This window comes from Myripristis murdjan, chromosome 8 (assembly GCF_902150065.1).
Source record: "Myripristis murdjan chromosome 8, fMyrMur1.1, whole genome shotgun sequence".
Taxonomy (NCBI): domain Eukaryota; kingdom Metazoa; phylum Chordata; class Actinopteri; order Holocentriformes; family Holocentridae; genus Myripristis; species Myripristis murdjan.
The window spans coordinates 19039262-19103307 of NC_043987.1; the positions used below are offsets into that span (position 1 = coordinate 19039262).

The following is a 64046-nucleotide window of genomic DNA, read 5'->3' on the forward strand; positions in this document are numbered from 1 at the left end:
GGATACTGTGGTGTGTCATAACACAATACATAAAGTATGAATTTCAAATGTGATATTTTTAGGGTACTGAAGTGATTCTGAATGAATGGAGAGAGGAATAAAAGCCAGAATGTCACTGCTGACTATGGCTCCACAGTGTAGCTGGTGCTGATGGTTGCCTGTTCATTTAATGATGCACAAATATAAAAACATAAAGGGTAAAGTGTTCCAAAGTGAAATATAATTTCAATCTACAGGGTGCATTTTCAGGAATGTTACTTGTTACTCAAAGCTCTAAATTATGGATATTTTAATTTCTTTTTTAAAATGCTTTAAGGGATTTTATTCTCATTTGTAAATAATGAAGATGAAGTTTTAAAAATCAGCCTTATGAATTCATTAAAAAGCATTTTGGCGATGCCAGGTATTATATGAATTTCCAGCCAGGTAAACGTTCTCCGTGCCCAGCAACATATTATATTTAAACCACTTTTGTAATTGCACTACAAGCGTAATGTGCCTTACCGAAAGACCATTTCATTCACTTGAAACTGTGTCTCAATGACTCCACAGGTCCTCACTCTGACTCTCAGAACATCTGTCTCTGTGGGAATGTAGTTGGGAGCGATGATCCGATTCATGTTCTCGAAAAAACTGGAAATGACACAAAAAAGTGAGAAACATCACCAATTCATCACACAATGGAAACCTCAAAAACAAAATAAAAACATGAACACTGCAGTGGACACACCCTGTTTCTGTACGCATACTTCTGTGGGTTATGGGAAATGCTGCCTTATGTTTTTTATTAACTTAAGGCCAAGGCAGCTATGGCTTTGTGATGAGAGCAGCTGTTAAGATGCGACAAGGTATGCTCTGGTACATAATACGGTATGTGTGGTCATTTGTGATGACAGTGACTGGTGATTACTCAACTACATAATACCCTGCATTCATAACTCATCATAGCCATTGTTCAACTAGAAAAGGTTTTCCTGAATACTTGATTAATAAAAATCAGCCTTCCATTTAACAGCACTTACCCAACTCCCCTTTGTCACTGTGGAAGGAAGAAATGACCTGACTCTTACTAAAACTAAACTTTGGTCATTCAAACTCTTTACCAAATCAACCGAGGGCAGCTGGCATGGGATATGAAGCCACAGGCCAATGTGTGCAGATAGCTACATGATGCAGTCAGCACTACCACCTTCGGCCCTCACTCCCTCCACCTCATCCAGCTAGGAGACGGGTGACATTCAAGTCTGGTTCAATCTCATCCCAACACACATCAGGGGTGCATGTTCAATGTCCTAAAGAACCCTACTTTTGAGTCCCTGCTACACATGAGATGCAAAGAGGAAACCTACAGCATGTCAGGGTGTTGGAGGTGCAGTAGTAATTCAGTGCGGCAAAAAGACCAGGAGGAATAGGAGCAGAGACATTGGGCAGCCTCAGCAGCACTGGGGGGGTTGATATGACCTGGCACACTCACAGAGAAGCTACACCCAAAAGGGGAAACACATGCCGTAAAGAGGGCATTATCCTCACACCACCTGCTATTCTCCACCACGCTGCTGTCTTACAGAATAGTCATCCAGAAACACGGTGCTTGGTTTATAAGGAAGATTTCCATGTCTAAAATTCCATTTCTTAGAGAGAAAGAAACTGCTGTTGCTAAAACTAGCTTTGATAGAAGCTAATACCCAAATACAGCATGTTTTCATCAATATTTAATCTTTCATGACTGCAAACATCTCACCGACATTAGTAGTTTAGTTCATGTCAAAGCTGATAACCAAGAAGTCATTTTGCACATGGTAGGGCCTCCTGTCCTTGAAGTCCTGGGGAAGTCAGGAAGTGTGTCACGACACAGTCTAACCCAATATTTCAGGAGAAAGAGATCAATGTGGATCTAGCAGAGTGAGAACACGGAAATGGAGCAAATGTAGTGTCATATCATCCTGCAGCTCCCAACCACAGACACCTTTATTGAGTTCCGATAATGAAGCAGTCATGTCCTCATCTTTCTCAGCTGAAGTACCAGGATTTAACATGGCAGAAATCATCCTGGTGCCTATGAGATAAGAAATACTTTAAATCAGTCCATTTGAAGGTTAACTGTGGTAAAAAATAAATATATCTATACATATAGATATATATAGGTATAGAAAATGCCTTTTTCAGATATTTACTACATTTTTTAGTATGCCTTTTGAAAAACTTCAGAAAGCATTCATTGTGGGTTACATGTATAGATGGGGAGATAAAAAAAAAAAGTAATAAAAAGAAAGTGAAAAGGGGAGTTTTCAGGCTGAGAAAAGTGAGACTTGTGCCTCTTATTCAGACCTATCATGTCTTCCATCTGCATGGCATTATGGTCTATTGAGGCTTCTGTCAGTGGAGATATTAGCATCACTACCTCTTATACAATAGATTTCTCTCTGTATTACTTCATGAATATCCATCCAATATCCACATTTTCTGCTATCAAACTCTATTGTACTTGTGCTGATAATATCCTGGTGTCATGCCACCTATATCAGGCCAGGTATCACCAGAACTAAGAAAAATATAACAATAAAATTGCCCCAGAAATTCAATGTACTTTACCATTGCTGATTTTGAACCGTGCTGCAGTGTTTTAGGGTGGATTTACCCTTTAAAAACATTACAGTCGACAAGTGTCATGCAACTAATGATGCACAACCCAACTAACAATGGCAATGAACTGTATTCCCCACTTCAGTTCATCATCCCCACTTCAGCTGATGATGCAACACACACTCCACAAATGAACTATAGCAAGTACTGCCTCTGGTTTTCATGACACTTTACAGGATGCTTTCTGTAATACCTTATTGAAAGAGCACAACTGTAGCATTTGTGAAGGGCAGCTATTGGGGGAAAAACTGCCCACATAAAGATGAAGTGTCTTCCACGCCAGGCTGTTGGAAAAACACTGTCTCTATTCTAATTTGTTCTATTTCATGATATATGGACATAATTTGCAGGGTAATGGACACCTACTGAGTGTTTGGCTCTTCAGAGGCTTTGCACAGGATAAAATGCAACTAAATTTGTGAGTCTTGACACATGTAGCTGATGCCAGCTCTGTAGCAGAATCACCTCCCCTCACCAAGTCATAGCTTCACACTTGAAGTCTCACTTCTTGCTCACCAAACAAGAAAACAAACACTTTAATCATGACCATTTCATCTGTGCCCACAGTTCCTGTCTTCCTGGATATCTGCAGTGCTGTTTTAATTTGGACCTATTAAGCCTCCAATTTTCCAAATGTCAGGAGAATCATTTCCTGGAGAAGATTTATTCTCGACGCTTGTTTTACTGTTGTAGTGTATTGACATGATGTGATGACATGTTTCTTTCTGCGCAATTTCCCCTGGCAATTTTATGGTCAGTCATAATTGAGGCATTGTACAGATGTAGGTCATTTAACGTCATGCTACTTACTAGAGGGCAGAGTCATTCAGCTCAAACTCGTAACCCCTGGCTGCTGCAGCCCGCACCCCCTGGTCAGCCCAGAGGGCACAGAAAGCATGGGCAACAAAAGGAAGAAGCTCCTGGTCCTCCCCTAAACAGTGGCCACAGGACAGGATGGAGCGTGCGTGTGCCTGAGCAGGATAGGAGAACATACAAAACACCATTAGAAAGGGGGCGCTCTAGTCATTCCAGCCACATTCATACACACAATGTATTAACAGAGTATGCTGAAAAAATGTTCACTCTAACTGATATGAGAAAAACTAATGCTTTTACAGACTTACTACCAGACAATGGAAATGGCACAGACTTGATGGCTCACAGTCATTAGAATAAGATGATCTCATACTTCAATTGAGTAACTCCTATGCAGAGTACCGATGGGTACCTATTTTCCATTTGCGATGCTTATGACATATTTTTCTGTGTAATCTCCTGTGTTTTTTGTTAATTCTGCATTTAATTCTCATGATATTCTCACAGTCAGGTGATTGCCTGCTACTGGCTGTACTTCCAACCATATAGGTGATAGGTGTTTATAAACCCCTGATGAGGACCGTGAGTGGTTGAAACATGTTGGCTTTTTAATGATATAGCAAGTACAATAAAGGCTTTTTAATATTTCCTTCCTCGCTGTCACATTTCCTGATATTTGGAGTGACTGAATCGTCCTCTTACTTATCTTCTGCAAGTGTCTGCTGACCAGTTAGACACAACTCTATGTCAGAACGACTGCTGGACAGTCAGGTACACAAGATAAAGACTGACATCTAGCGTGATAAAGGAGGGATACAGTTATAACTAGATGGAAAAAAAGACAATGGGTAATGAAAAAGTTCCTGCTTAATCTGAAATCCATATTCTCTGTACCTTGTTCTTCTTGTTGGCAAGATTTATCCTCAGCATGCCCATGCCCCGCAGAACAAACTTCATAGAGGTCAGGACGTTGTCAAGTACAGCAGGCTGTGGACGATGACGTGACAGACAACATTTTGTCGATTGACTGATGTGACACTGTTAAAGCTGACAGTTATTTTAGATTCAAATGCAACTGACCAGCTGTAGCTTCCCTTTTTCTTATTTTTTATGGAAAAATATAGAAAAAAGATAAAGCAACTGTGGGAGAAAATGTCAGAATTTGATCCAAGGCCAGGAGCAGCTTACAAGCTTACAATTGGTCTGACAAAAGGATAAACCAATGCAATGAAGGTCTTGGAAACATCCGTGCTCTAAACTTTAAAGGCACTTTGCATTCAAAACTTGCGGCACAATTCTTTACTCATTATCACTCACTATCGCTTATTATCACCTCAAAGACTAAACTCCTCAACTTCACACATTCATCCAGTGATCCTATCAAACCAAGGCTCATTTCACATCTATCAATTCACTCAGCTGTACTCAGTTTTTGCTATACTTTTGAAAATGTGATCCCTGCATTTTTCCAAGAACAATATTTTTGCAAGCTAGTCCACTTGCTAAATAATATATTAACTCCTCACTTTCATTACAGCATGTGGTTTGTCTCAGTTATAAATATATGTTAAGCCCAGTACCTTAAAGCTAATGAGCTCCTGTCTGGAGAATCCATTACTGTGGATTATCTTCATCTGTTTGATCAAGGTGCTCTTTCCACTCTCTGCAGCCCCTGATCCATAAGCCAGATACATCATTTCACTTGGCATGTCAACAACTCGGTGACACGGTTTAAGAAAAGACACAAAACCGTCAGGAACACGTTTGACTTACCAAGCAAGAGGATTTTAACCACATTCATCTCAATCTTGGCATGTTCGCGCAGGTCTTGTTCTATTTTAGAGCTCTGGATTTCGGCCCTTTTATTCTCCTCGGTAATATCCTGGTGCAGGCACATTCCCAGGCAAATCTGCAGCCAAGGGAAAAATACACTGAGGGAGGAAGATTGTTTTTTTCCTCACATTTTTCATGTTCAACCTGTAAGCACTTGGACTTTGGCCTTACAAAATGGCACTCAAAATAAATTTTCACACACACTTCAAATTATGTTTAGAGAGGCATTTCAATATCAAAGCTACAGAAATTAGCTCAAAATATGTACATGCACATGTAGATGGCATTCATTTTGGAAACAGGACCTGCTATGGAAAATTTTCTGCATCAAAAATATATTTTGGCGACACACAACACTTAAAACTAACTTCATCTATGTACAAATACAGTTTGGGGCCTTTCTTTTGTATATATTGCAACATATTCTTAAAATATATATTATGTTACAAGTGAAATGTATATTTTCCACTTTAGTCCGCTATATGGTTAGCCTTGACTGTTAGAAATGACATATTTGCGCATGTACTTTTTTCCTTTTTCCAGAAATTTGACTCGACTGGTAGCTTTGCATATCAGTTAGCAAAAATAATTATTAAATTGCCGCACTCTAAGTCATAGTTAACACACTAAGCTAAAAAAAAAAAAAAAAAACACACACTTGCTAACCATGAGAGACCTCAGGGAGTTGGTAGGAAAACTACAAGCCAGCCACCCAGCGGATTTACTACCTGCAGCGGGACTGGGAGGATATTCAGACAACTAAACATCTCTTTAGCTGCTGGAGGCCGTTTTTCAGACCAAAACGCAAATACAGTGTGGGGACAGGCTCTCTGAGGACAAAACAAAGCGGAGAGAAAAAAAGCAACTCGATTTTCACTTCTTAATCAAGGGCACGTGTGCAGGCAAGTGTACGCCAGGTTGAATCCAAACGACTTCCGGTCAATGTTTGCGTGTGTGTGTGTGTGTGTGTGTGTGTGTGTGTGTGTGTGTGTGTGTGTGTGTGTGTGTGTGTGTGTGTGTGTGTGTGTGTGTGTGTGTTAAAAACATACTTAGTGGGATTATTAAAGCAAACACTGACTGAAACCGAAGCTGTTAAACAGATTAATGTATTTTTATTTATTTATTTTTATTATTATTATTATTTTTAATTAATGGTGTTATGGTGTTCCTGATCAATGACCTGTTGAACGGGTAGATGCAGGCCTGTCGCTGACATGTATGTGATGCCTTCACGCACGCACGCACGCACGCAAGCTCCAATAGCTGGTGACGTAGAATAAATCACCAATTGTCATATTGGCCTATATCTGGGCTACCAAAAATTCAGTGAGACTCAGACACAAAAGTATACCATATATCAGGATGACTGTTGCCCAATAAAAGTTAATTTTGACCCCAAAGCAGAGGTGAAATGTCCTGCATGGTCCGGATGGATCATTGATTCATAGCAGTATTTTTCACCCTGTAGTAAAACTTTGTGCTTCTTGCTTCATGCTGGGATTCATCCTTAAATATTTGAAATTGTTAAGGGAGCACAAATTTGTAAGCATTAATCCCTCAGCAATGCAAAGAAACCGCATCTGGCAAGAGCCTTGTTTTGTTTTTGGCTTGTTTTTGGTGCAGTTATCTTTTGGAAGAAAGATGAACAGAGAAGAGGGAGGGTTGGTAATGACTATAGGCAACAAAGTGCAAGCCATGAGTTTTTTTTTTTTTTTTTTTTTTTTTTAATCTCAGATATACCAGGGGCCTTTGGGTTGCTCCACGTTATCCTTAGTTTCCCCATATGACCTCAGGTGGCTATTACAGATCATAGTTTGCATACTCACCTGCAGTGAAAGTTAGCGCTTCAGGTGGCAAGGCGTTAGAAATTATATCAGTGAGATGCCATCAAGAATCATATAAGTAGGCAGTGTTTTCAAATTTAACATGATCTTATTTGGCTTTATGTTAAAAAAAAAAAAAAAAAAAAAAAAAATAGGACACCAATGCATATTAGCTTTTCCACAAGTCTCTTTGGCGAGCATGCAGGACCTTGTTGGGGACAGATCAGCAGCTAAATATTCCAATCTTAATGGTCTGACATTTACCAACCTCTCAGTGTGAGTGATTCATGTTGCAAAATTAAGATCATCTCCAGTGATCAAAGGTCACTTTTGTGTCCAGCTTCATTACCTTACCCTTTTTTTTTTTTTATGTGGCTTATGTGCAGCCAGCTCACTTACCTCAACTATATGTGAGTAAATAAATCAGGCATGGCAGCTCTCTGACATCAAGGCAGCATTTTCTATTTTTGTTAAAACAAGATGACAAACACAGCTTTCCAGATGAAGTTGTTGTTATTGTCAGCAATATTATTCTGTAGGCTGAATGATTTCTACAGTATTTGTCAATTGGGAGTTGTCAATAACATATAGAGTATAGCCTACACTGAGTACATTCCAACTGGACATACAGACATATTATTTTGCTTTTGAAACAATATGAAACCAACCAGAGTTAATGGAGAGGAGGTCTGTAAGATATACATCTACAAAAAAATATAATATTAGATAGATTTTAACTTATTCAGGGCTCAAAAATGACAGTAAGAGGCCTACGTCATGAGCAAGTCAACAACACTGAACATCTTCCATAGTTCTCTACTCTACAATAAATGTTAAAAACATTCTGATAAACCTCTATAGTGCTCTATGCTAGAATAAGTTTAAGGAGTGCTTGTTTAAAAAATAAAAAAAGAAGAAACAATTGCACTCAAAAGGCCAGGTGTGCAGGTCTTGATCATGTGCATTTTTTTTCTTTTTTCTTTTTTTTTTTTTTGAGTTAAAAAACTGCTCCATCTATAAAACAGAGCAGTTCTGATGAGTCTCAACAGTTTACAGTCAGTGCATTCTGGAGCAAAGTCTGGTATGTACATGAGGTCCCATAAGTTGGCCCATCAAATACTCAACACTTTTTTTCACTTCCAAAGGCTGAAATACTCCAGTTAGAAGCAGAGAATAGCTGCTGGGGCTATATTACAGAAGCTGTGATTAGCTTCTGGTAAAATAAAAAAGATAATAATAACATTTACTGAAGCAGGCCTATCTCACTATATATACCCTCAGCTTCTCCTGAGAACTCAGCCGATGGAAGGCTTTCAGGGAAGTTTTCACCCCCAATTCTCCGGTGGTTTCAACATCTTCCAGAGAGCCTGTTATTAATTTATAATAGATACATACAGTACATATATACATAGATTAATTGGACTGACAGTGTGTTGAGGGGCCAAGCCCATTGCTGAGCAGAAAGCAGCAACAACCCCCAGGAAATGACAAAAAGTTTGCTGTTCAGCCATCATCACATGAGGGCAAATTATCTCTTCATTGGTCACCAACGGTTCCATGTCTTGTCCAACATCTCAGGTTTCCCCCTTTTGCCTCTCATATATCCAATCCCATGATAAAAAAAAAAATAAAATAAAATAAAAATAACCATGACATGAATTGTACAATTTTGAAGGCAAATAAGTAAAAGTACTTGAGGAGTGAACAATGTCTAAAGACACAAAATAAACATGGTTGAAGTTGAAGACATGGAAATATCTTCTACAGTCTGGGCGTATGATTGAGCTTTCCATAACTGCGTGGACAGCTAGATGTCTGTATGGTTGATTTGTTCAATGACACAGATTGGAATGACATGTATTTGCATATATGCAGCATGTTAAAGTCATCCTTGCCCACACATATACCTGATGATCCCACAGCAGAACTAAGCCACCCTCTTACAACAAAAGGGTTGCTTTCAGGACTGCTGACAGTAAGGACAGTGTGTGGAGAGTGCCACAACACTCATGAGGAGGATTTTACTGTGTGGGAGTTTAGATGGATTGGATTCGTCAATGTCTGTTGACACTACACTTATGATATTTATCTGGGGCCTCCCTACAGTACAGCCTGGGCTCTTTCTTTAGTCTTTTCCTCCTCTTGTCGCTTCATGGCCTGGATCACTGCAATCTCTTTGGCCTCTTTCTTCTGGTTCCTTGCTTCAAACAGCAACCTAGGTCATACAAAAGTTAGTAAAAGTTAGAAAAAGTATACAGTAAGCTTTAGTGACTATACAATCGACAGAGCCGCCCATTGGATGCAATGTAAATTTGGCCTTTTACTCAGCCCCTGTCTTTCTGGACTTTGCTTGAGGTGGACAAGAAATTGGGACTTGTTACCTGTTTTTGATTATCCTTTGCACAATGGCATCCGTAGTGAGACTGTTCCCACTGTCAACAGTACGCAGGATACCCTTCCTCCTGGGCTCCTGGATATGAGGAATCAACTCCTCATTATTCTATTCGAAATATTTTTCTCTCAGTAACTGTATGATGTTAAAATGTTTGGGTTCTTACAGCATAGGGGTCAGATCCATCCTTGTCAGGGTATATCTCTGTCTTTCCATGGCATACAAGATCCACCTGTAAAGTCAAAGCTGTGCTTAGATGATTCAGTATTATTTTAATTCTGGATTGTTGAGAACATCGCTTTCCATTGCAGGGAGGTAAGTGTATTGTCTCAGTTTACCTTGAAATGGTCGAGTAAATCTTTTGTGACTGCAAAAGGTGCACCAATCACCACTTCAGACACATACTGTGAAAAAAAGAAACACATGAAAAAAATCAGTTAGATGTTTTGAGTTTTATATTTCTACTTGCCAAAAATACATGTGGTGCACTGTGTTCATGGAGAAAAGAGAGAGAACACACTCGACAAGCCAGGACACTGAGTGTTCTTTCATGGACATTCATGATGGGGTAATTTTTCCCTTTGTAGCGATTCACCTCCTGAAAAACACAAAGTACAAATGCTTGGCAAAATGCTGGCACAGGATTCAGGGAGACAGTAGTTATGTCACTCGGGTGACAGGAGAAAAGACAATTGGAATGGGACTCACCTGGTCAAAGTGCAACCCCACTATAATATATGGCTTTTCTGCGAGCTTATGCACTGCTTCCAGGAAGTCCACATGGCCAATGTCTGAAAGTAGGCTGGTTAAGGGACAAGATACAGTTTATAACAGCTGAATATTTGGTAGAAAATTTTCACGGTGTGCAGTCAGAAATGCTATTGATTGTGTAGTGTGGTTATGAGAGGATACGGAAGAGGTCAAAGGCTCCTGCCACATAGATGATAGTGTCTCCGGGCTGAGGCTCCTGGCCTGAGGCAAACTGGATGATCTTCTGGGATGTCTGCAGGAACTGAGATACCCCTGTCCACGGACTGTGGCCCTTCTGATGACGCAACCCCCCATAATACATAACAGTAAATAAGCACAGAGTGACACAACAAGCAATGATCAAGAGCCACAGCTCTTCGCTGTAGTTGTCATAGCTGCATCATGTTCCCACCACCAAAATGAATACCTCTGCTGCAACAGCACCACCCCATGGTGTGAGGAGTAATGATCCCTATGGTGATCAGAAGATCAATGGCTAACTCAGAGCTGGGCCACATTTCTCCAGGGCATTTATTCAGCACTAGCCAAATTCACAGCATTATTTTTCCAGTCTTAAGACACTGAAATGTGAAAATGGGTCCTCTTTCTTTTTTTTTTTTTTTTTTTAGCACTATTTAAAACCACAGCATGTTGACCCAGAGTTAGTTTCCCCATCTAGGAACAGAGGTGGCATTCACTGTTTACTGGCCAGACCCACAAGTTTGATTATAAAGTGGGCCCACAGTAAAGGCCTTTGTTTGGAGATGGTTGGCATCTGGCCCTAACAGCAACTCTGGCAACTCGAATGACAAAACAGGCGGACAAAGCCAAGGATTTGGTCCCAAATAAACCCCAGTTTGGCAGTAAGCTGCTTCAAGTGGGCACAATTTGAGGGTTTAAAATTGACTTGGTAATGACAGAGAACATTAAAATTAGTGGACATATGTCACCATGGACCTACCTTTCCAAAGTTGTCTGTGTGCTGCTGATAGTCTGAACTGTCCTAAAGAGAAGAGAGGAGAGATGCTAATTAGCCTTGAGGACTTTATCCTCTTGCATGGTGAATTGAGCACGTGGAGGAAGGACAAGGCTGTGCTCACAATGTTGCTGTGGTGCGCTTTGGTCATGAGTAGCATCCTGCCGACCAGGTCTGTGGTAGAAACTCCCTGGGTTCTCTTACATTCCCTGTAATAATATGAAAAACTCAATCCATTGCCACTGAATAGACCATATACATCCAATTATTGCTGCATTGTCTTCAATAGATTTTAAATGTAGATCTCACCTGTATCGTCCTGACTTCTTCACCTCTTCATATGTGTCCTTTCCATCCACTGTTAGCGTTATATCATCTGAAATGACAGCACATACAGTATATTACACTGTATCCAGAGAAAATGTACACTATATCATATCCTGCAATGAATAGTCCAAAATCTCTGATACAGCATTATGCTTAAAGGCCCATAAAACATTTTCTGTGACTTGTCATCCATATGTGCCCACATATAAGGACAAGCTGTTGTTATGGGTACCTCCATGTACACAGAAGTCACAGCTGTACTTGTCTAGAGTCTCCAGGGTGGTGACATACGGTGCTCCCTCCACTATCTCATCCACCCATTTTATGGCACGCACCATCTTGTACCTTTCTTCCTGAGTGAAGACTGGCGGACCCTTGTGCTTTGCTATCTCACCTTGTAAAAAAAAAAAAAAAAAAAAAAAGACAATATTGTTGACATTCACCAAGAACTTTGAAAACGCAAAGCATAATATAGGCAAAGAAACCACCATGAAAATACATTCAAATAAGCTGTTTCATAGTACATGACTGCAGTATCACTACTGTCACTGAGATAGCTCATTATCACTTCAGGGGGAAGGTTGTTGCTATCTGAACTGGCTCTGACTGTGTAGTGTCTAAGCCTGAATAATGCTGTTCTGCATTATCATAAACACTTGCACCACCCCCTGCCACAATATCAAGATGCCCCAGTGTGCCATAGGACAGCGAGGGAGTGTGGTGTGCACGGTCAACTGGGTTCCTGCACTACTGTTACAACAACCCCTCTAAACTTACAGCACACAGCTGGTGCCTGGCTGTTGATCATGGGACTGAGGAGAATAAACAGAGGCTGGCAGCCTGGCATCTCCCCAGAGCCAGGAGCCTCGGGCTGGAAACATGGATGGTTTAGGAAAAAGGGAATATCAGGAGGAAATGGAGGCAAAGGCTTGGGGATGAAAGCAGTGAAGTAGATAATCAAAGGTCTTTAGAGGTGAAGGAAGAGAGATGGAGTTCGATTTTAGATAGGGTGCTTAAGGGCTGAGGAACTAAGGGAAAGAAAGAGAGAAAGAGAGTGTGATAGTGGCAGAGGATCCTGAGAGCATTAGACAGGGTTCAGAATCTGTGATAGGGGTCTGAATTTTAGGTTGAGTCTGTTACACATTTAGTTTTGGGTGTCATGTGAAGGTGCAACAATATTTATGTGAAAGCAACCAGCTGTGGACTCTTCTAATTCAGGGACTCTTACTGGCCCTTACTGTCTGTGTGTACTCCAACGATGAGGTAATCTCCCATGGCCTTGGCCTGTCGCAGCTGGTTGGAGTGACCATAATGGACCATGTCATAGCTGGGACAGAAAAAAAGAAGAGAAGAAGAAACATCCAGTCAACCAAAGGGGCAGGAGAAACAATGCAACTTAATTCAGGCCCGTTCACATAAACCACCCTCTAGAAAAACACAAAAACATTCAAATAAAGCATTGCAATCAATGCTATGAGCCAAACACGTCATGTAATAAGATAGATATTCATACACTGTTACATCTGATGGAAATTTCAACACAAGAAAGTCAATGTGTTCCCTCTGCCACACAGGCTAGCGCACCATCTGCAGATAATTAGATTAGCACAGATTGGAACTGAGATAGTAACATGTAATCTAGCATAGTGATAGAGAACAGATGGACATTAGCCTTCCATCACTGTTACTGCTGAAAGTCGGATAATTTTTCTTTCTGTTCCATTTTAAGCATGGTAATGATATCTCATGTGCATGCAAAATAGCAGAATAGGCTCACGTGGCTCAAAGTGAATGCAGTAATATTAAAAATGCAGACTTTATTAGGGTTTGATTATAGACGCACTGCACGAATCCATCCACTAACATAAGTAAACAGAAAATTTTGAGGATTTTTTTTATTTGTTCATAGCTTACTTATTAAATAACAGGAGAGAGAAGATACAAAGCTACCATGAAAATTGACAAGAGTCCAATTTAGCATACTACACTGCACATCAGCATTCGCAGGAGTATGGTGTGGAATAACTCTATGAACAGCACCCTCAAAAATCAATAAGAAAACAGATGGGCACTGCCAGAGCTACGTACATGGCCAAAACAGTAACAGAATCCCACGTTTGCTGTTGGCCCCAGGGTATGCTAATGAAAGACAGCATCTGTGCCTTGCCGCGGTGTCACTATACACAGGCTGCATGCAGACTGGATTGCCCTTGAGTGAACTGAAATTCCCTCCAGCACTGTAGGTCTTAAATAAACAAGATTATCTACTATCACTCTGTAGGAATCTGCCTATGTGATTCCAGTTCATCCTTCCCCACCACTTTACACAAACATACTAGCGTGAACCTCAGAGGACGGTTTCATTTAGAGGCAACTCACGAGAGAGCGAGATTTTTGTGCATGTCTTGTGCTGTTAATTGGAGTTGAAATGGAATCCACGTGTGCAGCCGCTCTAGAGATGGTACAGGGCCAGAGGCATGCAAGGGGGCCATTTGGAGGTGACTCAAGAGGAAGGGAAAACTCTGAGACTCCCAGAGGGTTACATAAGACCCGGAGGCAGCCTTTGGGTGTTTGTCTCTTTCTGCTCTTGGATAGATTTGTAACCCAGGAGCACGAGCTTGGTGCCCAATGGGTGACTGTATTCCTGTTGTATTTTTTAGCAGGATGGATCATGAGAGGATCACAGTCAGGTGATGAAATATTAACTAGTGTGGCCTGTTAACAGACACCCAAACAGCACCTGAGCTTCTCAAGGATAGCACCAAAGAGGGAACAGGGCATTGAGAGAGTACAATGGAAGAACCAGTTAAGATATTATTCTTGCTGCTCTGTTAATGATTTATTGTTCATTAACTATTTTATGATCAATTATGATCTAGAATGAGTCAATAAAATCATTACCTCAGGCTTAAATTTGTATGTGTACAGGCTTATCTGTGCACCCCGCCTCAGCTGATAGATAGTGGAGGTGGACTTTACACACCTCCTTGATGATGCTTGTCACTAAACTGATCCTTAACCCCTGTAAGCTCATGTCCGGGTAACCAATAACAACTGAATGTCTCTTTGTGCAAGGAGTCTAAGATGTCCCAACAGACAAAGTCACTGGACACTGTGCTCTTTTCTTGGAATTTCCCCCGTTTGCCCTCCATCATGCTGCTGACAGTGCTAGATGCCAATAAGAATATGGCAATGTCCAGTAGGGCTGCAGGAGACAATGTGCTCAGTGACAAGCATGGTTGCACAAGCCGCAGTGGCCGTGGCAGGTGTGGGCCAGAGGGGTTAGAGAGGTTAATGACATGAGCTCTGCTGACATTGGCTCTCTTTGCGAGCTCACCCCACCGGTTAATATTCTGGCATCCCAAATATTCTGCAACATTCCATCAAACCACGAGTGGGCGGCCACACCTAAATGGCCGGAATTCTACAAGAGAAAGCCACTATAATCCTGGTCTTCATACACAGAAATTCAAAGCATTTTTTTTGCCCTCATGAAGCTCGACTTGGCCCAGGAGGGCTCGGTGCTTCTCATGACAGAGGCATCTGCGGCATCAAGTGCAATTAGCAGGTTCAATTTCAGCCTTTCTAATGGCCAAAAGTTGGTTTGTCCATGCCAAGTAAAATTTAGACAAAATGGAAGGTTATTTTCTTATTGTGTTATGTTGAGCAAGCTACAGCATACATTCTGTGTCTCACCGTAGTATGGAGTCTGTGAATGCCAAGATTGTTGAATGGACTGTGGTATTACAGCATGGAGCATCACATGTCTGTGTATGTGGCCTCAAATTAATCTCACATCTGTAACTCCACCCAGACTAGTCAGTGAAACCTGTTCAGCATTAACTGCATTTAGACAAACGTCAGGACACTTGCCCATCATAAGACATATGGCCTACAATTAAGTGTTGGCCCACGTGGCTCAAAACATGAACAATAGACAAATCGCAGCTGTCAGGTGAAAACTGGGCATCTGCAAAACGTTAATGTGTCAGGAGCCAAGTAAACAAAACTTGCTTTTAGCTCGATGACAGTGCATTTTGACATTATCCAATGGGTCTCTGAAAAATGTCATAAGTCTTAGAGGTTAGAGAAATTTCTCAAGCCACTGAGCTGCACGTCAGTTCAAATGCCATCTTCAAGTGAGACAAAAACTGGAGTTTCCTGTTTTATTACAAATCAACAATGTGTAGTCTTTAGCATACTCTCCAAAGTTGTTTGTTTTTGTTGTTGTTGTTGGTTTATTTCTTTTTTTTCTGATTTTGCAGAAACATCCTGGCTGCAGCAAACCATATTTTCTGGAATAGAAGTAAGCACTCTGAAGACATAAAGCTGCAGAAGAAGAACCAAAAAGCTAAAAAGTCTTTTTAATTGTTCAGCCTCGCTTTTCTGTTTGTTCTTGTGCTGATTGACATGAGCACAGGTGTTTTCCATCGCTGGGCTTGCCCTTCCCAGTCCTGTTTTGGTGATCTGACAATCCATCAGCTGTTTTGGATTGGACATCATCCAACACTACGTTTATGCATAAATGAAATATGTTTGTGTCAGTCAGACACATCTCTAGTAGCTTATTCCATTACATCACCGTTAAAGAAGAGATAACGTTTGAAGAGGTGCCACTATCGCTTCCTAACAGTACTCACAAGGTCACATGTTGAATAAATTTGAGTCTAGTGCATAGTATTGCTCTGCCATATAGATAATAGTACACATTTTGCATGCATACATCTTAGTGGTAGCCAGATTACTGGACTATATTTATTCCTGAATGTGACACCTAAAACCTGACTATGCAAGTATGAGTATCAGATTTTTTGCATCCATACAAATTGGCAGGTCAGTTTGTGATTTAGCGCCCCATGAGCTAGGGCTGAACAATATGGTAAAAACTAAAATAAAATAAAAAATACAACATATTACAATTACTTTCACAGATATGAAGATTGCAATATGATTCACAGTTTTAGTAGGAATGATCATTTTTGCATCATATTTTTAATTTTCACTGAAAATGTTGTCAAAATGATGATGGTGTGATTTTTGCTGGGGTCTGTGCCAAACAAACATGCTTTCTTACATTTGAAGAGTATGATTTGTAGATCAGGGCATATCTGTAGCACCACACTGTTTCATTTATAATGGAGATCTGGTGACTTGAATATTACACTTGACCATATTGCAGTTTAGATAATATTTTGATTAATTGTTCAGCCCTAACCTGAACCTTGTATATCTAAAACATCCTCTTCAGTGTGATGGTTGTTCACACCAGAACAAACTGCATCATATTTTTAATTTTCACTGAAAACGTTGTCAAAATGATGATGGTGTGATTTTTGCTGGGGTCTGTGCCAAACAAACATGCTTTCTTACATTTGAAGAGTATGATTTGTAGGTCAGGGCATATCTGTAGCACCACACTGTTTCATTTATAATAGAGATCTGGTGACTTGAATATTACACTTGACCATATTGCAGTTTAGATAATATTTTGATTAATTGTTCAGCCCTAACCTGAACCTTGTATATCTAAAACATCCTCTTCAGCGTGATGGTTGTTCACACCAGAACAAACTGCAGTAAAAGTATTCTGTTATTCCTCAGATGACCTTAAATAAACTGAGAGAGCATCCATCCTCAGAGTAGTTATGTGTGTCTGGGCATGTCACAGTGAAATAATATTGAAAGAGGCTCCTTGTCTTTAGAGAGGCTGGAGTCATAATCAATGCTGCCACAGGAAAGGCCTAGTAATGTGTGATAATTACGGTCTTGTTGCATACTAGATAAACTCAGGATAAAACAAGATTAAGACTCATTTTTTATCTGCGTCACGGAGGTCAGTGCTATACTTTAAGCAAGTCATGCCTGTATAACCTGTACTTGTTGCCCATTTACCTTTACCTCTTTACATCTTAGTGGGTTTATTACTTCCGTCTTTAACTCTCAAGGTGTAGGTTTGAATACCTGGACGCCTTTCGGAAACCGGAATTATCCAAAAGGTATCCATTTCATATTTGCTTGTGATCTGTTGATTTGTTTCCCTTGACAGGACTATTGCCCATTCATGTTATTGTAAGTATTTATTATAAGTACTCAGCATTCATGTGTTTATGAGGAATGCTTTTTTTTTTTTTTCACTTTTTTCAATTAACAAAAATGACAAAAGAGATCATAAAAGGCGTTGACAGCTTATCAGCTATAATGGTTTAAGTTAATTGCGATTGCCATCTCTCTAGGGTAAGATTAACTTACACTTACATTTAGATTTTTTTTTTCTTTAAATCTATGGCATGAGGTGGCTGACTTTAGCTAAGCCTGAAATGCACAAAGAAGTTTGTGTGAGTGGAAGTAAATCATATTAGAGTATCTTTAGGGCTGGTCATGTTAAGGCATCACCTTGTACATAAAGGGATCAGTCATTGTGTATTTAGCAACAGGAAAGATCAAGTTAAATCTTCCATTATCACATTATGTCAAGGCACGCCTCGAGTGAAAAGGAATAAATGCCTTGGTGGAGGTTGGTATGCTTACACTAATACTCTGTCACTTAATATCTCAGAAGTAGCTTGCAGCTCTGGCCTGGACCTGTCCTGAGGTGCAGTGGTCATGTCAGGCCACTGACAGCCTCAGTGGTCAGGACAGGTGTGTGTATGCCACGTGAGAAGATCTAATATAAACAGTCAAACCTGACATTTCTACTGGGAAATTCTTTGTACTGGTCTGTGTTGGGTTATTACATGATGTGGCAGACGCTTGCTCTAGCCTAAGTCATTATTATGAGAGCTCTCCCTCTCTCTCTCAGAGCCTATAAGCTGGAGTAGAGGCCTGTGCCGAGGCTAGGTGACAGCTTGACATATTTATTCATTCACATTACGGACAATGTTGCAGCATCTTCGTGACATACTCGACCATTCATCACGATTCCCGTTAAGGCAACTCACCATCCATCACACCACACCCGGATGCTTCGCCTCCTCTTCTCCGGGCTGCACGCTGCAGTGCCGGGGATCGTCCCTGCGTCTTTCCCGGCTGCTGTGTTCATCTGGTGGTGGTGGTGCCCGTTCTTGATCATTTTTGTGCACGACGAGACGACAGTTGGCGATTATTCTACACGGGAACAACTTCACTAAACACAAGACACCCGAATCCCTCGACACTGGATACTGAAGCGGGCTGTGTCAGTTGCGTGTGCCCCTTTGCGTGCAGGACAGCCGGTGCGTGTGGAGTGACGCTTCTCAGCAGCAGCAGCAGCGGCAGTGGGGTGCGCCAACGCCTCCTCTACCGGCGACGGAGCGCGTCACGGCGGTGAGTCGTGCTGCGTCAAGCCGCCTAAAGACAGACGGCACGAGACCGGAAATAGAGGGTCTTTAATCGTAAGACACGGTGCAACACATTTTTGTTGCTGGGACTTTTATTTTGAAAGTTCCTAGCCGGCATTCAGCGGTTGTTCTGGCTGGTTTGACATTGAACACATCGTACGATGAGTGCCGGTGCTAGGCCGACATGTTGTTACATAACAACGGCGTTTTTTTCCACTGTCATGTGATAATTTGTGATATGTGGATTCACGTAGAAATACCAGGCTATTCGCCATGGCTGCCTTTGATTGCGAGCCAGTCGGTGATCATCCAAGGACAGTCTTTAACTCTGACCTCTATTTACTGCAATCTTATTTGTCCCCATTCGGCAAAATAGCGTTTCGCATATGTTGCAGAATATTCATTGTTTGAAATATGCAAAGAATGCACAAACTATATTTGTACAGACATATTGAGCATTCAAAACAGCCTTTATCTATATTTTTCTCTTGCGCATCCTATAATAATAAAAATAGCAGTTATTATTATTATTATTATTATTATTATTATTATATTGTTATTGTTGTTGTTATTATTATTATTATTATTATTATTATTATTATTATCATCATCATCATCATCATCATCATCATCATCATCATCAGTAGTAGTAGTAGTAGTAGTGGTGGTGGTAGTATTTGAGTTGTCCCCTCAAATAAGAAGCCCCTATATAACATGTAGGGCTGCAGATTTTGTCAATTTTTTTGTATATTTTGAAATATAAATAACCATATTGTTTTTTCTCAGTCCCGTGGCAGTAAATTACAAAATGCTAACAAGAATTGAGGTAGAACTAGGATATGCCTTCATTATCATTGTGACATTAAATGTAATTACCTATATGTAAATTTAAAAAGACACACGACAATCCTATTGTAAATTTTGCAGGGATAGATAGGCCCACTCCACGGTATAAAGATCCTAGCAAAATTGTAAATTATTTTAAGAATATTACTGGACTTGGTGGAAATACTGTTATGTATATTATGGTCCTTAACTCACTTTTGAGTACCACAGAGAACAATTAAATGGTGGCTATAATAATAGAAATGTTACAGAGGTGACAGTTTTTTTGTTTTGTTTTGTTTTGTTTTTTTGTTTGTTTGTTTGTTTGTTTGTTTTTTGTTTGCTTTGTTTGTTTGTTTTTTGTTTGTTTGTTTGTTTGTTTTTTTAAGAATGGCATGGGTTTGAATAAAACATGAAATGTGTGATTTCTGTCCTAAAAACAAGCTACCAGTTTATACAAAACTACATAGCCTAGTGATTTTAATAATATAATTTTGTATCCATTATAATCATCATAATAGTCCATGGTGCCAGTAGGGCTACCACTCAAGGTGGCAAATATTATTTTGGAAAAGTATAGATGATGCTGTAGTATGATAAGCATTCCTACGTGCCAGATTTGTCACAGTAACCAGCGCATGAAGTTATCCACCTATAAATCACATTTTAGACGCTATAGTGCATATTGTGGTTTAGGCTCATGGTCAGGACATTTATCAGTGTTTTATGATATTGTGCTGGGTATCATTTTAGAGGGGACCTTCTTAGCGTTCACGTAAGCTAGGTGTCACTTAAACTTTTAAACCGTCAGTGACACACATTTCCCCTATAATTTTCGCCTAAACTATATATATATATATATATATATATATATATATATATATATATATATATATATATATATATTTAACCCTGTGGCAAAGAACATCAAAAACACAAAACTCAACCACTGGAATACTTACAGTAATCAAAGGATTCAGGGACTGTGCAATATACCCATACTATTTTATTGTGAAAGGTGATTGTGGGCCTTAAATTAGAAGAATGACTTTGGCAGAAATCTCTCCCATGTCTTTAGTCCATTTTAATAGCTCAAAAAAGGGCCAAATTTGTCCACTTTGTGATAGAAGTGTAAATACTGGCATATTTTTACAATTTCTTACAATTATGCAAAGGTCCACAATTTGTAGCTTAAACTGTTCTTCTTGAATTGGCCAATCATTTTCTAAAATGATTGGAACACACTTAGGATAAGATTTTAAGATGATTTAACTATCTTACGAATGAATAATATTAACTATTGATATTAACTTAAGTATTGGTGCAGCAAGTAGGTGCAACTGTGAGTGGCGGAAGCAAGGAGTTGTGGGCCAGGTTCAAGGGGCAGAGCTGAGGAGACTAAAGCAGGGCTGGTGTGCTGGGGGATGGAACAAGCTGGAATGAACTACAGGAACACAGACTGTGGGCTACACAGAGTAAACAAACACAAAGAAAAACAGAGAAAAACCAAAGCAACCACAGAAATGACAGGACTGTGGCAGAAATGCATGTTAAACCAAATCTTTTTGGAGTATGTCATTGGATTACACCTACTTTTTTTTTTTTTTTTTTATCATTATTATTTCCAAATGTGAAGAAGCATAAAGAAAATCTGATTTCCTATGCTTGTTGGTTGGTTGGTTTGTTTGTATTGGAAATTAAACAAATTTACCAGCCACACAGGGACATGATTTGGGTATAAATTGATTGGCTAGATCAAGATTAACAGTTTAAGCTCCAATTTTTGAGGCTGCAGTGCCCCCTGTGCCTTTGCTTAATTGCAAAATAATCATAAAAGTATGCAGTGTTTACACTTCTATCACAAAGTGGACAAATTTGACTCTTTTGAGCTATTCCTCTGGACTCTACAAAGACCATATGAGAGAGATTTCTTCATAAGTCATTCTTCTAATTTAAGGCCCAGTCATCTCTCACAATGAAACAGTATGGGTATTTCACGAATCTTTGGAGTCCTGTGAGTATTGCAGTTTTTCAGTTTGGTGTCTCTGATATTCATATAGATGCCACAGGGCTAAAAGAAAGTATAGTTTAGACAAAAATTAGCTTGAATGAGAGCAAAGAAGGCACCCTCTAACACGATACCAAACACAATATTATAAAACACTAATAAATGTTTCAACCATGAGCCTAAACCAGGATATGCACCAGCGTCTGAAATATGATGTGGTTTACTTCATGGGCTGACTGTGACAAATCTGCCACATAGGAATGTTTATCATACCACAATATCATCTACACACATGGATCTTTAAAAAAAAAAAAAAAAAAAAAAAAAAGTAGTATTTGCCACCTTGAGTGGTACCACCATGTGAAATTTTGGGCTGCATGAGGACTCCTTAACCTGAAGGTCAGTATGGCGTCATCTTGTGGAAAACCCTTGGTAAATCACATCATACCTATACAATAAAAGACAGTTTGAGTCTTTACACTAAACCGCCAGCAGAGGGAGCCCCACCTCTACATATTGCAACGCGGGCATTGTAAGATGAACTCCTCACAGACAATAATATTGCATAGGTATCTCTATAACGCTGTCTTTATTGTCCCACATCTGGAGACCTACTCACTATCAGGCTCTCTATTATTGCTGAGCTGCCACAGGCTCTGCAATGAAATCATCATGTCTGACATGTTTAAAATAGCCTCAGCGTTTGTGTTGCTGCCTGATGTGCCAGCTGCTTCATACGCACCACTGCAGCCTTTAAATAATAGCAATGACAGAGATTATTACACCTCTTGATCAATGTAATATCCTCACGCAAGTCGCATAAATAGACACGTCCTCTGCCACGGTGACATTTGCAGGGTGAAGCAGGCCCGTGCCAAGCTTTGGCAGAGGCAGGCATGGCAAATGAACGGCTGGCCTCACTGATGGGGATGGTAACATTAATTGTACAGTGGGGCTGTGGTCGGAGAAGTGGGGCAGGCACCTGCTGCAGAAGTGGGTGAAGATGAAGAATGCTGTCCTAGATTGCCCACCAGCTCACCTTAACCCATCCCGCCGAATTAATCAACTCTTCAGAGGCCATCCAGTTGTCTGGGGCAGGCATCCGAGGAGGGAGAGGAACATCTTTTAAGTCACAGGTCACAGAGCCCTGCAGGAGCCCCCTCCGTGCACAAGAGAAAGCCAGAACAGTATGAGGCTGGAGACTTAAATGGTACACAGGCACTGGGGGTTTTGGCCTGCATCAGAGCGGTGAGATGCGGTTTGTCTTGAGCCATCTGTCTCTTTGTCTCCCAGTGTGTTCTCATGAGATGTTTTGAACGTGTGCTGGGGTTGAAACGCTGCTGCATGAGGAGGGTGATGTTTGATGAGGTGCGCTGAGACAAGAGGGGGCTCAGGAGCCCCAGAGGGAGCAGAGATGACTAACTCACTACTCCTCCTAATCTAGGACAGGCACACCTAGACATCCTTCATGACTCTAATGTTTTACTCGTGTCGGGCCAAAAATATGTCCGCTGAGGTTAGCCAAAGTGGGTCGCCCGACGGCTTTTTTTGGATCACAGAAAAAGAAATCGTGCCATCTAAATGATCGCCGTCTTCTAAAACCCACCCTGGACGGCAAAAAAGCCTTCCCCGCCAGTTTATTTTTACAAGTATCAAACTGGGTCAATGACGCCACAGAATATGACAAAACCCAATTTCAACCGTGTTGAAAGCCTCCAAAGACAGAGTAGTGCTTATAAGCCTTTTTCAAAATTTTATTGGTCTTATAGAAAATAAAGTAAGCTGTATCAACAAACATACAATATATACATCAATAACTTAGACACCTCAGAGAATCACGTTTAAATCCACAGTTGTTACTGTATAGGAATACATAGTACTTATCTACAGATTGCAAAAAGTACAATAATTTAATTTATAAATAGTTACAATTAACTATTGTCTGTTTTCATACAAAGTACTGCAATATTTTATTACAACCCATACGGAAAAATAACAAAACTGATTATTAACTTTGTATTACTCGCTTTAGTCAGATTTGATACCTTTGAAACACAGACCCACTCCATGGAGTAAGAGGAAAAACCTGCACAGTCAACTGTTTACAAAGCATAATTTCATGAAAAAAGCCGATGTCTTGAGAGCTAGTAAATTCAACTGCCACACAAGTGCTGTTAAGTTATTTATCCTCTCTAACACATTGCTTGTAAACGAAACAAAAACAAACAAACAAAAGCCATAACCAAGTAAAAAAAAAAAAAAAAAAAGAAAAGTAAATCTGCAGAACAAATTACAGTGTTGATAAGATCAATTTCAAATACACACTCAACACACAATAAAACAGAAATGCTGTGGAGGATGTTTCAGAAACAAAACAAAACAAAACAAAAAAAAAAGAGCACTAATGACTGGTGTAGCAGCAGATGAACTTCAATCTTCCAAACACACACAAAAAAGATATTGCAAGTGGCCCTTGTGATAGAATATATTGTAGCATCCCTGTCACTAGATGCACAAAACCAAACCTCAGCTTTATGAGCTCACATTAATGTAGTAAAAATATCTTTCAATGGGATCTCAAAGTCCAATTTATAGGTCAGGTAATACAGCTTATTAAGGACCAGACACTATTTAGTGTGTAAGGCTCAAATGAGGCCTTGGGCAACTGTCCCTTCTATCCTTTCAGAGAGTACCATGTGTTAACGTTACACAATTACACCTAAAACCTATTAGCCACCATAAACAAGGGCCAATTGCTCTTTCATTTGGGGGTCTAAAATCTGAGGGCAAAAAAAACACATTTTACAAGAAAATTACAAAACACTGGAGCAAGAATTATTAAATAACAGACCATAGCCACTTTGACAATATAGATTACTCTTACATCTACTCTTTCACACCTTTCCACTGAGTTGCATATTAAGGGTCACTTTTTCACAATGTTCATTAATACCTACTGTAGCTACATACTATACACCTGTGTGTTTGTGTGTGAGAGAATAATCTCTAGTGGAGATTGAGAGATTGGTCGACGGTGCCACTCGAACACCTTAAAGACACTTCACACAGAAAGATTCACTCCACAAGACTGCCACAGCAATAAGGACGCCAACATCAATACTGGGCTATGTCAAGAATCAGATAAATATTTTTCCCACAGTTAACCAGTCCATGTAAATAGCTAAGCATGTTGACAAAGTGAGGATACTCGCACACATATAGTATAACCAGCACCCTGTTCCAGCATGGAGTTTTGCCAAGGTGTAGTTTCGAGAGTGACAGTACACAAAATGCTTTTTATCTCAGATGAAATACCTCACTGTCTTAGACAGCCCAATATGGTCTGACCAGCAGGAGAATAAGATTTGGATGAAGTGTACTGTGTTAATGTCATTACATAACTACCTTCACCTTGAAGTGTAAAACTGCTTCACTGTTAAATTCCTTTTAGAGGATCAGAAGAGTGATGCGACACTTGGCACAGAGGAAGTGCTGCTGGCAGCCGTTGTTGATTGTAATTCTACGTGGTCTTGCTGTGTCTCTTTCTGAGTGTGGATTGAAGCCCTTTCTGGCATGTTTATTATAAAAAAAAAAGAGAAGAAAAAATGAAAAAATGAACAGAGCTGCCATCCCTACCTCCCTGCTTCTCTTCTAGAAAGACTTGTTCATTTTTAGAGTGACCTGTTTTGTCCTGAGCAAAACAAGCAGGAGCTTAGTGCATACGTACCCTCAGCCAAACCCTACCGCATTAAACCTGACAATCTGAAGACAAGTGGTAAATTTACACAAGTAATGCTGCACCCTTCAGCTGTTATCTTTTGTCAACCCACCCGAAGTTAACTGGTGTGACCCATTTAATTAGAGTCACAACCTTGAGAAATTGCAACATTTCTAAACAAGGTTTGGAAAAAAAATGGCAGAAGTTTAAAGGACCACTTTGCTGATTTTCAACAATATCTGTATCCATTACCTGCCTGAATAGACCGCCATGCTTGTCAGTGTTAGTAGTATCTTACAGGAGGGCTCTATTCATTGCCCCGTACCCTGCACCTGATGATGTAGTCACAGACTGAGTCACAAGAAAGATTAATTTCAATACCAAGACTTTTTTCATTTTCTTTAAAAGAAAAAAAAAATCAAACCGAGACTTTGAGATCAGGAAAAATAAAGCTGTAGTCTTTCTTACTGGTGCTGGACATGTGACTGTATCATCATGTTTAGGATTTGGGCTGGTGAATAGTGCCAGGCTCCAAGATAAAGAGAGTGCTGACAAGAGTAATGGTTTATGTAAGCATGTGATACTATCAGAAAGACATAGTGATAAGGTTGGAAATAGGTGAAATGGTCCTTTAAATGTTTAAAACCTCTTGTTTTCATAATCTATAACTGTGTAAAAAAACGGGGGCTTTGTGGGGTTTTTTTTATTACTGTCTGAGTAAAGATTTATAATCAGCAGACCAGTTAAGTGGCCTTAACAAATACTATAATAAAACTTTCATCAGATTGTTAAATCATCTTCCGATGGATTACACTGAACAAAGTGATCCACTTTTAGGTCAAGTCAAAACTGCCATCCAAAATGTAAATGGTAAATGGACTGCATTTCTATAGCGCTTTTCTAGTCTACTGACCACTCAAAGCGATTTACAAAGTCTGCCTCACATTCACTCATTCACACTCACACACACTCACACAGTGATGGCAGAGGCTACCATGCCAAGTGCCGAGCTGCCCATCAGGAGCGGTTAGGGGTTCAGTGTCTTGCTCAAGGACACTTCAACACGCTCTCTGTAGGAGTCAGGGATTGAACCAGGAACCCTCTGATTACCTAACGAACCACTCTACCTCCTGAGCCACGCTGCCCCATAAAATGTGGTTGAGAGAAAGTATTTAGAGGGGATCCAGCACCCAGGGTGGCCACTAGTCACATTCTCCATGGAGAATATGGCTTTAGGCTACAGACAATCACAGATCCTTTCATTTAATGTTCAACTATGTAAGATATCCAAACGTCATTTCACCCAATTCTGTCTTGCATGGCTCAATATGGTAAACTCTTGATGACAAAATGATCTGTAACTAACACCAAGGAAGCGGAGGATATCACAGATGCCAATACGAACAAAGACAATTGACCTTGTTTACACCACCTAGATTAGCTCTACAGATTTGTTTTAAATAGCACAGCATTGACATCTATACAGTGAACAACACTGCCAACTTGTCACTTACACATCACATCACGCGCTACCCCACAGTACGCGCCTAGTCACTAGAAAAAGCTATCAGACTTCAATAGTAAGCCACTTTCGGTACAATTGCAAAAAAGATATCACAGGTTTTTTTTTTTATGTTTTCTTTTTCTGTATTTCTATAAACAATGGAAGGTAATCTACGCAGTAATAAAAACCAAGAACTCAACGTTAGACAAAGATTTCTACACCTTAACGATTCAAACAGTAAAGCTTGTGTAAAGATTTTCTTTTGGAAATATCTGGCTGCCCTGTCAACAAGTAATTACAAAAAATGCAATATATATATATATATATATATATATATATATATATATATATATATATATATATATATATATATATATATATATATATTAAACAAAACAATTGGAACATATTTTCTCTATGAGCAAAAATTATGTTTCAAAATGTTTGCGGATTACACTGTCCCCACATAAAATGAGGATATTACTGTAATAACATTCAGATTTTGGAGAAGAATCTTGTCATATTGGAATGGCACTCAGCTCTGGAACAATACCATTTAAAACTGCTGATCATTTTAAACATTTCCACTTACCATAAATATGCAAGACCTCTTTGTATTTTCAGTGCATATGTATATTATTGCATCTACTAGTCATATCGATAATGACAAGTTAATTAAAGCCTGTCAGATGCATAAACAGAGATGAATGCTGGATTTGGGAGCATTATTTCATGTTTATATTCTTGACAGACAACCAACAAAATCACAAATTGGACTAATTTACTAGTTTTGGGTTAGTCAGGCTGTTTTCAGGACATCCGTAGCATTCATACCTAGGGAGAGAGACCATTTGTTACTCGTCCTAATTGAAGTCAGTGCATAATAACAAGCAAAGGGTTTCACAGCGGGATAAGTGCTGGTTCTCTTGTTAATCAATGTAGTGGAATGGGCAAGTTGTAATACCTTCTGCTTGTGATTTGATTGGTTGCGATCAGCTGTGAGACAGTGCACACAAATTGATTCTTAGGACGGAAGAGACGTGAGAGGCCAATATCTGACAAACAACAAACACACCATATACCACATCCAAAAACAAGAACCTATCAATCAACACTTTGACTTTGATGCCACAAACACAAAAACTACCGATTGGGCATCAACAATTCCTCTAGGTTCACGTGAAATCTCATGAAAACTGGTGTGAAAGATAAAGCTCATGTACATTCTGTGTGTAAGCTAGGGCTGCACAGTTATGCCAAAAATGATCAATCATTTTGCAAGATCTTGCAGTTACAATTATTCTCATCTTAATCAATATTCTCAAAACCATGAGGAACAATTATGGAAACCTAAATCATGTGACACAGTTCTACACAATTAATCGTGCAGCCCTAGCTCACAACACTTTTGTTCTATAGGTGCAGACTGCTGAGTTAGAGTGAAAGAGCGAATTGGCCAAGCAAACTGTTAGTGTTGGTGCCAAGACGTCAAGAGATAAAACTGAGAATTGAGACAGGTAGTTAATCCTGTGCCCCGTTACGATGCACTGACGATATTTTAGTCTGATAATTTGCTGTGCCATACTTTCTGCTACTATGACCTGGCCTCCGTTTTGGATTTGACGATGGTGATGACACTGGTGGCAGCCACTTTGCCAGGGATGAGGGGCCCTATGACCGAGGCCATGGGCCCCCTGGCTGAGGTGACGGGGCTGCGGGCCACAGTCCTGGCAAAGCTCTGGAGGGCCTCGTACTTAGAACGCAGAGCATCCAGCTCCACCTTCATGCTGGCATTCTCTGTGGCCAGCTTGTCCACCTCCTGTTGCAGCTGAGCCTTCTGCTTCTCCAGCTCCTCTTTCTGGGTGACTCGCTTCACCCTACAGCTGGCGGCGTAGCCCCGGTTCTTCAGGGTGCGCCGCCGCTGCTTTAGCTGCAGTATTTCCTCCTTTGTCAGGCCTCGTAGGTGCTGGTTCAGCTCCCGCACTGACATGGTCACCAGCTCATCATCTGTCAGGCTGGTGCCATTCTCCCCTGGCTCCCGCTTCACCTGGGAATACACAAACTGGCATTAGTGTATGTGCTTACATAAACAATCAACATTAACAATCAACAGCTAGATATGAAATTCTCCCAAGTAAGTGCAGAAGCAAACTTGGTTCTGTGTCATGCAAGCAATGTACCTTCAAGGCCTTGTTTCCCTTGTTTGTGGTAGTCATGCCACGAGAGCCGTGTCCACCTGCGCCGCTGGCTGGTCTGGGGGTAAGAAAATTCCCCATCAGAATAGAAACACAAATACTAGGAGGCTAAGAAGAGATTTCACACTGAGAATAAAAAACACAGCAATGAAATGCTTCTGACAAGGAAGCTATAACATGACAAAGCCCTTAATGTACAAAAGGCACAAAGTGGGTCAAGGACTTTAGATGTAGAAGAGACACCAAGTCTCATTAGCAAAGCAGTACCTAGACTATTAGCTAACCTGTCATATTAGTGAATACCTCAATGCCCCCCCCAAAACACACAGTTCTTCTCACCTCGTTCCAGCTCAAATCAAATAAATGAATTCACAGAGGTATGCAGGGTGCACAGTAACAGGCTTTTATGTACAATACTTTATAAGCAATGAAGTCGAGACAGTCACACCTGTTTATATTTGGCCTGTTTGTATAAACCCATAAATCAATGAAAAGGGATAGGCTATAATTACTGCAGAGTCCGGGCTAACCCAACATCCAGAATAACAGCCCAACAGTGCAGTTTATTCTGTCATGTCAGTGCTGAGGGAACACCGAGAGCAACTGTACAGGCAAGAAAGCAAGCCTGCCAGTGTTAACACGGAAAGGGGAAGCTGGGAATCTTCCACAGTGTGAGCCCTGTCAAAAAAAAAAAAAAAAAAAAAAAAACGAATGAAAAACATACATGTGGGTGCACACACACACACACACATACCTACATACATACATACAGTCACACACACACACTCACACACACACACACACACACACAAACACAAACAGTTCAGTTGTGGCCCTGGGTGCTTTACACTACACTCAACAAATGCTGCGTCAGCGACACAGGCACCCACCACAGCCAGCCCAGCCAACACATTGCCTCGGTAAGCTGATTTACACAGACCAGCAGTGTGTGTATATGTGTGTGTGTGCATGCTGAGTACATAAACAAATGCATGTGGGCTTTTACAACTTTTTAGAATCAAAACAGGAGAAGGGGGGAAAAAATCCTAAAAAGATCTACTGTCATTGTCAGTCTACAGCCTTCGAGTCCACTAAGCTAGTCATCGAGTGTATACGAAGTGTGCAGAGAAGCTCAGTGAGGGGAAAAAAAAAAAAAAAAAAAAAAAAAAAAGAGTAGTAGCTCTGAAGTGCACCAAGATGGCCAGGACATTACCATGGCAACAAAAGGGTGCTACAGGTGGACCGGTCACCTGAGCCAAACAGGGAGAGACAGACGCTTGTTAAAAATGACCTGAATACGACATTATCACACAGGCTGGGGACATAACATGAGGTCAGATTGTGACTTGCATTCTTGATGCTTTCCTTTTGAAAAAGTCCTCTGGCTCCTCCGAAAACTGCCATGTTTCTCTGTGCTGCAGATGCCCATCTAAAAAGCCTTTCACATTCTGTAGAGGATTTTTTAAATGTGATATTTTCATCCCAGTTGGGTTGGCTATGAATAGCTGACTGATAGTAACACCTACCTTTCACCAGCCTTTGTGGTGACTCATTTCCAGTAAGCATTTGGACTACAGATGCAAAACATAATGGGATAATGGTCCGCCTGATGATGCACAGATAATGGACAAATAGACAGGAAAGTACTCCACTAATAGCTACTGGGATGAGAGTAGAAAGGCTGCTGCTTCCAAATTTCATATAAGCCTATCATTTCCCCTAAGTAGCCTAGACCCAACATTGTTCAAAAACCAATTGGAATCTTGGAAATGCAGAGAGATGGCAAATTGTCCAGGTTGAGGAGGCGTATTATGCCACACAGCTGTACAGGACAATATAGTAAGAATGGCTTGGCAAGCCAACAACTCACCATATGACACTGCAGGAGGATGCACCCAGTCTGCACCCCTCCAGCACAGGCCGCTGCCAACAGACGGCTACCAATGACAGGGCATGGCAGCACAACACAGACAAGGTCCAATGCACAGCTGCTCCCTTCCACTACCAGGCATATCATACCTCGCACAGACAAAGACGACACACACACATGCACACATCCACTGACACACGCGTAAAGGAAAAACACACCTACAATTTAACCATATATTTTTATCTTTCACGCTGAGGGGAAAAAGCAAGTGATTGGGAGATTCCAGGCTCTTGGCTCTGTTGTGACTGTGACAGCTAGCAAAGAGTGCCCTTGGATTTGACAAGTTCACCCTTTTAACAGTTGCAACGGAGGACAGTGGTCACAAGCATATCCCTTGCACAGGCAGTGGACACATGTATTAACAATTTCAGGTCTTTTGTCTGTGCCAAGTGAAGGGAGAGAGAGGGGAAAAATGCAGCTTGGAGCACAGGGGCAGTGGAGGTGGGGAGCGTGGGGACACAGGCGTCTTTTGTAGGCGCTTGCTGAATTTTTATGAATCGCCTGGAAGAACGCTGACAAATCAGAGCTGATTGCTTGTGGAGGAGACATCACACCCACAGGAAATAGAAAACGCTGAGTGTGGTCACCCAGAGAAAGGGAGGGAGGGGAGAGTGAGAGAGAGGCAGAAAGAGAGAGAGAGGGAGACAGAGAGAGAACAGCCTTGTGAAAAATGCACGCTCGACACATTTAGAGGAGCTTGAGAAGAACAGGTTGAGGGAAAAAAAATACTGATCTCAGCAAGGACCATGACCAAGGTGCCAATTAGGAAGTTGTGAAGTTGAACTAACACGACGAGAATTATCCAGCCAACCTTCAAACGCTGTCTGTGTTCATCTCAATCTATAGAGGGCACCTGGTGAAGGTGGGGTTGGCCTAGGTGAGACTTGAGGGGGGAAAAAAATCCATCTGCTGGGATAAACACTGATGTGACATGATGGGTGCGGCCTTGAGTCCATGTCATGCTTTAATGATCTCATCCCCTTCACAGGATCTCTCTACGGGGGCTGCCAAGGATGGACACCATTAGCTAAGGGACCCTTTGTTGAGGGGGAACCAAGGCTCCCCTGTAGCATCCATGCACTGTGTCCCCTGATGAATATTTATCACTGTCATTCACCGCCCAAGGTGGGGGTGGGAGGCTGAATAAAGATGCTCAGGAGGTGATTCTTCAAGGATACATCCAAGGCTTCTCCATCAGCCGCTGTCTCAAAATGGTGGTAGACTGCGGGAGCGATGGGGGTGGGGGGTTGCTACTGCTGGAGGTGGCATACAAGGGGGCTGAGGGCTGGTGGGAGAGCCAGCTCCACTTGACAGCAGTGTAACAAGATTATCAGGGCCATAAGAGCAAACAAAAACCCCAGCAACCCGCCTTAGAATCCAGATTACAGCAGTGCCTGCTCTCTGAATACTAAACATGGCTGGGGAGGACTAACAGGGGCACAGGCTTAACTGAGATATGAAAGGATCACATATAGTATATCACATAACTATCGCATGTATCCACAACCACACAAACACACACACATGCGTACACACGTTACCGCAACCACACAAGCACAAATTTAACTTGTCATTACCAATTCCTGAAAAGAAGCAGCCAAGCTCTTGGCATCGGCAGGTTCCTAATGAAGTGAATAAACTAGACAGTGGAGGTGCATGCTGATGAAAGACTGTTTTGAGGAGGCACAGACAGCATCCAACAATGGCAGTTCAAGTCTGTGAAACAAACAGCTGAATGTCATCTCTCCTCTAACACCGTATTCATCTCCAGACAGAGAACATACACAGTGTGGTTTGTTTCACTCGCTGGTTTTATCTGCTTTTTTTTCTGCTGCAACCAGGCCGACGGAGAAGCTTCACGAGACACAAGAGACAAAGAGGCTACGGCCCAAGCGTAAATTAGACTTAACATCTTAAAGGACCACATCAGTGTTTTTGAATGTTTGGCCCATTCATTACAATTTACCCATATTTTACACTACAACAAACTATTCAGTAAATCATGTGGTGGTACCTAAGATTTCACAACATATCATCAAAATCCCTTGATTTTCAAATTAGAATATTTGGCTGAAACACCCACCTTACAATGCTCTGCTTCTGCAGCTAACGAAGTTCATAAACGACAGAACTGATCATTTGCTATATAAAGCAAACGTTTCCCTGAGTACTATTTTTCTGGAGGAGAGACCGTATCACTCTTTATTATGGTGATGGAATAATGGAGTGAAGAAAGTTTGAAGTCTAGGGAAGTTAATATTCATATCAAAGTGAAGTGAATGAAATACGGCGGCTGGATTAAAAAGGTAGGAATAATGATATCAGAGTTCTAAAATACGATTGGTTTGGGAATAGATTAGCAGAAACGTTAAGTTTATAATTTTGTACACAATATGCTAAACATGCAGAATGACTGCTATGGCCCTTTTCTGTATGATCATCTATTCAATTTGTCTGATCAGTAGCGCATGGGCCTCCCTCTCCATTACCATGGAGTTTACACAGAAAATAAAATGAAAACAAAATGATATCCACAAAGATACTGAAAGGAGGATAAGTATGTGAAAAATAAACATATCAGCACTCTAATAAACCTTTTGCTTATTAATTTCAATGTAATGCTTGCCTTATTTGTTAACTTACCCACTTGCTCCTCCCATGGTTGAAATGCTGCATTCAGCTAACAGTTTCACCCTGTACGCCATAAATAGCCATTCTCAACATTTCATGCCTGATCAGAGACACTAGTTTGACTCCCTCCCTCCTCATCCTGAGTTGAAAAGATCGCCTAGATATTCAGATCTAATCATCCCTCCCTTCAGCTGAGTGAAGTCAATTATCAAGCAAGCTGCATGTGTCGGGCGCCATTTAACTGCAAATTAAAAATCAGACTCCTCTGATAGCTCGGGAAGAGTTACTGGAAGGCTGATGTAAACTTATGTATGGAGAAGACAGTGTGAGAGTTTGTGTGAGAGCGAGAAAGACAGTGGGGCGAGGGGAGGGAAGCTATTAACTACTAAGTATTCAGAGCGTGAAATAAGAGTGACAAAAAGAGGGAGAGTGGAAATCATTCAGCAGCTTTCAAAGGGAAATGTGATGCACTGGTAGTAGAGGGGAAACACTAAGCCAATACCTTTGACCATCAGAGCTTTGAGGCAATGATGAAATAACGCCTAAACATAAGCAGAAATCATATCCCTGCTTTACACAAGGTCTAGCCCTTAGAATAAAGACACTGTGATGATGAACTCAGGTTATCAAAACCCAGGAGAGGGTTAAATGGTTTTTAGCAGCAGACAGGACAATGCCCTCACACTGTCCGGGTCTACAGATGTAGTCTTATGAAGCTGCATGAGTTGACTAGATGCCAAACAGAAACACCGTAGCCTATGATGAACAATAATGGATACACAGATAAGGGAAAAAAAACAAGCACAGAAATAGAACTAAGGATCAATATCTCAGGATATCGGTGACTCTTCTCATGCCACTCCGAAAAAAGGGCCTTTTTCCCCATAAATGAGGCTTTGACAAAGAAATATGAAATGAATATTAGCCTACCACTTGCTGTATAAAAATAAAGGAAAAAGTGTTTAGGGCTCGGATGATAAGAGTTTTGTTTAGGTTACAGAAATGTTTTGGTTCTCTACCCCTCTCCAACATTTGAGGCATTACATTTCAAGATCAGGATGAATACTTTTAATAATACTCTGTCTTAGGAAAGTTAAGTGATGTTAAAAACAACCTTCACCCTTGACGTTTTTTTTTTTTTTTTTTTTTTTACATATTGTACTGCAGAATAGAATTATTTTTAGCATTTTCATTTGGGGAATGTATTGTAAGAGCACTATAATATCAGAGCAAAGAGATAATAGAAGAAACTGATTTGGTGATATTTGAATTATTAAGCCACACAATGCTCATTATGTTAAGTGCACCCACTCCTACACTCAGTTCCTTTTCATGATTGAAGTTAGTAGTTTAAACAATGTTTTAGTCATTGTTGTTGGCCAAGAAAAATGTTAGGTCCACTGAATGTAAATTTCAAAGCATTTCTGGCTATAAAGTTGAATTGTGCATCAGAGACTGTAGAATGTGTGACAAACCTTAATGCTTGCTGCATATTCCAGATATAGTAAGAGGCGCTACTCTTGTCGATCTCACAGTAAAGTAACAAATTGACTTGATTCACCAAGATTGAAAACATGATATTTAGGTCTTCTCCTTAAAAGGCATTAATCAGAATAGTTTTTTACTATTTATGAGGACCTATTCATAAAAAAAGCAGAGAACATGGAATATCTATAGATATTCTGCACTTGTAGTTTTCGGGAGCACTTTTCCGCCAGTGTGATTGTTATGAAATTGAGTTGCAGAGGTTGGCTGAGTGTGACCCTGGCTGTTCACCGCAAGCTGAAATTAGAAAATATGATGTGATGTATTGTGATGGACACTGGTTGTGAATATCAAGTATAGAGCCTGGTATAGGGTTCATTTATGACTACAATTTGCATCCAGTTCCTGTGATTTCAGATTAAAAAAAAAAAAAAAAAAAAATCTTAACCCTCAGGGGGCTGAATACTTTTTGAAACCACTGATAATGTGAGGCTAATTTGAGGGACTTGGGTTTCACTGGTCTGGATTTACCAGCGTTTCAATATATAGGAACCATTTCCAAGCTCGGTAACTGTTGTTTACTCTCTGAGCTGCTGTGTTCATAGAAGTGCAGGGATAGGAGAGGAGACTTCATTGGCCTTCCACAGTATCTGCCTGGAGGACTTGATTAAAAAGGGAAGAGAAAAGCTCTTCAGCCTTGCACTGGCAGAGGAAGTAAGGGTTGCAGGCAACCCACACACTGGCAAAATATCCATGAGCTTTACTACACTAGGTGCATGCATAAATACATATTGCATTGACCTAAGAGCTACAACTCAGCCTTTTCAACACACAGATTACACTAGAGCAGTTCCACATATTTAAATGCAATTTAAACTGAAATAATAGTGTTCTTCACTTCTTGGATAATTTCTGACACTGCACCTCTATTTTGCATTATCCAAACGCAATTTGCTTCTGCATGGTGTTGCTCGTATGGGCAGGTTCACTTGAAGTGAAATATCTAATTGATAGCAAAACAATAATATCAGTTGACAATTATATCCTTCCTATGAAGCACCATGACTCAGACACAGCCAGTTACCAAAGTTCTTACCTGAACGTAACAACAATGCCATTTCTATAAATAGCATTGGCTCTGCTCAGTTCAAATTATAGCTAAGAACTGACGATGGCATCTGTCAACAGGATAACTGATGGAGTTAGTTCAATGTGAATATGATTCAACAATAAAATCTGCCATGTAAAAGGGTTAAAACTCATTATATTACAGTATCTCCAGAACACATGCATTCATTCAAGGCAACATAGAAGTCTCCCTTTTAACCTGAGTTTAGTTATACTCGGTTAAAATGAAACTATGAGACGATGGTCGCACTGAAAAACAGAACAGATCACAGTGTTCAACTAAGGATTACTCAATGTGCTGGGACCTCTAAGAATATCACAGCCAAATAAAACCACACATACCCAAATCGAACAAGAGGAAACATGCTGGCCTCGCAGTTAAGGGACCACTTTACAGGAAAGTCACGGGTTTAATCCCCACAGAAGCCAATGTGTCCAACAACAGCCAAGTGCCCTGTTGAAGTGCCCCTGAGCAAGACACTGAACCCCTATCTGTTCACTCAGAGTAAATCACTATGGATAGGAACTTCATCTTAATGGTTAGGCTATAACATTTAAGTGAATGCCAAGTTCAACAGTATTTTAAAGGACCACTAAGGGCACTGAATTGGGACAGCTGATTGGTCAGTCAATCAATTTAAAAGCATTTTTTGTTGGTTATTATTTGCTATTTTGCAGTTGCATAGAAACACTTGAAATGAACATCTAGATTTTACATCAAAAAGAGTGTTTTTTTTTTTCAAGGTAGACTGACAACATCCAGGGCATGAGCTTAACTCTGGCCTACTGGCCCAACTGGGCAAGTAGAAAAAAATTCTTAACAGAAAATCCTGCTGAATGTAAGGCACAATTCAAACAGGTGCAGCAACACTTGGCACTGTACGGGAAACCCACAGTCCTTGTGATATATCTCTACAAATAACCCTTTCCCATTTTTTTTCCAGGCAACAATACCAGGCAGTATTTTGGGCAGGCTGACTACTTATATGTGCTCCATTCCACTGTGGGCTACAGACTGTGTTTATAATAGAAGCAGATCTCAGTCAATTTAAACTCCTTACCAGAGCTATAGTCTATAATGAGCACAGGACATCGAGAAACACAGTCATAATAGTCAAATTATGCTCTCCTAAAACCCTCACAAATGAAAGCTGATTCATTCCCTACCTCATACACTGATTGCATTTGGATTAGCTTGTTACATATATATAACACAAGTGGTGCTAAATCACTTGTTTGTAATGACAGCCTTCTGTTGATGTGTCTCATACATAAACCACCAAGCTTAAGTAGGTTACATGAAAAACCGCAATCAGTGAACAGCTCTACAATGTAGACTCACTGTGTTCTTTCAAATCTTGGCGAATGTAAATTATGAACACACGGAGGGCAGTAATGAACATGCCAAGCCAAACTCAAGATCCAAACAGAAATTCATCAAGCACCCTTGCTGTTCTGTATGGATGAAAGTATTACTTTGAGAAGTGGAGCGGGCATATCGCAATGCCAAGCAATCATAATCCGCACTACACTTGCAAGGGGTTTCATCACCAACATTCCCTCCCCATTGCAAAAAAAAAAAAAACTATATTGATCTTTTTCTCCCTTCCCTGCAGGCTTTCCCATTTCCCAGTGCAGCTTAAGCAGCACTTTTGTGGATAAATCCCCCATTTGTGTTCCTTTCTGGGGGCTATTAATTGTCCTGAATAGGCATAACTACTCCCAAGACAGAGCCGTGTTGGCCATACAGAGGTGTTGGTGGCCATGCTGTACTCTGCTATGCAGTCTTGCCTAGTGTTTCATCAACCTCAGGTATCCTCTTCCACCCTCCACCGCCTGCCCATTCTGAGCACAGCCACTGGGTATGAGTTGTGCACTAGATTCACCTCTACAGTATCCAGCCTTATTTTATCTTGGCTACCTCAATGCAAGAGGTGATAAATCTCAGAGCTGATCTCCACCACTCCCTGCCTCCATCTCCACACCTCTGCAACCCCCCATCGTGCTTTAATACGGGCCCTCATCTGTTCTTGTTACCTGCAGGGAGCGGCAGCGATGGGCATTACCCTTTATTGCAAAGCTGGGCTTCTGATGTGGGGCTGGACTGTCTGCTAAACACACTTCAAGCCCTGCTCGCATGAACAGAGATGATGAAATAAGTTGAATATCTGAGCAAGAATAGGCAACTTCTGTCTGTTTACCCAGTGCCCATATACTCAACAGTTTCCAAGGTGACTTTTCCAATTGCACAGAGATTCTCCATGGATAATTCATTACCTGCCCTCCACAAGCTCGCATTCTAACAGGCAGCAAATTTGAGCATGTCATATAACGTGAAACAAGAGCATCTGCCGGCCCAAAATGAGGAGAGAAACGCTGTGGTACAATGTTTTAAATGATGTCACAAACAAGCTGGTACCTAATAGCATTTAGCCTACTATTCAATATTTAAAAAATACAATTAAAAAAAAAAAAGCTACAAAATTTACAGGACTCAACATGCCCTCGTTAAAAATATTTATTTTTGAAACTGCTATCTTCTTTCAAAATACTGCCAAAGTTATATGGATCTTATGTTTTCAATACAACCCATGATCACACGACCCAATTTAAAAATCCACTAATTATGGGACTCTAACGACATAAGCATAATGTATTGCTTATCATGCATTTTTTAAATGGATTTGACATCGCTGTTGACACCTAAGCACTTAGTCTTAATGTACTCACACCCTATCTGTTAGTTGATGTAAATCATGACAGCGCTGCAATAAAATGCACATTCTCAGCTGAATGTAGATGAGGCTATTGATAAATGCATGATGGTCATCACTTGATGCTCATGGCTTGATGACAGAGTTGGACTATAAATCAGCACCGTTTCGATCTATCTCCTCGATGACGGCAGCTCGGTGATAAACATCGATCCTTATCCACGAAGCAGACCTTTGTCCGGTGGTGCCATGTTTCAGGGTGGATTCTCAAAACGTCTAAATACATCATTGTGATGATTCAGCATGATAAAAATACCGCTGCATGGTTGTTGGCTGGGATAATAAAATACTACTGTGGTAAACTGCCAAGCTGCAATATGATATTAAAGCCAATGACGGAGTGTTTCGTTAAGCATTGCCATTGTTACAATTTAACCAGTGGTTAAATGAATTCTCACTTCAGGTAAACCAATTCACTGCTGCTGTCGAAACGGGGATTCTAAAGCATCTGCACACAAAATAAACCCCTGCATGCGTTTGAAACTAGACCAAAGAAAAACAGACTGCACTGATTAATCAATCACATTTATCCTTGAAACAGATGTCACCAGAAATACTACAACCAACCTGATCTCGTTAAACCGCTGCTTCGGCTCGCTCTTCCTCCTGTTCACGAGGTGATGAAGCAGCAGGTTTGAAAGGCAAGAAGCGCATGAGTTGACAAACCACCGAGAAGCCCAATAATGGACACAAGACGTATTGGAAAACTGTGTACTTATTACAATGGCAACCTAGTTACACAGTTTTGACATTCCCCAGCCCTGTCTCCAACGTTACAACGCTTGCTTGTGAAACTGGCAAACAACTCCCCGCCTACAAAACAAGCAAGCGAGGAAATCCCCGTGTGCAGCCTTCCTGCTATATAACATTACAGCCCTGTGAGCAATTTCTTAGTAGGGGAAACCAGCGCTCTCATGTGAAATGGCTGGCTGTCACGCATTATCAAACCTACAATCGGACACACATATTTTCAGACATATCTCATAGATATATACAAAAGATTAGCTGCCACCTCGGCATGGCAGATGCCCGATCGTTGTTAAAGCTACACGAACAGATGTAATATTATTTCCAGTAATGGCTTTCAAAATAAAGCCCTTGTAGCTGAACATTCTCATTATCTGCTTGGGTGATGAAAACGCTTTTATTTTGAAGACAAAATCATAAAGCTTCCGATATTAATCCGTTTGTGCCAGGTTACCTTTACTCTGCTAGGGAAGGTAAGAAGCTAGCTAACCCTGGAAGCTAGCCTCGGCCAGCCCTTCGCTTGTCAGCGGCGGAGCACAGGCGTGCACAGTCAGCATAACAACACAGGCACCTTTCGGTTTTCAGTAAGGACTCACCTTACTTTGAAAAAAGTTGTCAGACGTTGTAGCTATTTCTCAGTGTCCTCTATTTAAAGTCACAGGAGGAGCCAAGCAATAGCGGCACAGCTGTATTTCGATCGAACTGACAGAAGCATGCGCTTCCAAAAGCCAGCTCGTGCTTTCCTTGTTGATTCCTTTCTGTTGTATCGAAGCCAGACGTCATCGTGTTTGGTCACGTGCCTTCATTCATGAAGGATATTCTTTCTTCGCAAGTAGGCAAAGAAAACATTTTAAAAAGCCATGTAACCAATCATCTACAGCAGCTGCACTGTTTCATCTCACATCCACTTATCAGCAGACAGTAACACACCGCATTAACTGGGGTCTGACGGCGCACTTGCTCTGTCAAGAAAACAAGGCATACATTAACAAAGTCCACATCTTCTTTCCTTAATTTAATACATTTTTGTAACACATTACAGTTTTGTGGCTGTATAAAATAGTTTTGGCTACAGTACTCAAATATTTGAGCAAATGTTAGGGGATTGCATATAAAGTGGCTGTAATGTCAGCCATGAAGTCATGAGGAGCCCTTTGTTTCATTGCAATTGGGCTGGATTGCACAGTGAACATGAGGATGTGTAAGCATGCTTTTTATACAGTTTAAAAAAAAAAAAAAAAAAAAAATCAGAAAAAAGTAACAAAATGAGAAGACACATAAAGTGATGTTGACCTGAGACATACATTAAACCATCATCTAACCTTAAACAAAAAAAATACACTGTTAGAATAAGTGATGAGATGAGCTAGAAATCAAACTGTTGTCAATACATGAATTGGCAAGGCAACCAGTTTAAAGTGTGAGTTATTTAGCTTTAGAAAGGCCAATGCATTTGATGACAGCAGAAAAATACTAATGCATAATCTTTCCCTGATGCGAGGTATCTCTCTGAATTGAGTATAATTCTGTAAGTAAATGTTAACTAACCATTAGGTTAGCAAATTTCAGCAGTGATCTGCTTTTAGTGGTTTATTAATAAAATGCAATGCATCTTCACAAATCACAACATATGTGCGTTTCCTCCACCTGTGAGGAAACAGCAAATGCTCAGTTCTTCTTGGTCCTTGGGCTGTTACTGCTGAAGAGACTGATCCCACCAGATCGGACTCCCACACCTGCTGCAGCCACTCCTGGCTGCTGCAGCACTTTGTCCAGAGTTGTCTTCTTTATGGCAGCTGGAGAAATCTTCTCTTGGTCAGCCAAGAACTGAAGTTCCCTTTTTAAAAAAGTGGACAGACACAGAGACATAGCTTTATAATTGCACAATCAATTTGTCTGTGGGTTTCCAGTGAGCAAAATTCCCCAATGTAAAATTCCTTGCATGTAGCTCCACCTGCTGCCTGAATTGTAGACACTATTACAAAGGTGTTGCACAGTAACTCCCTTTGGACATCTTTGTGTAAAGAATCAACTTTAAAGCTCGTCCAATGTATCATCATGGCAGAAAAAAACAACAAAGCTACGTGATTGTTGAATTTGTTTGTCTCACCATCTGCTTATCAACCTACCTAGTTCTAATGCAGGAGGCCTCTACAGCATTGATCAGGAGGCTGCGGAAGCCACCGCTCTCCATGACATGCAGGGCGTGGATGGTGGCACCCCCAGGTGAGCACACGTTGTCTTTTAGTTGTCCAGGGTGCTGCTCTGAGTCTAGTAGCATTCGAGCTGCTCCCTTAGGAGAAATACGCCATGTTGTGTTCGTCAGTGAATGTCATACAATCAAGCCACATACAGGTTTGCTGTAAACACAATGTTTTTACCATCAAAGCTTGGGCTCCAAGCCGAACAGCCAGTCTCCTGGGCAGGCCCATTTTTACTCCACCATCAGCAAGAGCATCTACTGCTGTGAATGCCTACCAGGTCACACATTATGTGCAGACAAGCAAAGAACCAATTAGATGACGGTTGTTAGGGTGATAGAGTAAAGGGAAACATGCCAAAGACATGCCAAAGGATCTTGCAAACAGGGCTGGGCGATAGATACAAAATCAAAAATTACAAATCGTATTTACCAAAAAACCCCAATAAAGATATTGTGCTGATACTGCAGGGATTTATATAAGATTTTTGATGATGTCATTAGTGATGAAGATACGATTACAAAGCAGGTACAGAAACTAGAATTTATAGAACAGCTAGAGCAGTCTAATAAATTCACAATAATTCATCCCTTTACTGTAAATCACTCAGTTATAATCTCCAAAATCTAAGATGATATCTAGTCTCATATCCTGATAGGAATATAGTATTCATATTTCACCCAGCACTACTTGCAGGTAGCACACTCGCCTTCACTCACTGAACATCACATAAATGACTCACATAAGCAGGCCCACTGCCACTCAGTCCAGTGACAGCATCAATCAGGTCCTCTTCCACCTCGGTGCAGTAACCCACACTTGCCATCAGCTGCTCCAGAAGCTTTCCATCCTCCACCTCAGCATGGGTGCCTGTGGCGTACACAGTGGCCCCCTCCCGCACCACCACTGGAGTATTGGTCATGCAACGCATTACCTTTGGAGAAGGGCGATACTGTTGCAGCTTCTGCAAAGGAATGAGATTGCATTTCAGGAACTGTCTCGAAATGAGAAAAAGTTGTCTTGGAAGGGTAACTTTTATTTCTCATGTGTAACAAAAGCTAACATGGATCTAAGATTACATACACTTAATACACTCAAGAATAGGACATCTGTTTCTGTTTTTTTTTTTTTTTTTTTTTTACACAACTATGTGAGCCTACATAACACAAAAAGGTTTGAGTCTGATGTTTTGCATGAGAAGAGCAAACTGGCGTGTCATGTTACAGCTTATTTCTGTTTTGCCTGAGGGGCTGCTGAGATCACACCACAAAAATATGCTGAAAAGAACCTTGTGCTTAATCTTTACGGATGTCCGTTCCTGTAGCTCACAGAACCTATTAAAAGGCAGGATTTCACCGTAACACACACACCTCTGTAACCATCCATCATCATGGTTTCCTGTAACTTACCTTCTCTATGGAGCTGATAGTGACACCTGCAGCACAGGACACAATAAGATGACGGTCCTCAATGTCTGGTCCAATCTCATCCAGTACAAAAGGAATGATGTGGGGCTTCACAGCCAGGAAGAGAACGTCACTTTTGCTCACTGTCTCTTTGTTACTTGTGGTAAGATTCACGCCCAATTTCTGTTTAAAATGACATTATTTTATGCGTTACTTGCTGTAGTATTTCAATGGCCAGAAGTATGCTGACATAAGACTTCACTACATGCAAGCAACGCAATGCAAGTTTCTGCTTGAAGACAACCCTCTCCAAATATTAACCAAGACAAATGACACAGAATTAACCCATTCAGTAGAATCAGTGAAGACACTGCAATTACTGAGATACCCATCCCCATTTGTCTACCCACACGCAGTCCCATCACTGTGGGCAGGTCTGTGTCAGGGGAGCTGGCAGTGATTCTTTGGGTGGCAATCACGCCTTGAGAGGAGATAAAATTAAGAAATAAAATCAATGACTAGTTGCAATCCGTTCAGAGCGTAAGCCAGGTACAAACAGTTTGCATATTAAAAAGCACTAACCTGCGGCTGTGAACCCTCTCACCAGCGCGTGGGCCAGCTGACCCGCTCCTATGAAACCCACACTCATCCTCCCTGTGGGACGCACAGTAGCGTCAATTAAACGCTTTGAAGTTGTGAATCAGTCTCTATTACAAACAAACAAAATTAGACAACATCCCACTTTAAGTAATAAACCAAAAAATCAGTCATTAACTTGATAGACTCTAGCCTACTGGTTGCATAACAAAAATCATGTCAACTATCAAACTCTTACTTCCTGATAGACCGGAGCAAAACAACCCTTCCACAGGTTGTTATTTGGACACATGGTGGCAGAAGCAAACAACAACAACAGTAAACAGTGGGGGGAAAAAAACTTACTGATATAACGAAGAGCTCTTTAGTTGATTAACTGACTAGCACAACAAACTAGCACTAGCCACCAGCAAAAACACCAACTGAATTTAACTTGACTGTCAACGTGGCTCCTGCAACTCGCGCTCTGCTGTACCTGGCGAGAACGTTGATTGACATGTAACCAGACCAATCAGGAAGCGCCGACGGCTGACACATATAAAGGGCGACCAATCACCGTGGCAGTAAGCCCAACATTGTGGGCGGGCTACGCGCGGCTGAGAAACCAGTTGCATCAGGTTGTGGAGTGGGCGTGGAGGGCAAATGTAGGTTAGGAAGGCGTCTCGATAGCACCATCTACCGGTGGCGGGCTTGAAAGGCACGCTGAAGTCATGTTTCCCTCCAGGCGTCGAGTGGTTATTAATATAAACTGTTTTTGTCAATGAAGCTGTGGGGAGCAACTTTGAAGTGAACTAGCTACCAACGTGGAGGAAGGTAGTTTGTTTGTGTGTGTGTTTGTGCCTTCACATTTGTTGACCCTCTTCAGCTAAATGCCTCTAATGGATTGGACACAGCTGCTGCTAGCATTCAAAACATCCTGGGCTGCAAAATGTTTTTTTTTTTTCCTTTTATTTTTTTTTTTTCGTTAAACAGAATTCATTAGAAATCACTGTAAAGCTCAGCTATGCTATTTGATTAAAGGTGATGCAGCCCAGAAAACACCATCACCATCAACAATATGTTTCCACTTCTCTCTTTTTTTCTATCAATAAAAAGTGGTTTATTTTTATTTCTAAATAAGTGTAAGGTAGCATCTGTTTTATCTATCTATCTATCTATCTATCTATCTATCTATCTATCTATCTATCTATCTATCTATCTATCTATATCTATCTATCTATCTATATATATATATCTATCTATATATATATATATATATATATATATATGAAGAAATGACAGTGCACATAAAATGTAGCCTGCCACTGGAGGATTTGTGAATTGAATAAATCATCTCATTACATAATGTTTTCATTACATAATGTTTTAATTTGTGGTTGCCTGCATCTATACTTGTATTTATGTCAGATTTTCGATCACTTATCTTCTAATAACAAAGAAAGCAAGAAAGCCACGGGACATGGTGTTATGTATAATTCTGTTGTTTATTAAACAAGGAACACATCAAAAACATGGAAGAACATTATACAACTGTAAATGTGCTTATCACAATTATCAGTAAGTTCATATTACTGTCACAATTTCACCTTTAGAAGGCCATCTTGCATTAGACCTTCAGCTGATAAAAGCCTATTCAGTTTGATTTTTAGGCCTTAAACATGTGAGGAATAGAGTGGCTATAATTTAAAGTGGAAGAAGGAAGTGGTCTGAAAACCAAAACCAAATGCTATGCTGTGATTAATCTGAAACAAAACTTCAACAGTCTTTTCGCTTATTCTATTTACAAAGTATCTTCAGTGCTTACCGTAAGACATATGCATCTATGAGTTAGATTTTTTCAGCAAGCTGACTATTTAAATACTCTTAAATAAACTGCTTCCAACAACAAATCAAATATGCCTATCTATGACAATACTCTTTAGATATTTAACGCTTTCCTATAAAAAAAAATCCCTACAGGTCCATCCTGTTCGAGACCACTGATGCAACTTGGAGATGAGAGAGGTACTTGGTGCTGAGATGGACATATTTTCCTGTGTCCTCTGTGGGCAAAGTTGCTGAGATCAGCTCATCAGCACACCTGGCAGGCTCTCCCTGGTAGGTCACTGCAGAACTGGGGGAAGGCCTTTAAGTTTCCAAGATGTATCAATGATAATACTTTCAGTTTTGCTGCGTAGTACAGACTAAGGCTGAACAATTAATCAAAAAGTGATCAAAATCACAACATGGCCAAGTGCAATATCCAAATTGCAGGCGCTGCAATGTTTTGATAAGGATACAATGTGTAAATGTAAATTTGTAACACCATGAAGTACTGTAGCACTGCGTAGATGCCTTGGCTTACTAATTTTGCTCTCCAGATGTAAGAAAACATGTTTGTTTGGTAAAACAATGAAAATTGTGATGCAAAAATGATCATTCCCACAAATAGTGAATCATATTGCGATAGCAATATTTGTCAAAACCGCAGTATGTCTTTTTTTGTTGTTGTTCAGCCCTAGCATGGACATAATACTCAAGGAACACAGATACTAAAAAGTACCATGCAGGTGTAACATCATATCAACCTCCAACTACTGGGACGAGTCCCTCACTGAAACTTGAGTGGAGGGAATTTTTGAGGTGGCCTCAAACTCTCTGTCTGGCTCTGAGGCCAAAGTAGCCTTGAGAGAAAGAGTTTCTCAGACAGCAGAGTTGGATACAAAGCGGATCCTCTGGGAGTAGATGAGGTCAATGAAATATAGGATCATATTGACGTTGGTGAACACTGCCACCACAAGCTTACTGTCCCAAGGACAGTTCCCCCGTGGGCAGTCATCAGGACGAGTAGCAGTGCCATACTTCTTGTCGAAGCTGAAGATGGGCCACACCAGGGCAGTACTGAGGTAGAGTATCACAGCAAAGAAGGTGTAGACAACCACAAATCTGTCAAAGGGGAACCTCAGGGCAGAGGTCCTCCCCGATACTGTCAGAATGATCACAATCACAGTGACGGAGAAGCACAGGCTGTACACCACCACACAGTATTGGGTGGCAATGAAGAGGTTGTACTCGCTGTCGTTAGCCAGGGCTCCGAAAATGATGCAGGCCACAAAGGCCTGCACCACCTTGAGTAGACCTGACACAGTGGCCATGTAGCCCACCACGGCCCCTGGTTTGGCCCGAGTTAGGAACACCTCAGCCCCGTAGGGGAAGCAGCAGACGCTGGAGCAGACGGTGACAGCAATGCGATAGTTTCTGACCTCACAACCCTCTTCGGGGCAGTCCGTTTGGAGGAAGTAAACAGGATAGACCACAGAGGCGGTGATGTACATGAGCGTAGCCAGCATGGCAAAGGCCACAGTGAAGTTGTCCCAGGAAATGGGCATACAGCTGTGGAGCCGCGTAACATCCATGGTGAAAACTACTAGTGTGACAGCAAAGCAGAAGCACCATACAAACATGCAAAAGGTCCCATAGGTGGCGCTGTAGCCTGCACTGTGGGACACTAGGGCCATTATGGTGCAGCCAAGTAGCAGCTGGCATATACGGGCTGCACCTAAAGGTGATAAGACAGCTGCCTTGTTGAGGTAATGGTCTCCGTGAGGGTCCATGGTGTCCGCTACCCCGTGCACACTGCTGATTTTGCTTGATTAAATCCTCGACCTTCTGTTCTCTGCGGTGGTGTCCTTGTGGCCTACTCTTCTCCTTCCTCAGAGACCTCGCCCTTTTCTTGGTCGGCTTTTACAGATGGCGCTTAATTACAAATCTCTGTAATTTTTTCCTGCGTGTCCTTTGTAATTACTGCAGTGTGCTTGAGATCAAATTACATTCAGACACTATGATGGTAGTTTGTAGATTAGCTCACAGCAGTCAAAACCATTTACTTTGGATGTAAAAAAAAAAAAAGATTTTCTTTTAGATGCTCTTGATGAGGTATTTAAAACCAGTGCTACCAATTTTAAGCCTGTGCTGTGTTTGTATTTTCAAGTTTCATTTTCGTACCTCAAAAAGTCCTTTTTTTTTTTTTTTTTTTTTTAGTGTTTTTTACAGTGTGAAGACATTTGCAGGATGAGGTGGTATATTACCCTAGTCCAGCTCAAAGTTTGCTGTGCATGTCCTCAGATACCTTTGTCTCCCCTTGCTCACTCGGTTGGATCAGCTAGTTGTCCGCTGTGTCTTCTTTAAAGCTCAAATTGAAAGAATGTGCCGTCCAATAAGTCTCCGTCTAGAAGTCATATCCAAAGAGAGACCAGTCTTCCAACAATAGGCCTCAGCGCAGAACAGGTGGACTAGTTTGTTGTCCTGTCACTCAAGGTCCATGTATTTCCTTGACCGCAGGCCCCTAACTCCCAAAGGCAGTCAAACTGTTTAGCCTGTCTCTCTCCTGCTCTTCTTTCTTTCTACCTTTGCGTCTTCAGATTTGATCACCCACTCTTTCTTCTTCACATAAACACTCCCTCTCTCTCTCTCTCTCTCTCTCTCTCTCTCTCTCTCTCTCTCTCTCTCCCTCTCTCTCTCTCTCTCTCTCTCTCCTGTGTGTTAGTATGTGCTCAGCGGCTTGCCAAGGGTGGTGCTTTAAATGAAAGTTTGCGCTGAGCCCTGGGTTACAGGCCTCACCAGCTCTATAAATAGGGGGTCTATATTCCACTAAGGGGTGGGGAGGGAGGCTACACACAAGCACACAGGCAGTATGGGGAGTCGTATTTCTGGGGAGCACCCAGGGAGGCTGAGTCAGAGCTCCCTCAGAGAGAAACTGGCATTTATACACAGGGTAATGACAGGGAGGGAGGCTAAGACTCCCATTAGAGACAGAAATTACATACAGGTCCAGAGGGATGATTATAACTGAGTTGGGTCTTTTTTTTTAAGTTCTGCATGTGAGAGGAAAATGGAAATGGATTAACAGTTGCTGAAAATACTGTAACCTGCTACATTAATGTGTTGTGGTTTTTCAGAGTAACTATGTGATTCTTACAGCAGCCCATTGCTTAAAATGCTTTTTGAATTTGGTTGTATAATCACAGTGGATGTACAGTCAGCAATATATCTATTTAGAGACACTTGTGACAGGGACCGCTGGGAGCTGCTGACCTGCAATTATGCTACATATTTTACTATTGTGGGTTGATAGGAAAAGAATAGGAATAATAGGAATAGTAATAGAAACAGGACAAAAACAAGACACCAAGAAAATATTTACCTTGAAATATCTGTAATGGGTCTTTTCTTTTAGGTCTGATACAAAGACATGCAATCAACACAAAGAGAAAAAAACAGCAATATATTTACAATTTACAAAGAATCACTTCTCTGTGAAAATAGCACTTATAAATATGATTTACATAACAAAATAAATATGTAAATTACCAATGTAGCTTGAGTTTTTTTCTGTTAAAAAATATGTTACAGAATAAAATTACAATTAGTAATACCTTTCCTTCTCTGGCGTGATGTGAAATAGAGGTCTTTTAAAACATCATTTATAAGACATCAGTACATACAACATTGTCATTATATTAATAAAAAAAGTGATTTCTATTATGAAATATAAGAAGGGAGTTACAATAGTGAACACTTGAAAGAACCTTTACAAATACTCAAAAAAAAAAAAAAAAAAAAAAAAATTATACAATGCACAATATTTGTCTCCCTTTGAATGCACATTGCATTGGTTCTGAGGATTGTTGTACTACTGAGGTGACCTAATGTGAAAATCACATCCTGACACAAATGTATACCCTGTGTTTGGGTTTGAACAGCCCTCTTCTGGTGATGCAGCTGGTGTGTAAGAGGTATAGACTAGATGTAATGGCACTGTGGTGTGTATAAGTAGTGATGGACCTCGGAGTGTCTCCAGGCCCGCCTTAGCACCACAATCGGTCTCAAACATTGACTAAAAACTGGTGTGAAACTACAGCTGGGCTTCATGGCATCATCATAGCTAACCAAAAAAACATGCCACTCTGTCCCTATTACTGTCCCTATTACTGTTTTCTTTTATCCCATATGAACATAACATTCTTCTTTTTTCACTCTTTCTTGAATAGGAGTGACAAATGCATCTTACATTTGCTTATATTGAAGCTCTAGTTTCAGCGACTATTTAAAATAATATAATTCAACCTGGTCTGCATTTGTTGGACTTGTACAAATGTCATATTTTACAAATTATATGTGATTGTGTGTAAGAACAACATATCTGGTGCTATGCCTTAAGCTGTTTAGAAGAGACCTGGGTATCTAATCTCTCTCTCTCTCTCTCTCTCTCTCTCTCTCTCTCTCCATATCATTTTCTTTCTCTCCATTATTCCCTACTGTCCTAGAGGTAAATACAAAAGTTCCTTCTGTCTCTTCCTAATCCAGTGCTTTTCTCACCATTTCATGTGTGCCTTTTTGCCTCAATGTAGGCTGTTGTGTGATGAGATGTAAGAGGAACCTGACTATAAAAAACAGTTTAAACAATCTTATATCTTTATACACTCTATAGAGACTACTTAACAAAAAAAAAAAAAAAAAAAAAAAAAAAAAAAAAAAACAGCATCCTTAAGTCATTGTGGCAGTTTGCCTTTTTTTTTTTTTTTAACAATGACTAAATAAAATCTATAGAAAAGGATGAAAGTTGTGTAAAAACAAAACAACAACATCAATGAGCATCCTTAAAACTGGATTACATTCGTGATCTTTTTTTCTTTTACAAGCAAAAGATAATTTAAGAGGAGAGTAGCAGAGAGGTGTGCCTTGTCATGGTGGCATGTAGCCCCTGTACTTGTCACCAGTACCGGGTTGTAAGGATTTGGGGACAGATATAAGCCCCTGTGTTTGACTGAGGTTTGGGCTACGGTGAACAGGAGGTCACAGGGGGACAGGCTAGATACAACGGGTTGCAAGGTGAGGAGGGGTGGGGTTGGAGGTATCAGGTGTGGGAGACTGGCCAGACAGACCAGCCAGCCCTGCTTGGGCTTAGCTTGGAGTTATACCGTGTGTAAGTGTGTGTGTGTGTCCCTTTAGCTGCCACTGCTGAGCATGCCCAGTAGCTTGCTGGGGTCCATGCCCTGCTGCTGGGCCATCTTCTGCACATCGAAGCCCATGTGCATGAGGAACTGGATGACGTTCATCTCCTGTCCTGTGAACTGGTCTCGGATGGTGGGGCAAGTGGGGTTGCAGTGTGGCCACGGGCAGCTGTCAATAAGGTGCACAGGACAGCCCTTGGGTGGGGTCTTGTTGTTCTTGTTGCTTTCTTGGAGGCTGCGGTCCCAGCAGTGGAGTGCCCGGGGCAGGGAAGTGCCTTTAACCTGCACATCAATCCAGTAACTAGAACACAACACAAGGGGGCGCTGTCAACTCACAGAAAGAAAAGACACACAAACTCTCATTTTCCTCTGACAAATGTGACGGAGGGGTTTGACATTTAAATAATACTCACTTTCTTGTGATAACTTCATGTGAGAGACAGGCTGGAGCAAACATGGCCCTGAGAGAAAAACAATAGCTTAATTCTACCTGAAACAATACTACATATTATATATTTTGCTGAAATGCAGGCAGTAGTTCTTACGGGACATCTTTCAGTGTGTTCCTTAGCTCGATGCCCAGGTTCTGGATGTAACGCCACTGGCCCTCCTGCACAGGCTGGCCAGTCAGCTGGATGTTGTCCACAGTCAGCTGAGCCTCATCAAACAGCCACTGGACCACAAACACAGGACCTGTGCAGAAAGAATAGACAGCAAGAGAAGCACAAGATATAACACAAACATTTGAGAGCTTGTATATTTGCACAGAAAAACAACAAGGCCAAATACTCACTCTTTATTGATGGGAAGACTCGATATCCAAAGAAACAGTTCCACTCCTCTCCTTCATGTGTCTGCTTACACTTCTCTGGTACCACTCCTCCCCAGTACCTGGTGAGGCAGATGAAAGGTCAGGGCAGAATATGCATGTTAACAATACTCTTTGTAACTACTACCTCATCATTTGACAGCAGCTGCTACTGCATGAAAGTGTGCCACAATCATGACATTTGATATAATTTCCTGAAAGTAACCAAAGGCTCTCATACTTGATCCCTCTCTTGATGGTCTCAGTGGGGGCGCAGCTGACAGCGTCGACACAGTCAGTGCAGTGGTACTGCTTGTTGTCCAGGAACCAGCCAGAGTCGGATAGTCCTCGCACCTGTATCCCAGTGTGGCCAAGACCCTCCAGCAGCTCTGCTACCCGGTCCACATTCAGCAGGACCCCGGTGCCACCCGCACTGCAGGCAGGAATATGCACAAATATTAATGAAACACAGGCAAATTTGTATTTAAAATCATAGGGGGAAAGTGGTTACACATAGTTGAAGCTTCACAGGTGAACAAACCTGCTTCCTGCTAGTAGTAGCACCTTGGCGTTATCCAGACCTTTGTTCAGCAGATCCTTCACAACCTCTTGAATAATCAGTGAGCCCATGAAGGCGTAGCCACCTACACACAATGCAAAGAAATAATGTTTCTAATGTTTGCAATAACAATGCAAACATTAGAAGAGCATCTGAAACTATAATTCTGGTAATTCAATCACAGCTTACTCTGCTCTGTCTTGGCTGTAGCGCCGCTCCACACGTCGCTGGAGCAGTAGGGGAGGAACCTGCACAAGCAACATAATGTCACTCTTACCTGCTTATAATTACAGTATGTGGGATATTACAATTGCCAGCAATGATTAAGCAGCCAATGCCAACACGTAAATACATATATGCACACAAACACACACACAAAGGGCAACTTACACCATGTTGGCATTCCACCAGTGAGGGTTTTCCTCAGGCAGTGGAGACAGGATCCCTGTTCCTGCAGCCAACAACAAGGAATAGATGAACATGTATTATTAGTCATCCTGACACTCCCAGACACATCCCATCTTCCTCCTCATCAGCACATGGATTACAGTTATTACACCACAATAAGAGAGTGAGGTGTCTGTCCCTACATCAGCGGGCGCCAGGTAGCCCTGCACTGCAGCTTCATTATGACTGGGTGTCGGTCTAAATAACATTGCACATAAGCACAGATAGAGAAAGACATGACCTTCTCATTACTGAGGCTTTACAGTGGGATGTCTGCGCTTTGTTCATTGTGTTGATGGGAGTGGGATCAGACTTTGCTACCGTTCCACAGGCAGGTTTTGCTCCATGTTGTGGAGTAAGCGTGGTGCTGATGGGAGAGTAGTGAACTACAACATGGCAGTCTAGCTGTCTCTCTATGACACTGACCTGTTTTGGTTTGGGGCCACTTGGATGAGCTCATCAGCCTCCTCATGGTCTCATACCGGCTGTCACAGTTCTCTTTATTGAAGCAGTACCAACCGCCTGGATGTAGATACACAGACAAAGACAACATTGGAGTCGGGTATTGGCTAGGACCTCACGACACAATGCATATCACAATTAAAGGGTCATGACACACTGCTATAATACTAAATTGTTATTTAAATGCAACCTACTGCATAACACCTGTGTGGACCAATGAAATATACAACATATTATTTGATAAATCAGGTAACAAGTTGAAACAAAACAAAAACAAGCACTCAAAGCAATTTAAATCTAAATTCCCACTTCAGTTGATTAAAACCAAATTATGCACTTTACACACACATAAACAATACATATCAATACAAGGCTCTAGAGAATGATACAGCATTACAAAAAATAGTATTGTGATACTCAGCTATGTTGATATTTTATATTTACAGCATGTATATATATATGTGTGTGTATATATATATATATATATATATATATATATATATATATATATATATATATATATATATATATATATATATATATATATATATATTTTTTTTTTTTTTTTTTTTTTTTTTTTTTTTTTAATTAAAAGAGATTATTTAATCAGCATTTTTGGTACTTTATTGTCAGTATGTTAATGCCAAGCTACACACACCAGTCCTGAATACTGACCTTCTAGGAAGATCAACCACCGTCTGCTGCCTCGGGATTCTTTCAGATAGTACCTACAACAGGCAAAAACATAGTACAGATCAGCAATGCAGCAAATTACAGGTATAAGGTAATCTGTGAATAATGTTAGAACATTCTCCAAAGTTTATTTAATATTGCCTGCATGGCAGTCAAATGATAGAGTTGTTCAAATGCGCTATGTTCCATTTTTATAACACAGCATATCTACCTATCTCATCAAGAGAAAAAGGACGTAACGTTAAATGCTGAAAGTATTGCCCTCACTGTTTCTGTTATCAGTGACAGTATCCAAGCATGAAGGAAAAACACACATGACATCATGACTTCAATTCATACAAAGACGTCTTGTTTCTTTGTTGATTTTTATCTATGTAAGCTGAGAAAAAAAGGGAATACCGCAACATAAATTCAGCGAGAATAACGAGATGGAGGCCTATATTTTCCCCCTGGAAACCAATCTCGAGATCAAATAGGAGCTAGGAGAAAATATCTTGGCCCCTATTCTGCTTTGAAATGTCATCCTCACGTTCAGTGTGTGTGCCAAGATTAAGTAATGTACCATCATATCCTCGTCTGCTACTCTGAACTCACCGTTCTTTAACAGTGTCCTCACACACAACCTGGATTAAGTCATGGTTCACAGCCATAGCAATGAAAAGATAAGATACATAGAGAAATAGCACAACTACATTTGGTTCATGCAGATGCACAGATTTAATTCTGTTTGATTTTTATTTTGCTTAGAACCCACAAATCCCTGAGATAATGCCTCTGTAGTTGGACCCCCAGGGTAGCTAAAGTGAATTTGGGGTCAGATGTTCAGTCAGTTCTGAGCCAGACTGTGAATGCCAACAGTGGCTGATGCCTGACAGAGTACACGAGATGTGTGCTGTATGTCGTCAGCCCAGAAGAGGGCAATGCTATCATTATTGTCCCCTGCTGCCAGATCTACTCCTGTCAAATGAGTTGCTTTCTTTCAGCAGGAGATTTGCTCAATACCAATACCAGGAAAAACTCACCAGAGTGTGTTGTAACATACAGCTCTTTAAAAAAAAAAAGCTCTCCTCAGAAGGTAGAACACCTATTGTCATGAAGCAAGATGCTCCAGTTGTGTCTCTGTGATGCTGGGAGATGTTTTTTCAACACTGGTGTATCCACCCGACTTCAACCGATGACTAAACTCTAGCGATTGCCAAAAACATTGCAGCAGCATTAAAGAAAACAGACTTGGCGGAGGCTCTGAGCTGTTTGCTCAGACACTGAATCACACTTTGGCTGCATTTAACGTCTTCTACTATTATTGAGAGCCACAGTCAATAACGTAGGCTGAGGACAGTGCACTTTACTTCCAAAGAACAAAGTGAAGGCAGGCTTGGCAAGCTACGCAAGCCAGGATGGAAAGGCACTCCATCGACCCACTCATTTTAACAAGTCCAAAGTTTAACTCACTTTATTGAAGAATTTGAGGTGTTGTATCCTTCTTTCTGTACACAGTTGTACAGAATACTAGTTTGTAACGTGCTGGCTAGCTGGTAGCTGGGTGGATTAGCATCTGGACAGACAGTGGTGAATGAAACAGCCATCTGCCAGCAACTGTCCCCTGTACTGTCCACATTCTGCATCCCCAAAGAGCTAAGAGCTTTACCTCACAACAGACTGCTCTCTCCGCCAGGCACTTCGGGCTTTAACGCAGGAATTAAATAGCATACTAAATCCATAAAGACACATGTATATCAAAACCCATTTCCGCATGACAAGTCTGCCCTTCACTGAACTGGTCTAGGATAAGCCTAGTGCGGATAGGCATAAAAGCCCCTTGATATGCCATATACAACATAATTCACCATTTATAAGATATCAGTAATTGCAAATAATGATCTGCACAACACAACAATGATATATAATAGTGCTTTTCAATGTAACATCTCTTATCTAATGTGACCATTCATCGTGGTTACAACTTGTACAACATTTATAAATTTTATCTCCAGTGACACAATACATAATGTAGACAGTTTTCAGACACACGTGAAAGTCACTGAAACTCCTTTAGGGACGTGTAAAGACATATATAAAGACATGTAATATAGGGAGTAATAAGTAATAATAAGTAATAAGACAAATAAGATATTCTTCTACAACAGTCTTTTAGGTGTTAAGGCCAATCATAACTTACTTTGGATAGTATAGTTTTTATGTTATAATTATGATAATTAATGTAACTGTATGATTGAGCACAACCAAATGGGGCAGAAAATCACAGTCTACATGTGATTAACCATTGTCTGTTGTGCTCATCTGTTTGCTTTTATTACACAATAGAGAGGGAGACAGTGGATCTGTCTGATATTAATACGCTTTTAGTGCCATGGCTTATCCTTCTTTAGTAGGGAAATCGTGCAGGCCAAATGGATTTGTGCTTAATGACAATGTCAACAATGAAAGTCACTGCAAACAAATGTTGATAAAATCCATAGTAGGCCTCATTGTTCACATCTAAAATTATTTCCTTAGGAGCTGTCTTAGAGGTAACACTGCCTGCTGCCAGCCAGAGATAATTCTGTATGTTTCTGGCACTGAGTTTCCTACTGTTAGTGTGCTGCATAAGGCAAGTAAAGAAAAAACATACGGTGAAACTATATTTAAATATAATTCAGTAATGTGCGCGCAGGGTGCAATACTAATTCATCAGAGAGAGAGAGAGAGAGAGAGAGAGAGAGAGAGAGAGAGAGAGAAGGCGAGTGGGGTGGGGGACAGACAATTGGAAACCTAAACCCTAAACTTTCTGCAGAGCAAATCCTGCATTCTAATTTGAAGAAAAGGAAATGAAGCATAGACCATGTGGCTATCCGCATATTTCACGCTTCGCTGACGCAAAGCAGCTGTCCATCTTATCCCGAAACAGTACGATCATATGCTGGAATAGGCTACTCTTCTATTTTGATTCCCCTCCCGCCCCCCAAGTTTTTTCTGTAGTTAATATTTGTTTTGTGAATTACCCAGAACAAGCCAATTTCGAACACTTGCAATAAACCGATTCCTTTAAATACAGACACTTAATGCGTGATATTGTCTCAGGCGCTCAATCCTCAGACTCTGTTTGGTCTAAACATGTTTTCCTCAAACCAGATACATGCGGGTCACTCGGGGCTGCGCAGGGTGGGCTGCTGACCGTTTTTCAACCGCGAGCACTCGGGTTCAAGTCAACGCGTTGGTAAGCATGCGCCCTACGGAAGTGCCGTGGAGCAAGACACATGATTCCTCTCAGCCCCAGGGTGCTGTGCTGTAGTTGCAGCCTGCGCTCTGACCTGAGGGTGACCCATCCTCCCAGCATCAATAAATTGTCGCACCGTAATTAGCATTATTATGTGTCAGTACTTACCCCGCAGGACTTCCGTCGTTGCAGGTGACGGATGTATTTTCTAAAAAGTTCAACTTCATGTCATAGTCGAGCTTCTGGGCCGAGCACGGGTAGAGGGACTGCGCAAGGTTCTTCACTTGTGTCATGAAGTTGTCCATGTTCTCCTCAACAGCGGTGAAATCCAGAGGAAAGCTCTCCGTGGTGTCACCCCGGTCCGCCCGGTACGTGGGAGGGGATGCTGCCCGTCGTGGTTGTGGGTTGCGACCACCGCGGAACCTCCGTGCGCAAAGAGCTCCGGACTGCATCAGCACCAGCAGCAACACTGATGAAACCATTCTGATCGCTGACATCTTATCCCCGATCAGCCTGCAAGTTTAGATGTCCTTTGTCCAAATGTCACGTCTCTTCGAGGAAGCTGAAGATTTTATAGCTGGAAACGAGAAAGAGACGATAATTACGCACGGGGTTGGAGACGCCAACACACACTTGTCGCCTGCTTCCAGGAGCGCATGAGTTAAATCTCAACTAAAACCAAAACTCCTCTTAGATCAATCATAAATTCATCCTCTGTATTCTCTAGATCTTTTTAGCCCTTCAAAGAATAGTCCTACGCTTCTTGACCCATTTGTCTACCACAACGTGAAGCGGTGTTGAACCAAGCGCACAAGCTTGAATGACAACACTCATGCCATGCTCTTGTATTTTATTCAAACTTTCCCCCCTTGTGTGTCCGTCCAGCCAATCGCAGTAGCGGGGCAGGACTCAGGGCATGATCAAGCGTGGCAGACTACCCCCCTTTTTAATTTATAGAGGGGAAAAAATGTCCATGCGTTGGTTCTTTTGATCCGCGATGTTTTATTTGATGTGGTGGCTTTTATTGGCCTTGAAATGCCTATTTCCCATTCCACCACAAATTTATGGAGTGAGAATAAGCATCTTGTTACACACTTGCCTTAGAATCAAGTGGGAAAATACACAACACGTGATCAAAACTCGTGCAGAACTGAATACTGACAGTATTGATTTGATTATTATTATTATTATTATTATTATTATTATTGTTGTTTTCATAATCATCATCATCATCATCATTATTCACCCATTTATCTAATTTTTAAACTTCTTGAGGTGATAACACTACTGTCTTGATTGGTTCCATGTTATGTCATTTCAGTTCTTAAAGAAATGGTATGATTGAATATAGGCCTACCCATTTATGCTATAACAAGATATAACAATATATATAACAATATATATATAACTATATATAACTATATATATATATATATATATATATATATATATATATATAGATAGATAGATAGATAGATAGATAGATAGATAGATAGATAGATATATCTATATAAAACTATATCTATCTATATATATCTATATATATATATAACTATAACTATAACTATATATATATATATATATATATATATATATATATATATATATATATATATATATATATAATTTTAGAAATAAATGAATAAATGCCTCATAAAATTTATATTGGGGAAGCTCCCCAAACAGGGAGTGGGGGCATTTATTATATTAACTTGATATTATTACAATTAATATAGTTGTTGCAGTATTGATTTAGCTGTGCTGATTTAGCTGCCGAGAAGGGGACGTGCACACTTTTTTTTTTTTTTTTTTTTTTTTTAATCTGGAAAGGGGCCTCCAAAGATCAAAGCAGCCATCACTCTTTCTCTCCCCCTCCCACTCCAGTCCCCTCCAAACTTTCCTGGCCTACTGTATATTTTATGTCGAGTACAACATCCTGAAACCAGCATAATACCTCGTTGTGGTTGAGGTAGACTTCTCTGGAACAACAGTTTATTTTAACCCCTCGCTTTGTGCTTAACTTTAAGCTTTAGTCTTGAAAACCCTAGTCTTTTGAAAACCTAAGTGTCTGAGAAAAGGTTATTTATGTGTTAAGGCTCTTAATGTCTTTTATATTGTGGCTCATTTCTTGTCGATGGACTGGACTTTGCAGTGACGCTTGCTTGCTTTGTGAATTTTTGTATCATTGTAAACATTTTTTTTTTTTTTTTTTTCTTAACCAAAACATAATAAACAAACAAGAAGGCGTATTTGGAGGATCCTCTCCAGTATCGGGAGTCATTAGATTACTTTTACCCAGATTTAGATTACTTTTCCCAATAGTAATGTAATGAAAGGAATTCAGCTTTAATAATCACGTTACAGTTATTGTTCTAATTAAATTACTTAAGCACATGTGTTTTTGAAAGGTATGGGTTTTCGGTGAGGAGTGTAAGCCTAATACCCCGTGAACTGTGGTGTAGATCAGTACTCACATGATTTGTTGTCTACTCTTGTAGTCCTTTTCTCCTTCAGATTAGGGCTTCTCTCAGGTTTAGAAAATAACACAAAAGAAAAGTAATTGGTAGAGAGAGTGATTGGCAATGTAATAGAAAGCAATGAGCAACTTTGTCTTCTTTTTGAATAACTTACCCAACACTGCTCTGGGTTACAGACTGAATTCATGACTACATGCTTAATAGGTTTATCTCCCTATGCGTAAGGAGGGTCTGCTATTATGTAAGCCATTAATTAAGTGTTGCCAGCAATAACCACATGAGTGTTTTATGGCGTTTCTAGAGAGCAGATAGTTCCGGTTCTCACCTCTGATTGGCTGAGTCACGTCCCTGATGTGACATAAACTGACACCTGTCTGTGACCGCATAACCATTAATGCGCAAAACGGCCGAGGCTACCTTTTCCAGCAAGAGTCATGTGAGGTGGCATCGGTGTCGTTTTGCCACTGTTGGAGAACTCTATTCCATGGCGGACGTTAAAAACGAACGGGCTACACATTGGTGTGTTAAAATTAAAAGGACTAAGCCAGTGATGTTATAAATAAGAGGGTTTTACTCGGTTTGTAATCGGGTCTCAGCTGTTGTAATGCCGAGGTGAAGCACAGCCTTAGGTGGCTTATTGATTAAGTGAATGTTGTATTGATGCTGTATCGGCCTGGGGGCGGTGAGATTAGAGGGAGCCCAGTCTCCTGTAGTGTTAATGGGACATGGAGCAGAGCCCTGTTGCTTCAAACTAAAGCTTCAAACGTCAAACGTGGTTATTTGCGGAACCTCCTCGTGCGCCAGAGGCTCGCTGATTGACATGCCATGAAGACACTGTTATTCAAATGTAAAGTGGAAGTCGGAGATAGACACACCACGATTCCGTCCATCAATTCACTCATTATTAATTCTTCAAGATGAGAGTTTTTCTTTAACAGCTCTTTTTGCCATTTTTTTTTTTTTTTGTGCAGATGCATTTCAGCAAGGTGCATCTGACTCCATCTGACTTCAAAGAAAAAAAGGTTTCCTTGACACATTGCCCAGAGAAATTACTGTTATTATCAGCTAACTGTAAAATTTCTCACCATCTAATTCTCAGTGCTATGATATAACAATATGATATAATTTGCCTCTAACTACAGTAATGGTAAGCAGTTTTATGGTTATGTTTAGCAGATCTGTCTCCTCCATTCTACACACATATTATATTATATTAGAGCTTGTATTTACCTAGTAAGAGACTGCATGAATTTACATTGGGGATGAAAAATGTGAAAACGTTTGAAAATTCCTGATAGAAAAGCCACCAGGACAGACAAATGTAGGTATAGATTGGTGATGGAGCTGCGAATTGCTGAATGAAATGACAAGAAAACAGCCTCCCATCACTCACTGCAGGCCCATAGTTAATCAGTGTGCTAAAAGCCATGCAGGTAAGATGGATATGAAGTCACCAGCAGGACTGATGGTATTCATTGGGAACTTCAAACAGATGCTTGTATAGATTAAAACATGTGGTAGGGCCGAGGAGGAGAGGCTCTGTCACAGATTGAGTCGAGTCACTTTGACCCATACCTCCCTGTTTTATCACACGTCATCCCCAAAAATGTAACCCGTAAATCGCTCGCAGATGGACGCTGGCCTCTGACACACACACACACACACACACACACACACACACACATACACACAGTCACACCACCGAGAAGAGATGCCCATACAGTGTGATACAGCTCTGACCCAAGTGAGTAAGAAGTACGCTTTAGTGATGCAAGCAGTGACTCAGTCTTAATGTACAGGTGTGAGTCTTTGTCTAGATTCAGAAAAGGAACTTTTTTTTTTTCTAAGGCATTCCCCAATGGTCAATATAGGCTTCTCTGTTTCCCAGCATCCCATAATATGACTGAACAATGCAAGGCTCAATACAGAAGACAGTGTTTAGCTTTGCTACTGTTGGTGCATGGTGCTGCTCTCTACTATGCACCTTGTGTGAACTCCGGGCGCTAAGCCTTTCTGGCTTTCACTCATAATTCTCTCTCACTGTCTCTTCCCCTCTCTCTCCGTCTTTGCTTCCCATCCTCTCTGTGCAAAAAGAAATTTACCCATACAAGTCTGAATGGATCAATCCTAGAATTAGGTCATTTGAAAATGACCCAGCTGTTGTGATGGCAGTCCCTCAGAAGTGCCCCCGTAGCCCCCACCCCGACTCCAGGCCTCCTATGAAAGTCAAAGCCTGTCTTTCATCTCCGATCAGTTGCATGTGCCCTCACAGATCCACAGGTTTTACTGCTTAAGTCTGGGCTGGCAGCATTGATCATGTGACCACTGCCTGCCTGGCCTTTAGACACATCATAGCTCTGTGAGCGCGCTCTGTCTGCGCAGCCAGCCCGTTCTCCTCACACATTCCCATCTCCCATCTCCCCATGCCTGTTAGTTTTGATTTGCACATGCTCTTGTCGAGGGTCCATCCGTGATCATCAAATCCTGCTAGTTGGAACTGTTAGGTCAGGTTACATCAAAGAGATCAGGAGGGATCAGCCTCTTGAAAGGGACAGGCTTCGGCTCACATCATCAGAAACAGGTGGAGGTCCTCATTGGAAGAACAAAGGAGAGATCACCATCTATAAAACCTTTGTATTTCATAGAAGAGGTTCTTTAAATTCCTTTAATGTGCCACCATCTCTTATACAGAGCGAGCAAACTGCACAGTGCCAGCATAAAACATACGATATCAGGTTAGGAGATGTGAGACTCAACCACAGCACTAAACCCTGTGAAGGTCACAATACCACATAGCCTCTGATTTTGTTGCATTATGCCACGAAGTGTTAAAGTGTGGAAATCTGCTAAAAGCCAGAACATAAAGGGAAATGGAAATCTAAGGAACACAGCTCAGGTGTTCTGAATTAGCTGTAAACTTGTTGAAACATTCAGAGGTTTTGTGTGTATTGTAATAATTGAGTCTTAACTTCTTACATGGCTAACAGTTGCCTCTTTTTCAAAAGAGAATGTGCCTGAACGTGACATTTTATTTATGGTTTGTCATAGCGTGGTAAGACAGTGCTGTAAATAAAAATGACTGAGCCATATGTTATTCATACCAAAATATTGGTTTTATATAAGTACCATGGAGCAATTTTACTCGACTGGCCATTTAGAAGACATTTAAATTGTTGTAGACATGTAGGCTAAAATGAGTCTATGAGGGTTTAGAAACTGAAAGTTTAATAGACGCCCCAGAGGACTGTGTCTTTTGAGGTTTTTTAAAGAAATAAATCACTATCATGTACATATGTATTGCATATTTTTGATACTTCCAGCTGTTTATGTATTGTTTAAGTATGTCATAATTTTTTACTGCTTGATCTAAAACTGAGCTAAACAAAACCAAAACGTTTCTGGGCTGTGTGAGAGTTAAAGCATAGACATAACTTTGAAACCACATCTATTGCTCAGTGGGATCATCTACATTTTGATAAGCAATATCGACATTCTTGCCTGCAGTATCTTAATGGCTGTGTCCTTTGGTTGATCTGGCTGTCATCTGAGGCCGTCTGCCCCTCTGAAAACACTGCAGCCTCAGCTTCTGTTTCTGCCTCACCTCTAGGCAAATTTCCGGAAGCAGATCCCGTTAATATCATGTTGAAACTATTGTTCAAAACCCGAAACAAACATGTACAGAGGTTTTGGGTGTTAACATGTTGTCAAGCTCCTTTCATGTGCCCTTACCACATGTTCCCGATATCACCCAGAGAATTAGTAAACAACCTTGATCCTGACTTGAGTCAAGAGGTGCCATCTAAGATGTGGACTTAAATAGGGAGTAAGAGGAGAGGCAGGAGACATCTGTCGAGCAGGCTCTCATTTCGTAAGAGGAGACCTTCTATTGGTTGCAGATGATGCCCTGTTGGATTAAAATGAACTCTTTTCAAGCTAGGACAGCTTTCATTAGGGGTCTCCCTGGCACCAAGGGGTAACCAGTTGAGTTGACAGGTCAGCTGTTTGTTGTTGATCCTGTGTCAGAGTGATGGTCACAAAGTAGCTGCTGTTTCCTGTAAATAGTTCTATTATGTCATTCATGCTAAGCCAGATAGATGTTTGTGTGCACTGTGGTTGGAGGTGTGTGCATTTTTGTGTGTTTGTGGGTTTTGTCTGTGTTTGTGCTTGTTTTGTGTGCGTGCCTGCGTGCATGTGCAGGAATGTGTCAGTGTGCTTGAAGATGGGCGAGGTTGACCCGGCTTGTCTTGGAGGTACCAGTGCGTGAGTGTTTGGGGCCCTCCTCCAGGAGTTTTCCATTCATGCCTGGTGTCTGAATCACCCAGCTCCCCTGCGATGCCCTCTGTCTGTCAGGTAGCGACAGGGGAGG

The 64046-nt window shown here is 40.9% G+C and overlaps 6 protein-coding genes across 13 annotated transcripts in view; all 6 read right to left on the minus strand.

The window, feature by feature from the left end:
• The window catches only part of LOC115364488 (guanine nucleotide-binding protein G(o) subunit alpha-like), a 13676-nt gene extending 7479 nt beyond the window's left edge, over nt 1-6197 (minus strand). The window contains exons 1-6 of one of the 3 annotated variants that reach the window (XM_030059079.1): nt 6021-6194; nt 5233-5368; nt 5040-5131; nt 4354-4446; nt 3454-3614; nt 505-633 (exon numbers count right to left, since the gene is read on the minus strand). In XM_030059079.1, the coding sequence (XP_029914939.1) occupies nt 505-633; nt 3454-3614; nt 4354-4446; nt 5040-5131; nt 5233-5368; nt 6021-6059 (650 nt within the window). In that variant the 5' untranslated portion in view covers nt 6060-6194. Of the gene's footprint in view, nt 1-504; nt 634-3453; nt 3615-4353; nt 4447-5039; nt 5132-5232; nt 5369-5950 lie in introns of all 3 variants that reach the window. The other 2 variants (XM_030059080.1, XM_030059081.1) reach the window with 2 other exon arrangements.
• A 1359-nt stretch (nt 6198-7556) lies between these two features.
• On the minus strand, nt 7557-18803 carry LOC115364230 (ethanolamine-phosphate cytidylyltransferase-like). Of its 2 annotated transcripts, none has more exons than XM_030058706.1 (13): nt 18499-18803; nt 12799-12887; nt 11793-11954; nt 11543-11609; nt 11358-11442; nt 11219-11260; nt 10420-10552; nt 10216-10298; nt 10028-10105; nt 9846-9911; nt 9674-9739; nt 9497-9585; nt 7557-9330 (listed from the first exon to the last, which is right to left on the minus strand). In XM_030058706.1, exons 1-13 carry the CDS (start codon nt 18627-18629, stop codon nt 9216-9218), a joined length of 1206 nt encoding a protein of 401 aa, XP_029914566.1. In that variant the 5' UTR covers nt 18630-18803; the 3' UTR covers nt 7557-9215. The 2 variants fall into 2 exon arrangements, with proteins under 2 accessions (XP_029914566.1, XP_029914567.1); XM_030058707.1 differs by lacking the exon at nt 18499-18803 and adding an exon at nt 13649-13668.
• An 8538-nt stretch (nt 18804-27341) lies between these two features.
• LOC115363798 (transcription factor MafG) lies at nt 27342-40573 on the minus strand. Of its 4 annotated transcripts, XM_030058111.1 has the most exons (4): nt 40418-40573; nt 39642-39680; nt 29112-29184; nt 27342-28978 (listed from the first exon to the last, which is right to left on the minus strand). In XM_030058111.1, the coding sequence occupies exons 3-4, from the start codon at nt 29145-29147 to the stop codon at nt 28526-28528; spliced, it is 489 nt and encodes a 162-aa protein (XP_029913971.1). In that variant the 5' UTR covers nt 29148-29184; nt 39642-39680; nt 40418-40573; the 3' UTR covers nt 27342-28525. The 4 variants fall into 4 exon arrangements, with proteins under 4 accessions (XP_029913971.1, XP_029913972.1, XP_029913969.1 ...); XM_030058112.1 differs by lacking the exon at nt 39642-39680 and having other exon boundaries at nt 40423-40573; XM_030058109.1 differs by lacking the exon at nt 39642-39680.
• Nucleotides 40574-40815: 242 nt separating this feature from the next.
• pycr1a (pyrroline-5-carboxylate reductase 1a) lies at nt 40816-44516 on the minus strand. 2 transcript variants are annotated; one of them, XM_030059008.1, is made up of 8 exons: nt 44371-44516; nt 44011-44082; nt 43839-43909; nt 43432-43611; nt 42765-42986; nt 42203-42295; nt 41951-42114; nt 40816-41658 (listed from the first exon to the last, which is right to left on the minus strand). In XM_030059008.1, exons 2-8 carry the CDS (start codon nt 44075-44077, stop codon nt 41490-41492), a joined length of 966 nt encoding a protein of 321 aa, XP_029914868.1. In that variant the 5' UTR covers nt 44078-44082; nt 44371-44516; the 3' UTR covers nt 40816-41489. The 2 variants fall into 2 exon arrangements, with proteins under 2 accessions (XP_029914868.1, XP_029914869.1); XM_030059009.1 differs by having other exon boundaries at nt 44011-44135.
• Nucleotides 44517-46706: 2190 nt separating this feature from the next.
• On the minus strand, nt 46707-47624 carry myadml2 (myeloid associated differentiation marker like 2). Its single transcript, XM_030058622.1, has one exon. It carries the CDS (start codon nt 47616-47618, stop codon nt 46707-46709), a length of 912 nt encoding a protein of 303 aa, XP_029914482.1. The 5' UTR covers nt 47619-47624.
• A 3119-nt stretch (nt 47625-50743) lies between these two features.
• notum1a (notum, palmitoleoyl-protein carboxylesterase a) lies at nt 50744-58003 on the minus strand. The gene is made up of 11 exons (XM_030058429.1): nt 57372-58003; nt 53969-54021; nt 53258-53353; nt 52775-52835; nt 52574-52632; nt 52367-52469; nt 52067-52258; nt 51811-51908; nt 51563-51710; nt 51431-51478; nt 50744-51318 (listed from the first exon to the last, which is right to left on the minus strand). The coding sequence occupies exons 1-11, from the start codon at nt 57698-57700 to the stop codon at nt 51012-51014; spliced, it is 1494 nt and encodes a 497-aa protein (XP_029914289.1). The 5' UTR covers nt 57701-58003; the 3' UTR covers nt 50744-51011.
• Between the last annotated feature and the right edge of the window lie 6043 nt (nt 58004-64046).

Bases quoted from the DNA above. Each gene is read 5' to 3' on its own strand.
- LOC115364230 (XM_030058706.1), bottom strand. From the start codon at position 18,629: ATGATCAAGAACGGGCACCACCACCACCAGATGAACACAGCAGCCGGG. The intron at 10,553-11,218 runs GTAGGTCCATGG...TTGCGTCATCAG, and splicing joins ACACAGACAACTTTGGAAAG to AAGGGCCACAGTCCGTGGAC. The intron at 9,912-10,027 runs GTGTGTTCTCTC...TTTTTTTCACAG, and splicing joins TCAGTGTCCTGGCTTGTCGA to TATGTGTCTGAAGTGGTGAT.
- LOC115363798 (XM_030058112.1), bottom strand. From the start codon at position 29,147: ATGACTACCACAAACAAGGGAAACAAGGCCTTGAAG. The intron at 28,979-29,111 runs GTACATTGCTTG...GTGTATTCCCAG, and splicing joins AGGGAAACAAGGCCTTGAAG to GTGAAGCGGGAGCCAGGGGA.
- pycr1a (XM_030059008.1), bottom strand. From the start codon at position 44,077: ATGAGTGTGGGTTTCATAGGAGCGGGTCAGCTGGCCCACGCGCTGGTG. The intron at 43,910-44,010 runs GTTAGTGCTTTT...TCTCCTCTCAAG, and splicing joins GAGAGGGTTCACAGCCGCAG to GCGTGATTGCCACCCAAAGA. The intron at 42,987-43,431 runs GTAAGTTACAGG...ATTCCTTTGCAG, and splicing joins CTATCAGCTCCATAGAGAAG to AAGCTGCAACAGTATCGCCC.
- myadml2 (XM_030058622.1), bottom strand. From the start codon at position 47,618: ATGGACCCTCACGGAGACCATTACCTCAACAAGGCAGCTGTCTTATCA.
- notum1a (XM_030058429.1), bottom strand. From the start codon at position 57,700: ATGTCAGCGATCAGAATGGTTTCATCAGTGTTGCTGCTGGTGCTGATG. The intron at 52,259-52,366 runs GTTTGTTCACCT...TCCTGCCTGCAG, and splicing joins CTACTACTAGCAGGAAGCAG to TGCGGGTGGCACCGGGGTCC. The intron at 51,479-51,562 runs GTAAGAACTACT...TTTTTCTCTCAG, and splicing joins AACACACTGAAAGATGTCCC to GGCCATGTTTGCTCCAGCCT.